General features: G+C 42.8%; 1 protein-coding gene across 1 annotated transcript; it reads right to left on the bottom strand.

Moving 5' to 3' along the window:
• Window positions 1-39138: 39138 nt before the first annotated feature.
• On the bottom strand, window positions 39139-69413 carry LOC147701723 (G protein-coupled receptor family C group 5 member C-like). Its single transcript, XM_086930343.1, has 4 exons — window positions 69307-69413; window positions 57683-58818; window positions 50421-50497; window positions 39139-41989 (listed from the first exon to the last, which is right to left on the bottom strand). Exons 2-4 carry the CDS (start codon window positions 58812-58814, stop codon window positions 41906-41908), a joined length of 1293 nt encoding a protein of 430 aa, XP_086786469.1. The 5' UTR covers window positions 58815-58818; window positions 69307-69413; the 3' UTR covers window positions 39139-41905.
• Window positions 69414-72089: the final 2676 nt, after the last annotated feature.

Below are 72089 nucleotides of genomic sequence, written 5' to 3'. Positions count from 1 at the left end.
TCTATGTATGTAAGTCAAGAACAACATTCACAGTAACCTAGATATGCAGGCAGTAGGTAATGCTGTGCTGAAAAATGCATTAAAGTTACTGGAACTTACACAAAAAACTGCTGCCTGCTCTTCTGATACTATACTGCGGAGTCTGGCTGATCAGCACCACTGTGTCCTGGCATCCAGCCCCTCCCGAAGGTCTCACTGTGTAGATCAATGTGGGTCAAATGCACAGACAGCAGGGAGAAAGGGATGGCCAGTGCAGGTGAAGCTTTTCCTTTGTAAATTAATTCCTGCTGGCGCCATAGCCCAGGGTTTGCTGTCTGTGCACTTGTATGGAATACACATCTATACAAGTGCACAGACAGCACACCCTGGGCTAAGATGCCAGCAGAAATTCCTTTACAACGGAAAAGCATCACCTTAACTGGCCATGCCTTCCCCCTGCTGTGCACATCTTCACACCCCAGGCTCACAACCCATCCAGTGCTTAGGTGAAATCCCTGCCTTCAGGCAAGGATATCACCTCCGCGCCACTCTAAAGGAAACACAAGAGGTCAAGGCAGGGGGGTTCACTCGCTGAAACTGTTCAGAGGCTGGCTGTCTGGCTCGGGCTGCTGGGCCTCTCAGAAATCATTAAAACAATCACATTCTCGGATCGGATGCGCAGCCTTCTTGCACCATTTCAGTGCGTGTCATCTTAGCCCGGGCAATGGAGGCGACGGGGGGGGGGGGGGGGGGGCAAAAGCCCGGTGAGCCCAATGGGTGTTGCGCGCCTGGGGCAGACAGTGTTCCGCAAGCTGCGGCACCCTTGCCTGTGGGGGGGCCTTCTTTCGCCTGCTAGTGCAACCTGTCAAATACTGAATAAAAGAGAGCCCCCCCCCTCTGTAGCTGTTTAGGCAGCTACAGAGGAGTTTGGCTCTGGTTCATCCCCTCGGGCGTCACCTACCCAGCCGGACATTGGACATTTTCCTTGTTCTCCCTGTTATGTTTCCTTCCCTCCTCTGCCTTCTCCCGCTCTCATCCTGTGACTGACTTCCCTTTCCATCCCTGCGTCGAGACGTGGAGTTAGCTACCTTCATGGTTTTTGGATTACATTTTTGTATATCCCCCTATTTTGAGTCACTGCTGTTGGCTCCTGTTGGTCCTCCATCTCGCAGCTTTGGTTTTGACCCCTTTAGGTACTTTACCCCTTGCCAGTCTGCCTGACACTACCTACATTCCTGACCCCCATTTTACCTTTCCCCCTCTACCTTCCATTACCTATTAGACGTGTGTCTTGGCTATGCTATGCGCTAATAAATCTTGTTATTGTTTAATCACTGTTTTTTTCCTAAGTTTATACTTGGCTCCTGTAACTGATTTCATTTTGTGACCTTTAACTCGCTGATCCTCATGTAAAGCGCTCTTGATACCTCTGGGTCTAGCCAGCACTATATAAAACTCTGCAAATAAATGTTCATAAGAAGCAACCCAAACATAGACAACTTCGCCGAACTAATTACAACCATTAACCTTAATGATGTGTGCTAGACTTGTCCGCCAAGGGTGGTCTTCCCAAAACCTTTTACCTCACCTCCTCTATTTGTGCTGCACTTGTTTTTGTTGGCCTTAGGACTCTGTGCACTTTACCGCTGCTAACCAGTGCTAAAGTGCTTCTGCTCCTCCGATATTACATAGTTGCAGTGGCTTATACCCAGTTGGCATATTTAATTTACTTGTAATACCAGATACCCAGGGCCTTTACATTAAATGCTATTAGTGGGCCGCAGCAGTTTGGGGGGCTACAGCCCTCTGATGACAAACATATTGCAGGCCAAGGCTAAACCAGTGTACCATATAATAGGGTCCTTCATGTGAGTTAAATATGCAAATTAATGGTATGCCAATTTCATCATGTTGAAAGGAGGAGCACAGGTGCTTCACCACTGGTTGAATTGAATTGAATTGAATGGGTTTTTTATAGAGCGCGACAGTTACCCGCAGGCGTCCCAGCGCTATATCTGAGTACAGATGGGTGGGGAGTGTCAAGTTATCTGCTGAAAAAAAAGGTTTTTAGTTTTTTTCTAAAGAGCAGGATGTTTGGTTCTGAGCGGATGGGTAAAGGAAGGGAGATCCAGAGCCTTGTCACGCTTGTTGAAAACATTCTACCTCCACTTCTTTTTCTTTTAAACCTGGGAATGATGACTTGGTAGGCGAGGGTCGACCTTAGCTGCCTGTTAGGGTGGTAGGGGGTGATCAAGGTGTGATTAAGGATTGCTCCTTTCCTCCAGTAGGCACGGTGGGCGATGCACATACTTTTGAAGTTGACTCTATTTTTTACTGGCAGCCAGTGGAGGGCTCTTAGTTCATTTTTCACTGATTGCCGGCGAGGAATGCGCAGAAGAGTACGGGCGGCACAGTTTGGATAACCTGAAGTTTTTTCAGGGTGGATTCGGGGGCTCCTAACTATAGGGCGTTTCCGAAGTCAAGCCGGGAGAGGATTAGACCTTAGACCAAGATCTGTCTGGCCTTAAAAGGGAGGAGCGGCAGGATCTTTCGTATCAGTCTAATAATACTCATGCAGGTGGCTTCTAGTTTAGTTGCCTGGTGGCCGAAAGTTAATGCACTGTCCAGCCAGATGCCCAAACTCTTGATGGTATCCCAGGCTGGGGGGGCAGGGCCTAGTGCTGGGGGCCACAGAGACTGAATGGTTTTTGGGGGGGGAGTTGCCCAGCACCATTAGCTCAGTTTTATCGCCGTTGAGCTTTAGGTAGGACTGGCTCATCCAGGTGCATATGCTTCCATACAACCTCTGAGATCGCCAGAGTAAGAGGTGGGGTGAGTCAGGGTGACCACCAGTTGCATGTCGTCGGCGTAGGACACGACTTGAACGCCGAAAGGACGTATTATTTCTGCGAGGGGGAGCATGTATATGTTAAACAGCGTGGGGCTCAAGGACGAACCTTGGGGAACCCCACAACTGAGAGGTTTGCTGGGCGAGGTGATGTTGCCCTCACAGACTCGGAAGGAGCGGTCAGAAAGAAAGTAATGGAGCCATGCTGCCGCAGTGGAGGTTATCCCTAGTTCTGACATTCTGTGACGTAGGATGTCATGATTCACAGTGTCGAAGGCGGCACTGAGGTCCAGCAATACAATAGCCGCAGTGCCACCCTCATCTACGATCTTTCTAGCTCCCTCTGTTACTGCTAGTAAGGCAGTTTCAGTTCCGTGCATGGGGCGGAACCCCGTCTGTGAGGTGTCCAGGGAGTTGTTTGTTTCTAGAAATTCGACGAGGCACTGATTCACGTACTTTTCTGCGACTTTAGTTATCCACGGTAGTAGAGAGATCGGGCGGTAGTTTCCCGGGTTCATCTGATCTAGATTTGGTTTCTTCAGAAGGGCTTTAACTGCAGCTTGTTTCCACTTTGGGGGGACAAGCCCTGCTGAGAGAGAGTTATTGATCAGGTTCTGGATGGTGGGGAGAATGGTGGGCGTTATAGTTTTTAGAAAGCGAGCTGGGGCGGGGTCGCTAGGAGATCCCGATTTTACCTGAAGAATTATGGAGTCTAATTTAGAAGGCTCTAGCGGTGGAAAGGTATCCAGAAAGGTGGAAGGGGAGGGTCTGGTGTACTGCTGTTCTGGACGGGAGTGAGAGGGAGGGGGAAAGGAGGAGTAAATCGTAGCTATTTTATTATGAAAATAGTCAGCCTGTTCATTGCAACGGGTTTGAGCGGTCAGAGGATCTGGTGATTTGTCGGGGAGTTTGAGCAATTTTTTGGTGATCTGATAAATCTCCTTGGGTTTTGATGCTGCTTCGATGATCTTATTTTCGAAGAAGCTGGCTTGAGCTCTTTTTATCTCGGTTTTATAGGATTTTATAGATGCCCGGCATTCAATTTTGCTGGTGTTGGAATAGTCAAGGCGCCATTTCCGTTCCAGTCTCTTGCATTCCCTCTTGAGAGTGCGCAGGTTTTGGGAGTACCAAGTGGCGTTTTTTGGTCAGCATATGGTTAGTAGGGGCAAGGCGCCCAGAGTTCTGTAGCCAGAGAAAACAGTCAAGGAAAGAAATCAGGGGGTACACAATGCAAAATATTGTAGTTTCCAACACAGTGTCTGAACTTGGTCCATTTTGCGTCTCAATTGTGCTACTTTCCTTTGTTGCATGCTCACTGGATTTCTTTGCAGTTCCTAAATACATACATGTTCCTGCTTATATTTCGTTTTGATCCTCACAATGTTGTTAGGCCTGAGGTAGTTTAAATGTTTTTTCAGGCTTCCTGTTTCCCCTTCATACAGCGGATTGTTTTCAGAGTAAATTCACATTGCACTAGTATAACTCTTGAGTCTGGATTTGGTTCTCGCGGGGAAGGCTCTTTATTTGAACATATTCAACTGTCACCCAGAAGATCTGCTTTTACTAATAGATGTTTCATGACTTTCATACATGCTTTTAGTGGTCAGGTTGGCATTTACATATTTCCAACGCAGTGGATTTCGTGTTTTGATGATCTACAGCCACATGTCCCGCTTCACTGCCTCACCAATGGAGTGTGGAGACAGATCATATGGCACGGGACCTTGCCTTCATAAATCCTCATTCATGCATAATACTGTTCGTTTAGCTTCCATATCTACAAAGCCAATGTGTTCCTGGATGCTCTACTTAGTGCATTGCTGAGCATCCGTGCTGAATGGACCACTCTGGAATAACCACTTTCATGGTCACCTGATTGTTCCTGAGCTACCTTAAACACCAGGCTTATAGGGTCGCTGTGGGTTTTTGGAATCCAGTGCAAAATAAAGGAGGTCTAATTAGGATGTCTTTGTTTAGTAAAATGAATGCTAACATGATCAATCCCCAGAAAGAAAATGTAGATCATCTTTCTTCACACCGCATATTTGAGAGCCATTTTGGAGGAAGAATATCTGTCTGCATAGCAGAGAAGTTTAAACTTAGTCTCCTGGCACAGGAGTAGTTGCCTCTGCAACAAAAGTAGTTTGGTGGTAGGCCCTGTAAATTCTAAATAAACCCTATATTTTTTCATCAGGTTTTCCCAACCTAGCACCTTTCTGAATGACTATTGCAATATTGGGCACAATGGCAGACTAGGATATTTGAAAGTTATTTGGCTATTCTTAGTTTTACTATTGTCCTACTAAGTTTTTATTTCTGCTTCTGTAAGCCATTATTCCTAATGAGTGTCCCTGTGAGGATTGCTGCCAGAAGCATGTGGTGCAAAATAAATCATCATGCAGCAGTATCTATTTTCACATGCCCAAATATACTGTGCATGAGAGTTTTAACCATTAGTGTATTTCAAAGACTAGTGACACCATTCATAGAGTAGTGTACATGAAGGTGTCATGTGTATTTTCTATGTGTGTCCCATTTAGAAGGAAAAGCCCACATTGGCAAAATACCTCCCTGGCAATCTTGTAGCTCTTGATTGAAGATAAAAATTGATACTAAAGAAATCAGTAAAGAACCAGACTCCCCCTGACATCAGTAAAGAGTAAATATTTATGAAAGCACTGTCTACACTTAAACCTTGAGATTTATGAATGGTCACCGCATATGCTAAAGAAAGAGTAAACTGTTTTCTATGAACATACACGTCTTTTACAAGCAAAAAACGAACAGCACAACATCCAATCTGTTTTACCTCTTTCATCTGATCAAATTTAATCTTCAAAAATTCAATTCCATCTCTGTTGTGATAGTTAACAAAATCAACAACTTTTTCCATTGTTCCATTTACTAAACCTTTTTCAACATCTAAATGATGCCGTAATATTACCCGACAGTTTACATATACATATAAAGTCCTTTCTAAACTAGCAGTCTTAGATACAGACCTTTCCAAAGAATCTAATTTTGACCGTAATTTCCCTGAGATAAGAATAGCAACCACTTCATGTTCCATTTTATCAATAGCTTCCATTTTCAGTATTGGTTGTTTCTCTAGATTCAAAAGTTCTTGATTGAATGTAGAACACTCTTGCAGTGTTGGCATTAGGCAAACTATAGATTTCTTTTCTCCATTTATTTTGTATATTATTTGAGGTGCAATATTTTCATTTGGAAACTAGTTTGTTAATAGTCAACTTTGTGAATCTTCTTCACCATGTTTTGTCAAAACACCAGTTCTAATATCTTGAAGAATGTTCCCTTAATGTTCGTCACTTGCTTGTCGTATATTCTTAATAAGCTCTTTATATTCAAAAAGAGACCAAATGTTCACATTTCCAATACTTCCCAAAGATTTCTTAATGTCGTCATGGACAAGTGTTTAAAAAACTGGTTGTCCATTTACAGGAGTAGGTTGTAATAGATCACCAAATACAATTACGTTTTCCTCCAAATAAAACATCATAGTCTGTTTTTTAAATCTGTTGCATTCCTAAATGTACAAAGGCAAGCATTAAGTTTGATACCATGCCAACCTTATCAATAATCAAAAGTTTCATTTTCTTTAGAAGTCTTGAAACTTCTTATCAAGCTTCTACAGATAGCTTGTGATATTCCAACTTATTTTCATGTTCAACAGGTAGCATGAGTAATCGATGTACTGTAATCCCTTTAATGTTATGTGCTGCCAACCCAGTTGGAACGATTACATCACAAGATAAATGTGATTGAGTGGTTTTATGTAGATAACTGGTTATAACTTTAATTAAGAAACTTTTTCATGTTCAAGCTTGTCCCCTAATATAAATTCGAATAGGTTTAAATGATGTGCATTTGCATTCTTTTTTTCATGCAGTAAACCATGCTGTTTCTGTTGTGTAACTTGCTGATATATGTATTTTTGTTCAATATTTAGTTGTTCTTCCAAGTTTCCTAAATCAATAATGTTCTGTTGTGCTTGTTGCATTGCCGTGACTACTGCATTCATAGGGATTGCTGCTTCATTTTCAAGAATTGGTTGTCCTAGTGGATCTTGACTTAGTGGAGCAGAACTCTGACTATCTTGAGAACTATCTCTAGTGATTTCAGCTGCAATACTAGTTTCTTGTTCAATCTCTTCAATCAACATTTGTAAATATGGTGGAAAAACTGTGCATTCAATGCTATCTTTATGCGCATTTAAACAATTTTCATAGCAGTCAAAATCTCCAAGTAATGCCATTTTACTACGCCAAGACTTAAATAGTTGCAGAAGCGCTAAATAGAAAAAAATCTGTTTTATCTGGCGTATCACAACTGAGTATCCTATGATTAATAAGGTTTCCTTTGGCATGTTTTACCAAACATTCATCATATCCAATTACTGCATATTTTTCTTCATTTATATTTTCTGTAACATTTCTCTGTAATGTAGTACTTCATAGAGACATATGTTTTCCAGATGTGAACTTCTTTTGGGATAGTATGTATCCAATATATTTGTTTTAACAATATCTGTACTTTCCGGCTCATTCAAAGCTAAGTATTCAATTTCTTGTAAAGATTTCAATACTCAATTTCGTGTTGCAGCAAGACCTAGACTTACCTAAATGATTCCTCTTGACTTTGAATCTAAACTTGCAGAGGTCAACCAATCCCATTCTTTGTAGGATCCAATCTCTCGATGGGAAAGCATCTTCAAACTAAAGCTGTACAGTTTATTACTAAGGGCCCGATGTAGGAAGGCATTTACAGGTCGGTAACGGCCGATTCGGCCGTTACCGACCTATAAATGCCTTTTCCTATGTAGGAGGCATTTATTTACAGATTTGGTATTTTTACTGATTCTGTATTTACTGAATCGGTACAATTACCGAATCGGTAAATACAGACTCGGTAAAAATACCGAATCTGTAAATTCTAATGTAGGTAGCACTGTTGACAGTGCTAAAGGCCTCTAAGAATTCGTTATTTACCACCCAAAACAATTGGGTGGTAAATAAGGAATTCCTGTGTACATGCACATCTGTGCATGTACACCTGTGCCAAGTGGCACACACACATACATGCCCTAAGGGCATGTATGTGTGTCACATTGCACACAAGCCAAAAACAGGGGTGCTACAGGGTGTCAAAGTGACACCCTGTTTCCCCTGGCAGGATTCTGTATTTACCGATTCGGTAATTACCGAATCGGTATTTGCCATTGATTCCTATGGGCTTCAAGGCCCATAGGAATCAATGCCAAATACCGATTCGTTAATTACCGAATCATTAAATACCGAATCTTACTGATTCGGTAATCAATTAGGTAAAAATACCTACATCCCCAGTGCCAGTTCTTAAATACCGAATCGGTATGATTCGGTATTTAAGAAGTGGTAATCTGGGATTACCTACATCGGGCCCTAAAAGTCTTCTCTTGTGAAATTTCTTCCCACATTTCTTTCAACTCCGTCTTTTCAGATTTAGTTATATATGATATAACATAGCGAGCAACAGCAATTGGATTATCTGCTACATATTGGATATCCATATTTGCATTCCACGTCGTCAAAATCAATGGATTGTAGTCATTAATATACTTTGAATCTTTACTTTTTTTATGTTGTAAGTATTCTTTGGAGATTTCCGAGTTATAATATGTCTTACTGCTGACGTGAAACTGTTGACTCTTTCTTTAGAAATTACTGGACTTGGGACTCCAAAACGACATTTCGTATAAAATTTTCACTTTGACATGTATGTCCGGGGACAATATTTCCCACATCGATGACTTTAAACCGTAAAACTTGTTGCCCTAAGGTATTTTCACCTCCTGTTTTTGAAATACCACAGGTAACATAGTCTTCAATGAAAGACAAAACAGTTTCATCAGAATTGGTTCCTTTAAACTTCTTCAGCTATTGTTTCTTCCACACTTCTTGCAACCATCTTTTCTTATTCAATTGGACAACCATTCTTAACCTCATAAGAACGACCTCTGGTATCAACTGTGTGAACTAATGTATTTTGTTGAAAATAGCTTTCTTCATTAAAAAAAGGTTCTGAACTAGAAGTGTGCTTCCATTCACCCCAATTTTATTTTTTTTACAAACGTTAGTTCTCTTAACAAGTCCTTTTCTTTTACTTTTCGCCTTCATAAAATGCATTCTTTTCTTAAAAGTTTATCTTTTATACTAATATCAACAATCTTCTTTTCAATTCAAATGAGTTTTTAACTACACTTTCAATGTGTTGTTTCTTCTTGTAAAATGCGGATCTTTTTCTATATTTTTTGCAATCTTTCAATAAATTTTGTAGGACTCCACTTTTTTACATTGGTTTCCTAATGTCCTTATATTCTTTCATCCTTCTTTCAATATAGATTTTTTTTCCATAACCTGATTAATATAGCCTTTTTTCGTTTCCTTCCAAATGGTTGTACTACTTTTCTTTTTTTTTTCTCCATTTAGTAAATTTGTTATCTTCTTGAAAACTTTTTTAACAAATTCTTTAGTTCTTTTACCAGAAGCCTTTTTCTTCAATGTCACATTTTTCACTTTTTCAAATGTCTTCTTTTCTCTTTCCTTTAAATAGTACTGGTTTCTTTCTTTTCTTCTGATCTTTTCTTGCTATACTCAATCTTTATTAATAATAATTGTGACTTTCTAAAAAGAAAGAAAAGTTTAAATACTCTTGTTAAATCATTTAATATTAAGTAATTATATACAAATATCATATATAAATTAAAACATATTTTAATTGCATTCCAAAGGTATTTGAGACACTGCAGAATTCCTACAATTAGAAGACATCACAACCTATAAAATAGAGTAGAACTAAAAAAAAATTGCTTCTGCTATCCAAATCAACTTTGAAGTGCACTCTGTAGTCCCTGGGTGGTTGCATGAGAACAAAGGTACTGCTTAGATGATTGGAGGAATATTAGGATACTGTCTGGGTGATTGCATAAGTTCAGTGATTTTATAACTGCATTAGTACTGACAAAGTGATTGGAGGAATGCATAGATCCTGACACAGTCATTGCAAGACTGCAAGGGTAGTGCTTGGGTGATTGAACTACTGTATACCTAATGCATTGGTGATTGCATGAGTGCAGATATCATATGTAGATGATTGGAGAATTACATACGTAATGTCTGAGTGATTGCATAAGTTCAGGGATAATATCTGAGGGATTACAAGAACACATAAAAACAGCCTGGGTGATTTTATAAGTGCATGGGTACTACCTAAGTGATTGAAATAGTGTAAAAATTCTGACAGGGTGATTGGAGAGTGCAAGAATAGTGCCCGGGTGATTCAATTAGTGCATAGCTAAAACACAAGTGATTGCATGAATGGAAAAGTAATGTTTGGTGGATTACAAAAGTACATAGGAAGTGCCTGGGTGATTCTTTTACTGAATGACTACTACCTGGGTGATTAGAGTACTACTATGGCAGTGTCTGAGTGATAGATCCTGACATATGGTGAGACTTGCCTCTGAGACACTTTATACACTTTTTATATTTGCATGGCCCAACACTCTCAGCATTACTAACATGGTAAAGCAGCAGCAAAAAAGTGACATTTAAGACATGTAAGGAAATGGACTGCAAAAAAGTGCAGAAAAATGCAACAGTGCAGTAACAAACAACACATACAGCAGAAGGAAAAAAATGTGCATAAAGAGGGAAGAGCAGTTCAGAAAGAACCAATACATGTGCAGGAAAATAGAAAAAAGGTACAGAAAGAAGCATGAGAGATGCAGAAATAAGAAAAATAAATTTACAAAGAAGCAACAGAGGTACTCATAGAGGCAAGAGAGGTGCAGAAAGAGGGAAGATAGTTACAAAAAGAGGCAAGTGAACTGCAGAAGGAGGCAAGAGAACTAAAGAGAGAGACAACAGAAGTGCTGAAAGAGGCAAGAGAGCTTCAGAAAGAAGCAAGATAAGTGCAGAAAGAAGTAAGAAAAATACAGAAAGAGAAAAAAGGGGTGCAAAAAGAAGCAAGAGAAGTACAGAAACAAGAAAAGTACATAAAGAAACAACAGACATACAAAAAGGGGGAAGTGGGGTACAGGAAGACGCAAAAGAGATTCAGAAACAAACAACAGAGGTGCAGAAAGAAACAAAAGAAGTGCAGAAAAAAGGAACACGGGTGCAGAAAGAGGCAATAGGGATGCAGAGAAAGTGAAGAGGGGTGTTACAGACACAGCAGGGATGCAGAAAGAAACAGCAAAGGTGTACAAAGAAACCAGAGGAGTGCACAAAAATGAAGCAACAGAGGTCCAGAAAGAGACAAAAGTGGTGCAAAAAGAGAAAAGAGGGGTCCAGAAAAAGACATAAAGGGTGCTGAAAGAAGAAGCAAGAGACGTACAGAAAAACAAAAGAAGTGCAGAAAGAATGACCAGAGGTGTAGAAAGAGGCAATAGGGATGCAGAAAGAGGAAACAGCATAGGTAGAGCCTAGCTAATTGCATGAGTGCCGAAGTGATGCCTGAGTGATTACAACAGTACAAATGTAGAAACTCGATCATTAGAAGACTCCATGGGTAGCACTTCGGTGTTTTTATAACTGCATAAGTGTTGGGCCTAGCAAAATATAAAGCCGCATACTAATACATGACTTAACTACAAGTGTCTTCTTCTTGTTAGAAGGATGTATACATATGTCTCTGCGTCTTCTAACCAACATCATATCTAAAAGAAACATGTATACAATATTTTATAAGTCCATGAGTACTCCCTGGGTGATTACAGAAGTACTAAGGTACTACCTGAGTGATTACAGGAGTGCAAGTGTAGTGCCTGGATGATTTTATAAGTGCATGGGTACTTCTTTGGTGATTGCAGAACTACTGAGTTATTACCTGAGTGAATAAAGAAGTGCAAACATACTGCCTGGGTGAATTCTTATCAACATAGGTACTGCCTGCATGATTGCATGACTACAGGGATAAAACAAAACTAGTGCCTCGGTGATTGTACGACTACAAGGGTAATATCTGGGGGATTACTGGAATACATAGAAAGTGAATGGGTGGTTTTATAAGTTGATGAGTACTGCCTGAGGGATTACAAAAGTACAAAGGTACTACCTGAGGGATTACAGTAGTGCAAAGTTAGTGCCTATGTGATTTTATAAATACAAAGAGTACTAGCTGAATGATTACATAAGTACAAGACTAGTACCTTTGTGATTGAAAGAGTAGAAAGATAGTGCCTGGCTGAATCAAGCACTGAATAACTAATGCATTGGTGATTGCATGACTACAGGGGTAACGTCTGGGGGATTACTGGAGTACATAGGTAACACTTCACTGATTGCATGACGACAGTGGTAACATCTCGGGATTTACATGACTACATAGAAAGTGACTGGGTGGTTTTATAAGTGCATGGGTACTTTATGGATGATTGCAGAACTACTGAGGAAGTGCAGAGTGAATAAAGGAGTGCAAAGGTAGTGCCTGGGAAATTTCTTGACAGCGTGACTGCTGGCTGAGTGATTACATAAGTACAAGGGTACTGTCTTCATGATTGATGTAGTGCAACAGTAGTGGCTGGGTGATTATATAAGTGTATGAGTACTGCCTACATGATTGAAAGAGTGCATGGGTAATACCTTGGTGATTGCATGAGTGCATAGGTAGGGCCTAGGTAATTGCACAGTGCTGCCTGAGTAATTATAGGAGTGCATAGATAGTGACTGAATCATTAGATGACTGCATGGTTAGCACTTGGTTGTTTTTATAACTGCATAATTGTTGGACCTAGCAATATATAAACCAGCAGACTATTACACGACTCAACTACAAGTCTCTCCATATTGTTAGAAGAATGCATACATATGCCTTTGCATTTTCAAACTAACATCATATCTTCAAGAAAAATGTATACACTATTTTATAAGTCCATGAGTACTGTCTGAGTAATTACAGAAGTACTAAGGTAATACCTAAGTGGTTACAGAAGTGCAAAGGCAGTGTCTGGATGATTTTATAAATGCATGGGTACTTCTTGGATGATTGCAGGACTACTGAGTTAGTACCTGAGTGAATAAAAGAGTGCAAACATACTGCCTGGGTGAATTCTTATCAACATAGGTATAGCCTGCATTATTGCTTGAATGCAGGGCTAATATGTAACGAGTGCCTGAGTGATTGCATGACTGCAGGGGTAATATCTGGGGGATTACTGGAATACGTAAAAAGTGAATGGATGATTTTATAAGTCCATGATTACTGCCTGAGTGATTACAAAGTACTAAGGTACTACCTGAGTGATCACAAGAGTGCAAAGGTAGTGCCTAGATGATTTTATAAGTACGTGACTACTGGCTGAAATATTACAAAAGTACAAGAGTCCCTGCGTGATTGAAAGAGTGGAAAGATAGTGCCTAACTGAATTAAGCACTGTATACCTAATGCAGTAGTTCCCAAACTGTGCGCCACTGCACCCTGGTGCGCTGCAAAAACCATCCAGTAGCTCCACGGTCACAGTTGCTGAGCAGAGTGCATGATGAATTACACCGGGCTCTGGAGTGCAGGTCCAGTGTGTTGTTTCTGGTGACCACTAGGTGGTGCACCTGCTGCATTTTGACATTGCACCGGAGACCAGGAGACATTAAAGCAGGCAATCTTCTCTTCTGCTAAAGCCTGCAGGTGGTTTGAAAAAATATATAACCAACTCTAAGATATACCACACCAGGTCGCACCAAAATAAACACATCCATGGCCCCGGAAGAAATTGCCAGCCGCACATGGATCGGATAGCAGGCTAACTACAGCATCTTCTTGCTGAGTTGACCATAAAGGCAATGTTCTCACTGGCTGTAATTGCAGATTCCACCGCAAGCACTGGAATGGCAAATGGTCAAATCACCATAATGACGAAAACAAAACATACTGGTCAGTGTCTTCAAAAGACACGCAAGCTGTAAACATCCATGGGCTTGCAGAGGGCCCATTGTCATTTATGATTACATGCAAAGTGTACGGTTCTTGCACTATTTCGGATGACGTCAGGATCTGTAAGATGTATCCTTTTATTTCTGTGACAGCATCGATCTGTGCAGTGCCTGGACCTCTGGAGTGACGCAGACCCAGCGTTACAAGTTACCATGGAGCTTTCAACAACAGCAACCAAAAGGGGCAGACAGGAAGAGGATCTCCTGACATTTAAAGAGCTGTGGTTCATTTAAATTCATAGGAGGGCAAGTGCAAGCAGTTGTTACAGATATTTAGCTTAACAAAAGTGAGCAGATGTTTTGATTCCCGGAGTAGAGTACAACAAAATGGGTATTTCGACCCTCCATCACCAAAGTCCTGATTGCATGAGTATAGGGGTAATGTTTGATGTATTAAAGGACTACATAGGCAACACCTGGGTGATTGCATGACTACTGGGATAATATCTGGGGTTTTAAATGACTACATAGGAAATTACTGGGTGGTCTTATAAGTGCAAGGGTACTTCGTGATTGCAGGACTACTGAGGTAGTGCCTACGCGAATAAAGGAGTGCAAAAGTAGTGCCTGGGCGATTTCTTAACACCATGACTACTGCCTGAGTGATTACATAAGTACAAGGAACGTGCCTCCATGATTGAAGTAGTGCAACAGTAGTGGCTGGGTGATTATATAAGTGTATGAATAGTGCGTACATGATTGAAAGAGTGCCTGAGGAATACCTTTGTGATTGCATGAGTATAGGTGATGCCTGGGTGATTGTAACTACGAACCCTTCAGATATTTTTAGTAAAAGTCTCACCATATTACAAAAAGCACGCATGAATATGTCTGAACCATAGCACTACCCAAACCTTAAAAATTCACAGAACAAACTTTCAATTTAGAGCAAACATCAGAAATTATGCTGCATATTTCAACTGTACTTCTCTAGAAACTTACAAAAACAAGCCTAATCAATAACACCTTATGTCAGCATCTTTTAAAACACACTTTTGTGATGCATCTTCACCATTCTACTAGTACTCACAGTCTTGAAGCTACCACATAAAATGAAACAACATCTCTATGTATAAGACATATGAAAATACATATACTAGTAGAAACATACTTCAGACAGAAGTCCAACCAAACCTTAAAAGTTGACCGACTTCACCGCCAAATTTTAAGCAACAGCTAAAATTATGAGGTTATTTATTATTATTATTATTATTTTAAACATTTGTATAGCGCGGCTGACACCTTGCAGGTTTCCTGGCGCTTAGCAAATACTCTAGACTAAAGGGAACTGGCGGAGAGAGAGCAACTAAGGGTTAGGTATTTTAAGGGAATAACCAGGTTTTGATATGTTTCCGAAAGGGGAGGAGTTGTGGGATTTGACGGATTTCGAGAGGCATACTGTTCCACAGCTTAGCCGCTGCGACTCGGAAAGATCTGCCCCCCGTCCTGACCTTGTTGTATCTGGGAACAATTACCAGGCAGGCAGAGGCAGAGCGTAGGGTTCTGGTGGGGGTATACCAAGTAAACATGGCCTGCAGAGGTTTGGGTCCAACTCCGTGGAGCGCTTTAAAGACGAGGCAAAGAGTCTTGAACGCCACTCGTTGCCTGAGTGGGAGCCAATGTAGCTCGGCTAAGGCCGCTGTGGCTGAGGATCTTCTGGTCCAACCAAGAACTAACTTGGCTGCGGCCGACTGAACTCTTTGGAGTCGGTCCAGTAGAGCAACTGGGGACTCGAGTAGCAGCGCGTTGCAGTAGTCCAGGCGGCTGAGAATGGTGCACCTGACTATCTGCTCTCGGGCTTGTACTGGGAGGAGTGGCATAATTTTGCGCAGGGAGCGCAGGAGAGCTGAGCAGGTTCCCACAGTTTTTGCCACTTGTGTTTCTGTGCTCAGTTTATTATTCAGTGTGGCCCCAAGGTTGCGGACTGACGTGACTGGCAGAGGTTTATCTGGTGTTTCCGGAGGCCAGAAATCGCAGGGGAACTGGCGAGGTATTCGACTTCCCGCGCAATACAACACCTCCGTTTTAGAAGAGTTGAACTGCAAGGAGTTCTTGTGCAACCACCCAGCCGTCTCCCTTAGGCAGTCATGAAAGGCTGCAAGGGGGGTAGAGTCTTCTCCCTCCCAGGAGAAGATGAGCTGGGTGTCGTCCGCATAGTTAATTGTTTTGAGTCCATGGGCCTTTATTAACGTGATCAGGGGTTTTAGGTACACGTTAAAAAGGATGGGGCTGATGGAGGAGCCCTGAGGGACCCCGTGGGGGACATGGGAGAAGGTGGATTGAAAAGGGGGGAGGGACACAGCCTGCCTCCTGTCCCGTAGATAGGAGTGGAACCATAGCAAGGCTGTGCCTTCCACCCCAGCCTCACAGAGTCTCTCCAACAGGATCCCATGGTTAACCGTATCAAATGCGGCAGACAGGTCCAGTAGGATCAAGGCTACTGCCTGGCCCCTGTCTGCCCGCATACGGAGGTCCTCCATGGCTGTCAGGACAGCTGTTTCAGTCCCGTGGGCAGGGCGAAAACCAAATTGGAAATCGTCCAAGATTTGATTTTGCTCCAGATGGGCGGAGAGACAGGCGCTAACCCAACGTTCGGCAATCTTTGCCGGGAATGGCAAGAGAGAGATAGGCCGATAATTGGATAAACACTCGGGATTCAAGGACGGTTTTTTTAATAGCGGGGAGATTAGAGCCTGCTTCCAAGTAGATGGCACTGATCCGCAATGTAAGGAATGGTTGCAGATCTTACGGAGAGTAACAAAAAGGTCAGAGCCAAAACTCTTCCAGATTTTTGGGGGCAACGGGTCAAGAGGGGAGCCTGAAGTGATCCCGAGCGTCAGCCTTTCAAATTCAGTTTCAGAAATGGGGGGGAACTCCCATAGCTTTTCCTTGGGGGGCTGACCTGAGTGTACGAGGGTCTGGTCACTGGTACAGGCCCTTGCTATGTTAGGGTCGCAAGATGGAGGGGAGGAGTTCAGGTTGTGGATAATGGTTTCAATTTTATTTTTGAAAAATGACGCAAGGTTATCACAGAGGGCTTGTGTGGGAAGAGTGGTTTTTGTGGCACATTCAGGGTGGGTGAGGTTTTTGAGAATCTGAAAGATACTTTTTGAGCTGTTGTTAGCGTTGGTGATTGTGGTACAGAAGTGGTTGGCTTTACTCTGGGCAATTGCAGCTTTATATACCTGGAGGTGGTGTTTCCAGAGTGCTTTATTAGTGTCGGAGTAGCCTTGTCTCCATTTTCTCTCTGATTGTCTGCAGGCTAGTTTGAGAGTTTTCAGAGAGTCGTTAAACCAAGGAGCTGGAGCTCTGCTCTTATCCTTACATTTTTTCTGAGGGACGAGGGAGTCTGAGGTAGAAGAAATTATTGAACAGAAGGCTTTAAAATTGTTTTCAACCGAGTCAGTGGGGGTGAAACTGTTATCCACATTAAATACAGTGCCAGCCGCTCTGAGTTTGTCAAGGGCTTTCCAATCCCTATACAGAAAGTCGGAGGTTGTACTGTGTGGAGGCCTTTTAGCTCTGTCACAGAAAATGAGGTATACCACAAATGTACATATCCACACACTAAAACAAACTATTATAATCACAAATCCATCTTCCAACATATACATATTACTATACAGAAACTATTTCTAACAACATTTAACTACAGTAAAACGAACTACAATACACATCTCTGCATTTAATATTATATTTCAAACATCACGGTTTTTGAATTATTTTTAAATATGAAAATAAACCTAATAAATAATACAAATGTATAACTCACCTTCAAAGTAGATTTGTAGATTTTAAAATGTCGCAAACTCATAAATGATTTTCTTAATCACAAAATCAATGTAATGCACCAGCAGGGTAAAACCAGTATTGGCAAAGTTTCCCTCTCTTTCTCCACACAAATACATGTAAGTAACAAATCACATTCCTTCCTAGATTATTTCAAATTATAAAACACATTTCTATTGGTTAGACATATTAACCCTTCGCAACTGACTTCTAAGAGTACCCAAATTGATTCTGGAATTCTTTGGAGTCGCGACTCCACCGTGCACCACTGCAATGGAGCTGCAAAAGCATACAGGAGTTCAAAACATATTAAAAATAAAAATAGCACTATTGTTTAAGAACACACCACTTCTAGAGATACTACTGACTTGGGAAATCTTACTTTCAGAAGATTTCACTTATATATAAATGACAATTTCACAATTTTAAGTCCACAGTTAACATAAGTTTGAACCCTACCCACATTCTGCTTAATGCCAATTTCCATAGTAGCAGTTCATGGAAAATTCAATTTAACTGACAGGTCACAAGTTCACCATATTTTCAAGTTCACCACACAATGTTACAAATGCAAACAGCAGGTGTGGTTGACTTTCAAAATATGAGCTTATCCTATCTACTGTACCCTTCAAACCAATAAGAAACATGCTTTTTAAACAAAGTAACATGCACCCTATTTTTCAATGTATAATGTTCGTAAACAGCCAATCAGTTATCTAGTCTTTAAAACTACAGCATCTTTTCCACCATTTTACATACCTCTCATTCTACCAACTGACTAGCTCAGCTACAGACATCTTTTCATTACTTCCAGACATCCCTTCAAGATGCTCACAGTGTGGATTTCTGTGCAAAAGGTATGCTGAAAACAGAGGTATTGACAAAGTCCTAGCTTTGCAAAATGTGGATATTAAATGGATTGCACAGAGAGGGTTAACATGGCACCAACTGATGCCTTTGGTTAAATTATGTTTGCATCTAAGCATGGGCGAATTTTGCGAATCTGGCGTTCGCGAATTTTGCGAATTTGCGAACTTGCAATCCGCAAAATCTTAGAATTCTCGCGAATTTGCGTATTTTTTTTTGTGTTCGCAAGGATTTCTGCCAGTTTGCAAGGATTTCTGCCAGTTCGCAAGGGTTTTGTACCAGTTCGCAATTGCGATCTTACATGTCGGCTCGCAACGGTCACGATTATGTTGTTTCTACGTCTGGTTCATCATCACAGGTTCCCAGAACCCTCTGTTTCACCCCTGCCACCCTCTGTTTTACCCATGCCATCCTCTGGTGCATCAATGCCACCCTCTGGTTCATCATCACTGTAGATTATGGGGGGGAAAAGCAAGCACACCTGCCTGCTTCAACTGACATGAATTAATTTGGGGTTGATTTATTAATGTGTCACTGTTTTAAAATTTCAGTCTGGCACCTGCTTCCTTATCTGTAATTTGCTTTCTGTTGCAGTGCAATTTTTTTTTCCAGGACCTTTGTGGCCTACTTGTAGCTATTCTATGAGCCTGCTGTGAGGGTCAGAGCAGGCTCATATAATTGTTGCAACTGAACTCTGGAGGGGCTCTTGTCAGGAAGCACTACAGGGAATGGTTACTAATGATGAGTTTGAACTTTTGAACCTGCTGAATGCTTTTTTTGTGTTCGCAAGGATTTCTGCCAGTTCGCAAGGATTTCTGCCAGTTCGCGAGGGTTTTGTACCAGTTCGCAATTGTGAACTTACATGTCGGCTCGCAACGGTCACGATTATGTTGTTTCTACGTCTGGTTCATCATCACAGGTTCCCAGAACCCTCTGTTTCACCCCTGCCACGCTCTGTTTTACCCATGCCATCCTCTGGTGCATCAATGCCACCCTCTGGTTCATCATCACTGTAGATTATGGGGGGGGAAAGCAAGCACACCTGCCTGCTTCAACTGACATGAATTAATTTGGGGTTGATTTATTAATGTGTCACTGTTTTAAAATTCCAGTCTGGCACCTGCTTCCTTATCTGTAATTTGCTTTCTGTTGCAGTGCAATTTTTTTTTCCAGGACCTTTGTGGCCTACTTGTAGCTATTCTATGAGCCTGCTGTGAGGGTCAGAGCAGGGTCATATAATTGTTGCAACTAGCAACTAAACTCTAGAGGGGCCCTTGTCAGGAAGCACTACAGGGAATGGTTACTAATGATGAGTTTGAACTTTTGAACCTGCTGAATGCTTTTTTGTGTTCGCAAGGATTTCTGCCAGTTCGCAAGGATTTCTGCCAGTTCGCGAGGGTTTTGTACCAGTTCGCAATTGCGAACTTACACCGCACACAGCAAAAAATCCGCTGCGTGCGAATTTGCGGATTTTGTGGGAAATTCGCGGATCTCGCGGATTGCGAATTTACCGAAAATCCGCAAAATCCGCGAGCGTAACGTATTTTCCGCCCATGCTTATTTGCATCTCCAACCCCCTGACCTCATGATTGTGCACTGTGGTGGCAATGACCTAGGCAAATTGACTGGGGTAGGATTGGAAATGCTCATGAAGTACACCTTTGCATAATGGATGTTGCTTTTACCTCAAACTGTCTTTGTATACTCTAACATTGGCCGTAGACAGAAATGGAAGTGGTCAAATCAATTCTGTCCACAGATTGAGAAAGCTAGAAAAAATGTCAATAAAGCTGTTTCTGCTTACCTCAGAGACCACAGGAGGGGCTCGATATATAACAACAATCTACGTTTTGATATGGATCACATCTACAGAAGGGTTGGAGTAAACGTCACAGATCAAGGAAACAGAGTCTTTCTCAACAACCAAATGCTCTGCATAGGCACTTACATGTAGCTACAACAAACTCACAATGAAAACAAGGGCTCTTTTTAGAGCTACCCTATAACTAAACCTGGGCATAGTTTGCGTAGTAGTGCTTCGCACTACATGAGGTACATGCAGCTACGCGAACTTCGTAGTGCACTGGGCAAAATGCTGTTTGCACTGATTGCACAGTGTGAGATGCTTGTCCGCACTGTGCAATCAGTGCAAACCGCATCTTACGCAGTGCAAGCGATAGTTTTCTGCCACTCGAGTAGATTTCTACTCGAGCTGCAGCTTTCTCAACACGGGCTGGTAGTTTCTCATCGCGAGCGGTCGCGAGCATACGCGACCACTCGCAAAGAGAAACCTGACCTCCCTGCGTTGAGAATCTCGCTGGGAGGTTTATTTTCCACGCTCACGATCGGCAACTTGATGTTGCTGATCGCCACATGGCCCCCACTAATGGTGCCAGGGACCCCGTCCCAGGGACCTGTTTTTTTATTTTTATTTAACAAAATTAGGGGAGGGGGCGGCGTGGCCCACCTCCTGTGTCATTCTGGCCCCGGGGACCCCATCCCCCGGAGCCTGGCCTCCTTCATGGGGACCGTGGGGGGAGACCCAATAGCCCCAGGGTCCCTGCCGGCTCCCTGCCTCCTGCAGGAGACAGCATTGCTTTTGGGCAAGGGGATCTGCTAACATGCAGCTCCCCTTGCCCAAAAGCAATTCAGCTTTGCTTGTTGGAAGCAAGAGCAGTGTTTGCAATAACAGGGCGGGAACTGCACGGCTCCCGCCCTGTCATTGCAAACATTGCACCCCAGGACATTGCAGGGCCTGGCCCTGGGGGTGGTTGTTCCCTGGGCCATCAATGGCTCCAGGACAGGGGCCGCGCGGCCACCCTCCCAACAATTAACATAGCCCCGGGGAGGTGGTCGTCCCTGGGGCTCAGGGGGCATTAACAGAAGTCCCAGGGAGGTGGTGGTCCCCGGGGAAGAGTGGGGGGTTAGACCCCCCCCCACATATACTTATCAAGCCCCGGGGAGGTGGTGGTCCCGGGGCTGCGGGGTGGCCTGCATACAATTAACAAATTAATGAGTAATTGCCCCGGGATCCGGCCCATCCGGGGGCTTAAGTACGGGCTTGTCCGTATTCACGCACCCATCACCCAGCGCCACTTCGGTCGTTTAAAAAAAAAAAAAACTTTTTATGGCCCTGGGGATCCTTGTGGAACCCTCTGAGCAGACCTAGGGGTCAGGGTATTTCTACCCTGCCCCCTTTTCTTCTTTTTTACCTTTTTCTTCGGACTCGGTTACCGAGTCACAAGATGGCTGCCAACACTTCCTGGTTTGGAGTGTTGACAGTCAATCACAATAAAGCTTGTGCTCGAGAGGGTCTGCGAATCCTCCTCGGTCCTCAGATATCGATATTTTTATTTTTAAAATTTCTCAGCAACTACTAAATATATTTACATCATTTAACAAAAAGCACACTTTGAACACAAAGACCTACCTTTTTGCCAAACTTGGTTTAATTACATTCAATAGTTCGGGCTGTAGCCTGTTTCAAAATTTCTATGGAAATTAACAGGGCCAAAATGTGTTTTGGGATCCCCCTTTTTTCTCAGCCCCCGCTTCACGAATCGCCCCCACACTTTCAAGACAGGAGCTGACTTGAGTGAACCATTAGTTCTGAGAATCTTGCGAAGATTTGTCAAACGGCCCCAAAGATATTGGCAAATCATAAAACGCTTTTCCTATGGATAATAGGTCCTAACTATAACTCCCTACTGGCGACCGCCAGAGGGTCATATATGTATATATATATATATATATACATTATCCTACTGGCGGTCCCCAGTATATATTTATAGTTAGGACCTGGTTTCCATAGGAAAAGCGTTTTTTCTTTTCCCAATAACTTTGGCTGGTTGACGAATCTTCGCGAAATGTTTAAAACTTATGGCCCGCTCCGGTCAGCTCCTATCCTGAAAGTTTCGGGGTGATTCGCAAAGCGGGGGGGCGAGAAAAAAAAGAGTTCCAAAACGTGTTTTCTCCATGTTATATTCCATAGGAAAGTTTAGACAAGACTACAGCCTGAACTGCTGAACCGAACTACACCAGATTTGATAAAAAGGTAGCTATTGTTTCAGAAAGAACTCTTTTTGTTAAATGGTGTAAATCCGTTTTGTAGTACCTGAGAAATTTAAAAAAAAGAGGTCGGAAAATGAATTTTCCATAGGAAACTTTAGACACGTCTACAACTCCCTTTTTTTAAAATGGTGTAACTCCGTTCAGGAGATGCTGAGAAAATCAAAAAACAAAAGTTTCTATATTTAGATGCGTGGTGGATCTGTGGACCCTCCCGACCACAAGCTTTATTCTATTGGCTGTCAACACTCCAAACCTGGAAGTGTTGGCAGCCATCTTTGGACTCAGTAGAACCGAGTCACAAGAAAAGAGAAAAACAAATACAAAAAACAAGATAGGGGGCAGGGTAGAAACACCCTGACCCACAAGGACCCCAGGGCCCAAAAAAGCTTTTTTTTAAAAAAGATTTTGTCCGAATTTACTCTGGGTGCGCGAATCCGGCAGAGAAATGTTTTTAAAAACGAAGCGCGGGCTCCTGCGCTTCGTTGTATTGGGGCTCTCCCCACGGTCCCCAACGGATAGGGCCTGCCCCGGGGGTTGGGGTCCCTGGGGCTGGAAGTGGCCCAGGAGGGGTGCCACGCGCCCCCCCTCCCAAAAAATCAAAATAAAAAAATTAATAAGTAAAGGCGGGCCCCGGGGGATGGGGTCCTCGGTGCCGGAATTGTCCAAGAGAGGGGTGCTACGCGGCCCGCTTACTGTTCATATATATTTTTATTTATTTAAAATGGGGTTCAGGTCCTGTAGGATGAGGTCCCCAGGGCCCAAAAAAAGAAAAAAGAAGGGGGGCCACACAGCCCCCCTTCTAAAAAAAATAATTTCAAAAAACATCACAATCGTCCCGGATATATATAATATATATGAATGATGTAATATGTGATGTCACCAGCAGTGCATTGCGGGGGTGTGAGTTATAGTTAGCTGAACTAACTATAACTGGGGAATTTCTATGGTTTTGTACGAGTGAAATGTCCAACTAACTATCACACCCCTGAAATCTATTTTTTTTCAATGAATATATATCTATCTATCTATCTATATATATATATATTATATTTTCATTCTTGCTTTATGCAGGTTCAGGGAGTTCCAGTCAATGGCAATGTTTCTTTTAGCCGGTATAGTTCCAATTTCAATAAGAGTGTTGTGATCTCCTTGACTTCTCGTAAAGTCTTTTATAATATCCAACAATGCAATAGGCGGAGACTGTTCCACTAGTCCCCCAATAACCCCTGAGAGAGTAGATTTCCGCTGGTACTGTGCAATGAAAGGACATCTTCATACCATGTGGAAAAAGTGCACTTGTCCCAGTCAGGTAGCGGAAACACACAGGGATTTGATGTTCTGATGAATAAAAAATGTGCTAGCATTTGCGCCAAGAATTTTCAATTCAATTAAGGACAAGGAGGCAAGGATTATGCTTTCCCTTTCTTTACTGAAAATATACAGCAGCCAATAATTTTTTTTAACATGTAAAGAAAAACTGCATTTCCCAAAGTTCCATGGTGCTGCATCAATAACCATAGAGACTAGCCTTATACATTTCGCTCTTCTTACGAACACTTCTTCTTTCTTTGCCCAACGAGCATTGTCCATGAGATAATTGTCCTTTGTCCAGGAAACTAGAACTTGTCGACAAACAGCAAACAGTAACAACGCAGACTCAACTGCAGACTTCGCAGGTGATGACTTTATGATACGCCTTTCAGAACCAAAGTGATCCTTTATTCGCCCTTTCGTTCTGCACCTGAAAATAGAAACCGTACTCGTAATAACTGTGATCAACAATCTCAAAGTGGGTAAAATATATGACCTTTATCAACAATAAATGTACCTTGGGCGGGATAATCCTCAGATCTGTGTTCTTAATAGAATTTAATATTCTTGGTGCGAATGCTAGCAAATTCTTTATTCTATTATAGGACCGGAGGCTTCAGATTATGCTAGTTTAATGCTTATCAAGAAACACAGAAGCAACATCGCCCACAGGTGTATAATAAAATTGTTTAAATGTAGAGCTAGATGAACAATCAGCTGCTCTCATTATATCTTGTATACTGGTACCTAACATAAAGGATTTTGAAGCCATAGCACCTCTTACGGAGTGTGCTCCAAACAATCCAGTGTCAATGCTTGCCCCTGTCATTATATATCTGAGCCATCTGGCAAGTAGCAGAGGTAACAGGCGTAAAAGGTTTTTGCAATCTAGAACATCCGACCGGTCTGATGGGTCGGTACATTCCTCATATGCTTTGAGACACTTCACTACGGACAATTAATCAGTCAACGGAAAAGCATTGTAATCAATGGACCTCGAAAAGGTCTTGGTCCGTGCAGAAATTACAAATGACACCCCCTCAGGAGAAAATATTCTTCCATCTAAATCTAAGACTCTAACATCAGAGACACATCGGCATGCAGATTAACAATGAAGCATAGCTAATTTAGCAGACAGTTGTTTCCTGGAGAGCAGATAATTTCTAGGCCAATCATCAAATAAATTTAGAACGTTAGACACATCCCATAAAGAATATGTTATATTCACCCCTTTGCCTTGTGTCATGACGTGTGTCGCGCGCTGTACTCGCGCTGCTCCGCTCTGTGACATGTCCTGTGTTCTATCTAACGGTTGAGAGTTGCCCGTTAGATCTTGTGCACGATGGTTGGGTTTTCTACTCACTGACTGAATAAATCACCCTGATCTTCACGACGTTGGTGTGCCGCCTCTTCTTTCGTTTATAACATTTTGGCGACAAGCGACTGCTCAAGGCGGAGGGTAATGTGAGGAGAAGCGTTTCCCGGAAAAGACGATGTGAGAAAGAAAACCCGACCGGAGGAATCGTTTAAAAGAGAAAGCGGTTTGACAGTAAGCCTCGACAGAAGGTACGTTACAAACTCGCTCACCGTGAAGGGAAGTGAACTTAAGACTTCTTCTTCCAAGCGCGACGGAGTCCTGACTGTTGTTTCTTAACCCGTCGACGCAGGCAACAGCGCCCCTTGCTGCCATTGGCTTTAAAAGGGAAATTATCCTTGAAGGAAAGGCAATACTAGTGAGCCCCACTGCTCGCAAGGCAGAGTGCCTTAAAAGGGAAACGCGCAGCCAAGGGAAAAGCGGTTTAAAAGGAAAAGATACCGCCGCTATTCTTCCTGCAGTGACACACTCACTTCCATGCAAGTTCGCTTTGGTGTGTCACGTTGTCTTTAAGACGTTTTGCCAACAAAGTCTACTGTCGTTGGTCTACAGTGACACACTCACTTATAATTGATTTCTTTACAGTGTGTTACTCAAATGTCAGTGACACACACACTTTAAAATAAGACATTGCGAACTTTGCAAACTGGTTAAATTTTGGCTGTTTAAGTTATTGTTATCGCGTCATTCCTGGGTATTCACTATGAATGTGAGCAATGCCATTCAAGTGCCTGTTCCTTTCCTGAGTGCCCCTGGGGAACCTTCAATGGAATGGGATGACTGGTGTGAGGCATTTGAGAACTATATAATAGCCTTAGATGGTACAAAGTTTTCTGCCATCAGGAAGAAAGCCTTATTACTGGGTGCTTTAGGCAAAGAGGGACAAAGGGTGTTTAAATACTTGCCAGATCCGCCTCTTGACATTGATGATGTTTATAAAGATGCTTTATTTAGACTTTACACTAGGTTTGCTAAACAAGAGAATGTTGTAATGCGCAGGCACAAGTTTTACACTGCTCCTCAGAAAGAAAGTGAAACTATTGATGAATTTGTTTCCAGGCTGAGGGAACTCTCTGTGAAATGTCAATTTGGGAACATACAGGATGAGATGATTCGCGACCAGTTAATTGTACAGTGTTTTAGCAAGAAGACACAGGAGAAGTTGTGGGCAGCCAAAAACCCCACTCTTACTGAGGCAATTACCATTGCCAAAGTCGCTGAGGAAAGCGATAGGTGCATGAAGGAGCTTAAAAGAATACAACTGGGACACACTAGTCATCAAGAGGTTGCGAGCCTACAGGCAGATGCTTCAGAGAGCATAGCTTTAATACAAGGGAGACAAACAAACAAGGGGGGGAAACTTGCATCCTCGTTTAATAAAAGTGGGACTAGCAAGTTTAGAGCAGCCACACGGTCTTGTAATAGGTGTGGAAGCCCTTTTCACTTAGCTGATTCCAAAAATTGTACAGCTTTGGCTAGGGACCCAGCTCCATATCTAGAAGGGAGTGGATTGAGGAAATGGAGAAAGATTCTGTTATGACTGGCTTAGTTAAAATGTGCAGGGAGGGGGTATCAAGGCAGAGTACTGTCTCACCAGATCTTAGGCCTTACGTTCAGTTACAGGATGAAATTTCTTTACAGGGTGAGCATATCCTTGTGCGAGGTGAGAAATATATACCTCCAGCATCCCTTAGACCCCGTATCATTGCACTGGCGCATGAGGGCCATCTTGGCCAAACCCTCACTGGCAAACGTGTCAAGGCTAATTTTTGGTGGCCCGGTGTAGATGCACAGGTGAAGGGTTGGGTTGAACAGTGCCAGCTGTGCAAGGAGTCTGAAAAGAGACTACAGGTTTGTGCTAGTAAAGATGGCGTGGGAAAGATTATTGCAGATGATGGTGTATGGCAGAAGATCTGCATTGATTTCATAGGTCCTTTTCATGATCTGGTGGATGTTGAAAAATTCGCTTTGGTTGTGGTTGATTCAACCTCTAGGTGGGTTGAGGTTGCTTTCATGAAGAGCATTACTGCAGAGTCAACTGTCAAGGTTCTTGATGAGATATTTCGACGTGAGGGCATTCCCTCAATGGTGTTAACTGATAATGGTACGCAACTTACCTCTGCCATCATGGAGGATTATTTTGTTTTCCTTGGTTTGAAACACTTGCGTACATCGCTCTACAACCCACAAGGGAATGGACTTTGTGAGCGAATAAACAGGCTTGTTAAGGGTACTATGCAGCTTGCTTTAGCGTCAGGTCGCCCTGTGCAGAAGGAGATCAAAGAAATGCTGTGGGCATACCGTACCACTGTTCATAGCAACATGTCTGCCACACCTTTTGAGCTCATGAGGGGGAGGGTGCCAGGCACTAAACTCATTCCCACTTGGCTACATGAAAAGAAAAAAGGTGTGGGAGGTGACTCCATGGGCAAAGCTGTTCTTTCCAAAATAGCTGAAGGGGACCTGGTAAAAGTCAAACCTGGGGGTAACCAGAAGATGTTCAATAAATTTAGGGGACCCTACCAGGTGAAGTCCGTGATTGGCAACTATGTTAAGCTACAAAATGGCCAAACGTGGAACCTCCGCAGGGTAGCACTTTACCAAAGAAAGCTTAGGCCTGTTCCTTTAGCTCAAACTTCTAAGGATGTGGTTGCTGATAGAGCTGGCAGACCTCTTCGCTGCAGGGTTGTTCCTGCTTATTTGAAGGACTATGTGTAACTTTGTCTGTTTAAGGGAGAATGTGGGGTTCAATGCCTTGTTTCATTTTCTTCTGCTTTCCAAGAGCAAGTAATGCGTTCAATGATGCTTGTTTCATTTTCTTCTGTTTTCCAAGAGCAAGTAATGTGTTCAATTATGCTTTGTTTTTCTGATGTACCACCTTTTCTTCGTAAAAGGTTACTGTGAGCTTTCGACCTATTCCTATTGTTGCATCCTTTTCTTTCTCTGTTTAAGAAAAGGAGATGTGTTATATTCACCCCTTTGCCTTGTGTCATGACGTGTGTCGCGCGCTGTACTCGCGCTGCTCCGCTCTGTGACATGTCCTGTGTTCTATCTAACGGTTGAGAGTTGCCCGTTAGATCTTGTGCACGATGGTTGGGTTTTCTACTCACTGACTGAATAAATCACCCTGATCTTCACGACGTTGGTGTGCCGCCTCTTCTTTCGTTTATAACATTATAATACTTAGACTTAGGTGGATTTGCTATACGGATTCCTTTTAATAGTGTACACACCACCAGGTGAATACCTACTGGTCTCCCATGTACCTGTGCATGTCCAGCCGAAATGGCTGATCGGAAATTGTTAACCGATCTATATGACAAGCCATCTGTGGCTTTCTTGGATAGCAAATTCACAATTTGTGGGAGGTCCGCCTCCAAAGAATCCAGGTGCTTCTCCAAGCACCAACCCAACCATGCTCGCCATGCTGAACAGTATTGTTTGCTAGTAGAGGGGGCCCAGGCCTGTTGGATAATGCTTGAAGATTCCTTTGAAATTCCTGGCAATGACCATTGCTGCCTGAAAACTCCCGGTCATCAGGGACAGCTGTCCCGAGAGAACTAGAGGGTGTAATTCTCCCTGAAGGCCCTGGGGCATCATCTGTGACCACGGAAGGTGGAGAGGGAAGTCGCATGTCAGTTTCAGGAGAACTGGAAACCAGGGCAAGGCCTTCCATCCCGAGGTGATTAGTACAATCTCCACTCTCTGCAGAACAATTTGGTTTGCTACTCTGGACAAATGGAGGAAATGCATAATTGAGTTTCTTTGACCAATCCTGCGTGAAGGCATCCTTGGCTTTCGCCAGAGGATCCAGTCTCCAACTGAAGAATGTCTCCAGTTGACGATTTAGCCTAGAGGCAAAGAGGTCTATATGGTAAGGCCCCCAAATTGCTAGAGTCATTTGAAAGAGACGGATGGAGCTTCCTGTCGCTGTAATCCTTCAAGTGACGGGAGTTCCAATCCGCTATTGTGCTGTCTTGCCCCGGAATGTATTCCACTATCACCGTTATTTGGTGAGCCAGGCAGTAATGCCATACCCTGACCGTATCCTCCTCTGCGATGGCCCTGATCGTACTGGCGGCCTGGCGAGCAGTCCCTGCCTCGCCCGGCCCGACCAAAAATGCCAGCTTGGAAGAACTTTTTAATATTTGATTGGGCCTTGTCCAGGGAGGTGAAGGTCTCGACGTCCTTGGAGACATCCTTGGCAAACCTATCGCCAAAAAGTAGTCCATCCACCAGGGGGCCAGCCTCCGCAGAAGCCAGTTTGGTAAGGTTGATGTCCATCCGCAAGAGAAGGGACTTCCTGCGCTCAGTCGAGATTGCTCGTTTGCCCAGGTAACAAATGGTGTGGTGGGTCTATCCTGTGAGGATATCTGTGTCTATTCGAGCACCTGTGTCCTTGGCCACTAAGGCCATTTCCAAGATCATCGCTACGGGGCCTGTGACGTCCAGGAGCTTATCCTTTCAACCGCGCCATGCACAGTGAATGCACTTTTTGGGGTCCTTTCCAAATGTTTTCAAAAAGGTTAACATGTTGGGATTGATGTCAGGCGTGTCTGCCACCCTATCAGGAATGTCCAGACAAGAACATTCGGACCTCATCCTACTCTGCACCTCCTTGTCAAAATTCCTCCTCAGGTTTTGATGTAAGTAATCCGCTAACTCCGGGGTTCGATCCAGTCCGAGGATCTTGGGTGGACAATGTCCTGCAGTTAAAATCAAACAGAGTTATGGCTTGTAAGAGTGAGGGAGTCGGCGGATCTTGGTGCACCGTCTTAGTTTTCTTCTTGTTGGGGGATGCAGTATGCCTCGTAGATTCTGTGTCAGTGCCTGTGTCTGTGTCCTGAGCTTTATTGGAAGATGGGTTCGGGCCTGGATTCACAGAATACTGATAGTCCCCAGAAGAGGATGGGGTAACTTAGCCAGAGCCTGTGCGTGCAGTCAGTTCGAGGACTTGGTCTTAGCTGAAACATTTCCCTCTGAGGTGGTCGTGGCTGGTCCTATCAGATCATGGGGATGCATTCCATGCCTTTTCACAAAGCTTTCAAGTTGCGGCGTGATGGCCTTGAGGGTGGCTGCTAACGCTTTACTGACCGTGTGGGGAACTGCTGCCTTTACCGCCTTATTAACAGATTGCTGAATTGATGCTTCCAGGGTGTCAACCAGATTGTCCTCGAGTAGAGGACCTTGTTCTTCCTTGTAGTATCCATATTCGTCCTCCTCAAAATAGGCCCAGTCTTCCATCGCTAATTACTTTGCAGCGATTTAGACAATGGTTTAGCCAAGTCCAAACAATTCCAAAGAAATAGGTCAAGGGGGAGCAACCCTTAGTGCAAAATTGTTTCAACTACTCTTCAGCCCCTCTGTAGTCACTATTGTTACAGTCCACCAGGGGGAGTCAGGGAGACAACCTTATACACAGCCTGCACCCGGCTTAGGGCCTTACTCTTATGCAGCCCAGTAAGGGCGTCTGAGCACACAGAGGTAACCAGGAACTGAGCTGCGTGCAATTCCACTTTTGAAATTGCCACGGAACAGTAGGAATCGTTACTTGGCATTGCATAACCCAAAAGTAGCCTAGGCTTCGAAAACGAACCTGGGCCCGATCAGGGAAGGCGCTGCGGGCCGCGGTTAACTGGGGGACCAGCGCGCACGAAATAAGGCTCTCTGGTGGGGGCGAGGTGTGAGCTGAAACTGCCCTAATCACGCTTGCCCACCAGCCGACCACCGCATCAATGTCTGTCAGCACTTGCGGTGCCGCTGAGACGTGGCTGAGGTAATCAGGCAATTCCTTGTTAATTATTTGCACATATATCATTAACTATAGACAATAGTAATGAATGAACACCAATAATAAATGATTACAACAACAAACTAGTTAAAAAAATCACTTTAAAGTGTGTGATCAAGAATAATTATAGTAAAGCACTTAACTCGGCTGCGAGCAGCAAAGAAAAAGGAAGTGTTCGTAAGAAGAGCGTAATTTATAGGGCTAGTCTCTATGGTTATTGATGAAGTTCCATGGCGTTTTGGTAAATGTAGTTTTACTTTATATGGTAAAGATGTTTTTATTGGCTGCTGTATATTTTCAGTAAAGAAAGGGAAATCCTGTAAAAGAATACGCCGGCTTTCTTCATCTAAAGAAGCCCCAATTTATGGTCTTTAGTGGGATAGTGAAAGGAGGGAGAGATTCTGGTAACTGGTGGGGCCTCCTTAAATGTGTAGTGCAGCTGGTTCACTGAGTAGGAGTGTCCCACAGTGGATTACTTCTCGTCCTACTTCTTAAACCCTGTCCCAAGGCTGGTTTTCTGTTCATCGATGTGTTTCATTCACTTTCTCAGCAGAAATAACATTCCAAGCTTCAACATAACCTTGAAGTTGGTTTGAGATGCTTTATCTTCATAACTGAACTGAATGTCCCTACTGTCCACCACTGAGCCATTTCTCTTACATTATTTTAGGTGAATGTGCACATGCTCATTGTCTTTGTCATTTTACAATACCACTATACATTTCTCTAGATGTTATTTTGATTTTTGTTGCATTTACATGTGAGAGTGTCACCCAATTTGAAATGTTTCCCACTTGCACTCCTTAATGATGTCTTAGTCGTCTCCTGTGTTCCATTACCTTTCCCCGAATTATTTGTGATTTACCTTGCTCAGTGTGGGATTCTCTGTAAATCCTACGTACTCAACTTTACTCCCTGACGCCATCAATATACATCTAACTTATTACCTACTGGCGATCACTAGTAGGTAGTTATAGTTAGAACCTAGTTTCCATAGAAAAAGCATTTTTGATATGCTAATAACTTTGGCGTCGTTTGACAAATGTTCTTGAAATTCTCCCAACAAAAAGTCTATTCAGGTCAGCTCCTATCCTGAAAGTTTGGGGGTGATTCATTAAGCGGGGGCTGAGAAAAAAGGCGGTCCCAAAAAGCCTTTTCTCAATGTTCATTTCCCTAGGAAATTTTGCAGCAAGCTGCAGCCCGAACTGCTAAACAGAATTACCCCAAATTTGGCAAAAAGGTAGAGCTTGGTTCAGAGAGCGACTTTTTTTTTAAATGGTGTGAATCCATTTAGTAGTTTTTGAGAAATTCAAAAAATAAAAGTTAAAAAATCAATTTCCCATAGGAAGCTTTGGCAAGGCTACAGCCGAAACTACTGAACGGAATTACCCCAATTTTGGCAGAAAGGTAGTGCTTGTATCAGAAAGCGACCTTTTTTTATAAATGGTGTAAATCCGTTCCGTAGTTGCTGAGAAATTAGAAAAATAAAAGTTTTGATATCTGGGCGGAGCCTAAGTTCCGAGCACAAGCTTCACTGTGATTTGCTGCGAACACTCCAAACCAGGAAGTGTTGGCAGCCATCTTGTGACTCGGTAGAAGCGAGTCACCAGAAAACTGAGAAACAAAGATATAAAACAAGAGAAAAGGGCAGGGTAGAAACACCCGGACTGACTAGGCCTGCTAAGGGGGTTCCAGAAGGACCCCCAGGGCCCAAAAAAGCATTTAAAATTTTTTAAAATCGGCGCAATTGGCGCTGGGGTCACGGGTTTCCACATTTTATTTAATAAGGCTCCTGGGTGGGCTAGGTCCCAGGGGTATTTGTTGAAAAAATATAGTGGGGGCTCGCCGGGGCTTCACTTATGTTGGGAGGGGGGTTCAGTAGGCTGTGGAAATTATATTGGGAAAACAAAAATGTGTGGTACTGTGGTCTTTCTTTAATGTAATGTGGAATAATGTTTACTTATTATGCAGTATTCACTGTTATCACGGATAGAGTCAGTTTGTTACAGGAAATGTATTAATATGTAGTAGGGCGTGTTCTCTATCCCGGCGGCGTTTCTTAAAAAATAATAGCGGGGGCTTGCTGGGGCCTCCGCAGCCCCTGGGCTTCACTCATGTTGGGAGGAGGTGCAGTAGGCTGTGGAAATTATATCGGGAAAACAATGTGCCGTATTGCGGCCTTTCTTTAATATAACGTGGAATAATGTTTATTTATTATGCAGTGTGCACGGATAGAGTCACTTTGTTACAGGAAATTTAAAAATATGTGGGATGGCATGTTCTGTATGTGTGCACGGAACAAAATTAACATGTAATTGGCTGAGGTGTTCAAACAACAAGCTTAATTTTCGTTGGATGCGAACCATCGAAAGTAGAAGTTATGTTATGTTATGTTATGTTAAGAGTTTTATAAGCGCAACAGCTGCCCCACCAAAGAGGCGTCCCGGTGCTGCTAGATCAAAAGAGACAGATACTCACAGCTAGCCAATCATAGACAGAAGGAACCTATAATGGTGGAAAAAGAAAGGTTTTAATGGCTTTCAGAAAAACCAGCCGGTTCTCCATACCACGAATGTGGACCGGCAAGGAATTCCATAGTTTAGCCGCCAAGACTCGGAAGGAGCGACCACCCATGCGGCATAATTTAGTTTGTGGTACACTCACCTTATGTTGTCCCAGTGAGCGCAGGCTATGCCGGGGAACATATGGGGACAACAGAGGGCGCAGTAAAACCGGACTCCCGGTTTTAAGGATCTTAAACGCCATGACAAGAGCTTTAAACTGGATCCGAGATACGTTCGGGAGCCAATGCAGCCTTCCAATGGTTGGAAGGCTGGGGAGTCCAATCGAGAGGGAGTCCAATCAAAGTTCTCGCTGCCAAGTTTTGAACCCATTGGAGTCGCAGGACCTCAGCTTTGTTAGCACCCAGGAGCAGCACGCTGGCATATTCCAAACGTGAAATGATCTAGCTCTGATGTTATAAATGCGGTGGTAAGTATAGCCAAACCTTCCTTTAAAGTGCATCCTAAAGTTTTGTTTATGAAGGTGAATATTCTGTGCCAAAATGTTTTAACCTTTGTGCAGTGGTAGATAAGGTGTGCCAGGTCCTCCTGCTCCCTGTCACAATTCCAGCAGCGGTCGTTTTCCCTCAGCCCCAGGGTCGCCAGGCGAGCCGGGGTCCAGTACCTGTTGTGAAGAAGCCAGAATTTAGTTTGAGCTAACACCGGGGAGATCATGTTTTTCGCTGGGGATGCCCAGAGGGTTTGGAGTTCTTTCTCGCTAAGTGAGGTGCCCAGTTGTGTCTCCCAGTATGTGGTTATTTTGTCATTAAGCTTGTAGGAACTGGCTCGAAGTAGTCTGTGTAGGTGAGAAACCTGGCGGACTACTTTGTTCAGATTCTCCATGTAACGGATGTTTGAGGGTTTGTGTTTTGTGAGTTTTGATTTGGTCAGGGCTGTTCTAATTTTAAAGGAGTCGTAGAGTTCGATATCTGGAAGGTTATGCATTTTCTTTAGCATGTTGAAAGTGCAGGGGCTTTCCCCTTCTTCCAGCTGAGCTGGGTAGGAGATCCCCAGTCTTTTCCATGAGTCTATGGCTAGAGGTTTCCCTTTATATTTTATCTTTGAGTTTGCCCCACAGTGTTTCCCAGTTTTAATCTTTAATGCTGTGCTCCATTTTTTGGTCTATCTTGAGAAGGTTGTATCTAGTGTTTTTAAATATAGGGGTAGCCTTTAGTGTCTTCTTGTTGGCAGTGAGGAGGGTTATTGGGTCCAGATTGTTAAGTATGGCTTTCTCAATATTAAGCCAGACCGGCGTATAGCCCTTGCTCGGCAGGACCCAGTAGGCTCTCTGTTTCGCTAATAAGGCAGTCTGGAATGTTCTGAAATCTGCCACGTTTACCCCTCCCAGCTTCTTATCTAATCTTAGTTTTTTCAGGCTTATCCTTGGCTTTTTATCTCGCCATAGGAATTTGTTTATCATTTTGTCAGTTTTTCGGTGGAACTCGTCTGTGAGTGGAAGTGGGAGCATTCCTGACATGTAGTTGATCATTGGGGTGATCATCATCTTAATTGTCTCTATCCTCCCCCACCATGTTATAAATGTGTGCGACCAGGTCTCCAGGAGCGTGTTTGTCTTTTCTAGCATTAGCATTAGTTTTTCATTTTGATCGAGCGTGCTTTTGAGGTCTTTGCCGAATTGTATCCCTAAGTATTTGATGAATCCGGGTTGCCAGGCTAGCCCTGAATTTCCCAGTACCTCTCAAGTGGTGTGGATGTTAAGTGGCATGCATTCCGACTTATTCCGACTTATCTCTGTTTAGTTTGTAACCTGAGTGGGTTGAGTACTTACCAATGGTTTCCATGAGGGCAGTGATGGAGGGGTTAGGGCTCTCTGTGACTATGAAAATGTCTTCCGAGTTTGACTGTGACCTCGTTGATGGTGACCCCCTTCATTTCTTTATTGGCTTCTATATTCCTGATCAGGGATTCAAAGGCCAGCAAAAACAATGAGGGGGACAAGGAACAGACCTGTCTTGTCCCTCGCTGTAGGGTGAATAGACTGCCCCATTGATTACTATTTGCGCTCTGGGGTTTTCGTACCGTGCCAGTGATGCCATTTGAGATGTCATCAGTTATGTCACTGACCGAATCCATGAATGATGTAACATGTGACGTCATGAGCAGTGCATTGCGGGGGCGCAAGTTATAGTTAGCTGAACTAACTATAACAATGGAATTTCTATGGTTTTATACGAGTGAAACGTCCAGCAAACTATAACACCCCTGAAACCTATGTTTTTTTTTAGTGAATTTCTAAGGTTTTTTAAATGCTAATTTCTAACTATAACAGGCTTGAAACCTATGTTTTTTTCAGTGAATTACCATGAATATGTGTCTGAGTAGCCCCATGTGTTGTGCAGGTACTGAGCACTTGTGTACAGCAGAAAGAAGAGTGAAGAAAGAGGAAGTGATACATGATGCAGATTTTTCAGTTAACTCACCCACTTGACAAGTTAGAAGAAACATGCCTTTACTAGTCACTGTATGCTGGATGCTCACCTTCCATTTCTCTTTTCCCCTTAGTAGAGCACCACTCTGTGTAAATCAGATATGCCACAACTAAGATAAGACGATAGAGGAACTAATACAGGATAAAAGGGAGATTATCATCTGCAATGTCCCCTCCATTCGCTGAAGTGAGAGGTTGTGTTAACACTTAGAGCATATTTGGAGATTCAACTTCTGCCATTCTGCTTAGGTTGCATCTAAGTGTAACTACAACAAATGCTGGACGGAATGCTGAATTATTCAAACATTCTCCCCCAGTCAAGAGATCTGGGTTAAAATCCATTGTTCTTTTGCCCACTATGCCACACCAGTTTGGACACTGCCAAATGCAAATCAGTCTGGACCCTGCGCCTCATGGGAACAGTCCAGACCGAACAGCCAAGCCAGGTCCCCCCTGGACCGGAAACAAGCATCCTGGGACCGGTTTCAGGGTATGTCACCCTTGATCAGCCAGGCTAGCTTGAATCCAGTGGCACAAAGATCAAGGGACCCACGTCTGGGCATACCTGTCCCGCTTAGGGCGAAAAGTGTAACTGCAACAAATTATGGACGGATTGCTGAATGATTCAAACATTCTCCACCTGTCAAGAGAAACCGGTCATAGGATGCTTGTTTCCTGTGCAGGGAGGACCTGGCTTGGCAGTTCGTGCTGGACTGTTCCCATGAGGCACAAGGTCAAGACTGATTTGCATTTGGCCAGGTCTAAACTGGGGTGCCATTGTGAGCAAAAGAATGATGGATTTACCCCAGATCACTTGACTGGGGGTGGATATTTTGATTTGTTCTGCATTCCGCCCATCAATTGTGTGTCTTTTGCTTCCTCGCCCTAAGTGCGCCGGGTATGCCCAGACGTGGGTCTCGAGCTCACTGTGCCACTGGATTCAAGCTATCCTGGCAGATGAGGGGTGAAACCCTCAAACCAGTCCTATGATGGTTGTTTCCGGTCCAGGGAGGGCTGGACTCTTTTCATGAGGCACGGGATCAAGACTGATTTGAATTTAGCCAGGTCTAAATTGGGGTGGTAGGGTGAGCAAAGGAATGATGGATTCAACCCAGATCTCTTGACTGGGGGTGAATGTCAATTCAGGCTGGACTGTTCTCATGAGGCACAGTTCAAGCCTGATATGCATTTGGCCAGGTCTAAACTGGGGTACCATGGCGAGCAAAAGAATGATGGATTCAACCCAGATCTCTTGACTGGGGGTGAATGTTTCGATTTGTTCTGCATTCCGTCCATCAATTGTGTGTCTTTTGCTTCCTTGCCCTAAGTGCGCCAGGTATGCCCAGACGTGGGTCCCAGGTTCACTGTGCCACTGGATTCAAGCTATCCTGGTCGATGAGGGGTGAAACCCCAAAACAGGTCCTAGGAAGCTTGCTTCCAGTTCAGGGAGGACCTGGCTTGGCGGTTCGGGCTGGACTGTTCCCATGAGGTACAGGGTCAAGACTGATTTGCATTTGGCCAGATCTAAACTGGGGTGCCATGGTGAGCAAACGAATTATGGATTTAACCCAGATCTCTTGACTGGGGGTGAATGTTTTGGTTTGTTCTGCATTCCGTCCATCAATTGTGTGTCTTTTGCTTCCTCGCCCTAAGTGCGCCGGGTATGCCCAGACGTGGGTCCTGGGCTCACTGTGCCACTGGATTCAAGCTATCCTGGCTGATGAGGGGTGAAACCCTGAAACCAGTCCTAGGATGCTTGTTTCCGGTGCAGGGAGGACCTGGCTTGGCAGTTTGGGCTGGACTCTTTCCATGAGGCACAGGGTCAAGATTGATTTGCATTTAGCCAGGTCTAACCTGGGGTGCTAGGGTGAGCAAAAGAATGATGGATTTAACTTAGATTGCTTGACTGGACGTGAATGTTTTGATTTGTTCTGCATTCTGTCCATCAATTGTGTGTCTTTTGCTTCCTCGCCCTAAGTGCGCCAGGTATGCCTAGACATGGGTCCAGGGCTCATTGTGCCACTGGATTCAAGCTATCCTGGCTCATGAGGGGTGAGACCCTCAAACCAGTCCTAGGATGCTTGCTTCTGGTCCAGGGAGGACCTGGCTTAGCAGTTTGGGCTGGACTCTTTCCATGAGGCACAGGGTCAAGGCTGATTTGCATTTAGCCAGGTCTAAACTGGGGTGGCGGGGTGAGCAAGTGAATGATGGATTTAATCCAGATCTCTTGACTGGGGGTGAGTGTTTGGATTTGTTCTGCATTCTGTCCATCAATTTTGTGTGTCTATTGCTTCCTCGCCCTAAGTGTGCCGGGTATGCCCAGACGTGGGCCCCGGGCTCACTGTGCCACTGTATTCAAGCTATCCTGGCTGATGAAGGGTGAAACCCTGAAACCAATCCTAGGATGCTTGTTTCTGGTCTAGGGAGGACCTGGCTTAGCAGTTTGAACTGGACTCTTTCCATGAGGCACAGGGTCAAGGCTGATTTGCATTTAACCAGGTCTAAACTGTGGTGGCAGGGTGAGCAAGGGAATGATGGATTTAACCCAGATCTCTTGACTGGGGGTGGGTGTTTTGATTTGTTCTGCATTCTGTCCATCCATTGTGTGTCTTAAGTTGCATCTAAAGCAGCAATATAAAACTACAAAAAAGCAAATTTCTCCACTAAAGGAAGTCTTCACAGTATCAAGGGAATTCTGTGATCCAGATGTCACTGAGAGTGGTGTTACTCCCTCTCAGGAGATTTGCAATTCATTATACTCCTCCTTCTCAGATCTGATTGTTATTTCTCTCTCCACTGTATTTTATGAGCACTCTTATCACCCCCTATAGAATGTATATACTTTCTGCACTACATAATGTGTGTGCAATTTTGAATAATTTTGCCGCCTACACTGAAACTTTCACACCATCGCTAATTACAACCATCAATTAAGACTCTCCATCAGATTCCTTCCCAGCAACTACTTATTCCAAAGTTGTGTTGTGTACAAAGTAATTAAACCAATTTTAAAGGAATACAAATGAAGCAAAAATGTAAATATTTTTTAAAGGAAATACAATTTCAAGGGAACACAATGAAATCTAAAAAAAACACAACTAACTAACAATATTATTTTAATGTACATTGAAATGATAAAGAACAGATAATCGCTACCAACGTTATATTAACAATGGGAAATTGTAGCGTAACCTTTATCATAGCACAAGTATGGAAAAAAGATTTAAAAATTATAAAACATATCAAGTTTAACTGTACTTACTAGAAATTCCTCAAAAATGGAGAGAATATTATATTAATCTACATAGAAATTACAATGTACAGTTTTTTATTTCTCAGTAATGGACACATATATCTCTTTTATATATATATCTATATATCTATATATATAGTTTCCAAGGTACCTTTGCGCATCGAGAGGGCACACGACAACCATCCCACCATTCGGTTTAATTTTCAGGCTGCCTTTCATATCCATCAATCATGTGTTCTGCCAACCCGTTTCAAGACACTCGGTCTCTTCTTCCAGGGCTAATTACTAGACACATCTGACAGCGAGCATTGATGCAAATTGGCTTTCATTTTATTTCATTTCCATTGTAGTGCCGCCCCCAATGGGCGTGTGCAAAGTGCAAGCATTGTGGAACATGAAGTTTTCAGTGCGCGCAACATCAGTCCTTTAGTAAGTTCAAATGTGCTTTTCAATTTAATGTCTGTTTTTTACCTTAGTAGGTGACGGACATGTGGGCAACCTTAATGTGCAAGGGACGCTGTGCTTCTGGTCCTAAACAGTGTGGGACCTCAGCCTCACCAGCTGGTAAAAAACAGACATTAAATTGAAAAGCGCATTTGAACTTACTAAAGGACTGATGTTGCACTAGGGGGACAAGTGTGTATAATGTTATGATTACAGGGGTGAGCAACTATGTGAATTAACTGATGGTTACTTAACCTGAATCTTTGTCGCAAATCGAGACAATTGATGAAGGTGATATGGCTCTGTTTAGATTTATTTTAACAACTTGAAAGTGCACGTATATCTTTGTGATATGTTTAGGATAAACAAACAAGCCACTTGGCGAACATATGTATAAATTGACATAACTGCAGAGGTGAACAACTATGTGAATTAATTGGTGGTCACTTAACCTAAATGTTTGCGTCAAATGGAGCCGACTGTTTGCTAAGGCTGTGTTTAAATTAATTGTATCTGGCATTTATAATGTGATACGCATAATTGCATAAATGTTCCACACCAATATCATGAGCTGATGATATGCAATGTAAAGAATGAGTTGTCCTTTTCTTTTGCATCGTTTGACCGGAAATCGGTTTTTTAGACTCTTACGAGGGTCTGGTGTCATTGTTTATTGAAACAGCAAAACGCGATGCCTGTTTTCTATGTTTTGTACAATAACAAGCACATATATGGTGGCTGTACACATGAGCAGCTTAAGCTTTGAAAAAGACCGCAAGGTCGGAACATGTTATCAGTAAAATTAACCTTATTTGAGAATACAGTCCTAGAGTCGGAGCATTTTTGTGTCCCGGACTGGGGACAAATGTTTTCCTTGGATATATATATATAGATATCTGTATCTATATCTACATATCTGTAGATATAGATATATATTTTCACTGAGAAATACCAAGGTTAAGGTGGAATTATGGTTGCATTGGTATAACATCTTACAGTATGTTTTAAAAAACGTTTTCTCCTAAAAAAACAATGTTAAAGTGCAGCTATAGTTACAAATTTAAACCAAAAATACCCACTGAAATTGACAAGTTATATGGCCAGGTCCGCGATATATTACTAACACAACGCATAACTTGCACATCAAAAGCAGTGCCCATGACCTCATCCAAGGAACAATTTAAACAAAGACTAATATCACAAGTCAACACAATTAATGCATTCATCACTTGCCTCATGTATCTGATTCTTATTCTGACTTTCATTTTGATGTCCTTGTTATATTGTTTTTATGTACGGTCCCAGTTTTTCTCTTTATTCCCTTAGAGATTTTGACCTCTTTCTACTCCTTTGTACACCATGACTCCTCTTTTGCAGATATTGCCATGCAGTCCACAAACATCTGGTGTGTGTTGTCCTCAAATTGTCACAGGCAGGCATTTCCTTTTTCAGTCCTCTACACTGGCTTGCTGCCCACTTCGTGCCTGTTGCCATAGTACACCTCTTGACAGTAGTACCACATACTGAGTTAGCAGACTGCTGATATCCCCTCGAGACAGTTGGCAGCCATTCTTTTACAATGCCACACCAACAGCACCTGGCAGTAGATTCTCACCTCTCAGAAGTCCAGAATGTCATCTTCACACTCCAGGACAATCCAGCAAAAAAACATAATTACAGTTATAGATCAGACACAGACCAAGACAGGAGTACATAGTTGGTTTAAAGTCAGCACCAAAACAATATATCTATAGGGGTTTGTACTGGTGTAGTATGGCGCAGAGGGGAGCGGGGAAGTTTATGATAAATGATGTTGTATACCTAGGAAAGTTGTATACAGAGGAGGAGGCGGTCACATTCTGGCTTAAATATAGATCAGGAACAAGAAAGCGTGGTGAAATAATCCCATTTCTAGGGACCAAGATAGTTGCAGAACTTTGCAGAAAGAGTGACCGAGGCACAAACCTGCAATCCAATTATATGCCTGTCTGATGCAGCTGTAAGCGATGCCACAAACAAAATGGCAAAAGTGTTCGTTCACTGCGCAAGCCCATTTCAGAATTTACAAATGCAGTATCCCAAATAACATGTCCATATAAATCCTAGACAGACAGACACAGCTCATTAAAACAAGTTTTGCTTCAGCAGGCAGCATGTTTTGCACCCGCTTTCCGATTCTTCATGCCCAGGTTCGAGGGGGGCATATCCAGCACTCCTCATTTTGTGCTTGTTGCACATTGAACTGGCTCATGGTGTCAGAACACTGGAGGAAATACAAGAAAAAAACACAAATAAAATGCCATCAACTTGAAGATCATTTTACAGAGCTGTGCGACTTGACATTTGTGTAAATCCAGCAAAATGCTATGCAGTGCTCTTTGTATGAAACAAGGCTTTGTGTAAATCCAGCAAAATGCTATGCAGTGCTCTTTGTATGAAACAAGACTTAAAAGTGCCTTAATCATGGGTATATATGAACGATTTCTGTTAATTTGCTTTTGCAGACAGCTTGTGTGAGCACTCTTTTTTGTGGAACTGTTACCAATTTTTCCATGTGATTTGTGTGAGAGACTGATAAGGTGTTTTGTGTGACTAGGTGTTGAATGACTGTGGGAATGAGACTTGTTTGAAAAGCTGTGGAAGTGCTTTGGGATAAGATTTCAGTGGAAGGCTGTAAAATTGCCTTGGAGATAAAATCTGTAAAAGGCACCTAACAACCTTGGCATATAGAGTTTATTGTATATGTAGTGTGACATGACGTTCTAATTTTGTTTTAGATAAATTAGATGAAGATTACATTAAGGTAGAATGTCATGTGCGATGGTGTGTTTGTCCAACTATTCATTTATTTGTGATTTTACATAGGGCGGATTAGGCCCTATTCGGTAGCTGGGCACTTTACAAATATACATAGGTATAATTGACATAAAATGCACATTAAATATTCATCAACAAATTAAACGTTAGTGCTAATGAATACAGCATAGGTTTGATTTGGATACAGTAAACCAGTAAGAAGCATTTTATACATATCTAAAGCTTTAGTAATTTATCCTGTATGTACTGCTTCCTCAGAGATTACAGAAATTTGACAAGTTAGAGATGGATCAAACGGATCTGGAGACGCAATTACTCGGACTCTGACAGATTGCTCTTCGTGGCGGCCCGTAAAGATTATAAAAGTGATATCTCCCTGGCTAAATACACACACATCTCTTACAGAATTCTATCAGCTGACAACAAATCTAAAGAAATTTTTAAAATCATGAATGAGCTCACTACGGATGACAGAATCCTTCACACTCAGGCCCCATCCCAAGAGACTTGTGATGCTCTGACCTCTTTTTTCATCGAGAAAATAGTTAACATCAAGAATTCCATCCCTCCTCTTACCCCCGCGGGGCTATCAGATACTTCCAACCATCAACCAGCAGTCTTTAAATCAGTTTCCTATTCTTAACCCCAATTCCCTCGCTGAGTTGGCTGCCTGTGTTAAATCAGGGTCCCCCAACAGTTGTTGCCCTCCCTCTGTCCTCCGGGACGTCTGTCTCACATTACAGGACTGCATACTGCCCTTGTTGAACTCCTCTCTTAGCACCGGCACAGTCCCCAGCTGCTTCAAAGAGGCCACTTTAATGGCCCTGCTGAAGAAACCAGTTGCTGATCCTGTTGATCCCTCCAATTATCGCCCCATCTCCCTCTTGCCCTATCTGTCCAAGCTCCTTGAGGCTCATGTTACCCGATGCCTCTCAAATTTCATCGAGAATTTCAGCTATCTCGAACCTAATCTAGCCGGCTTTAGGCCGGCCCATTCCACCGAGGCAGTCATCTCGACAGTATTGGACGCCTTGAGGGGGAATGTTGACAAGGGGTCACCTCAGGCCCTCATGCTACTGGAATGCTTTCGACACGGTGGACCACAACATCCTTCTCCACTGTGTCGGACCGGCCGGCATCCAGGGACCTGCCTTCTGGATTGAGTCTTTCCACGCTGGCAGAGCACAAGCCGTTCGTCTGGGCCCTTTTACGGCAGCCAGGGTACCCACGACTTGCGGAGTCCCTCCTCCCTTTCTCCCTCCTATTTAATTTATACCTACGGCCATTGATTCACTCGCTTAAAAGGTGGGATATCACAGTGTTCAATTACGCTAATGATTTGCAGATCATCTTCCCTCATGATTCCCCAGATGCTGCCAACAGTTTTCAAGCAGTGATGACCCATATACAGCTGTGGATGAACCACAACCAATTGAAATTAAATCCAGGGAAAACTGAGCTCATCCTTCCTGGTAACAGTCCAGAATTCTGGGGCCCTCAATTCTGGCCTAGGGAATTGCGCTCCCCCCCGCCCCGGCAAGTGCGGTAAAGAGCCTGGGGGGGCTATCATCGATGCAGAGCTCTCTCTCAATGCTCAAGTAGGTGCTGTGATTTCCTCCAGTATGTTTCAACTGCGTAAAATCCGCAAAATAGCCCATCTACTACCACATGCAGCATTGGTCCAGGTTGTGATCTCCTTGGTACTATCCCGCCTTGACTTGTCGAACTCCCTATACTATGGACTCCCCCAGTCATTGCTCCGCCATCTCCAAATTGTACAAAACCAGGCTGCCAGACTTATCCATAAAACACCAAAGTGGGAATCAGCGAAACCACTTTTGCAAAAAGTACACTAGTTGCCAGTTGAGCAAAGGGCGGCCTTCAAGATCGGCTGCCTGACTTTTAAGGCTCTCCATTGTACCAATCCCGATTTCCTTAAAACATTGATTACGCAGCACCGTCCGGTGCGCAACCTCTGTTCGGCTCATCTTCACCTGCTGGTCGCCCCCACAGTAAAACTTAAAAAGTTTGGCGGCCGCAGGTTTGCTTACCTGGCCCCTAAACTATGGAACCTTTTTCCCTTATCAGTTAAGTCAAGTTGCTCCTTACTGAATTTTAGGAAACTTTTGAAAACTCTGCTTTTTACTCTAACTGGTTAGTCCACCCCCGCAATCTCTGCACTCTCTCTTTTAGCGCCAGGAAACTTATGGTGTCAGTGCGCTCTATAAATCCACTTAAGATAAGATAAGATAAGATCTACTGGGGAACTAGATGTAATTGCAGCTACTTTTTCTATGTCTCCTTGGGAGGGTATACGTTCTGATTTTCCTGGGGGTAGAGCCAGTATCTTACGAGCCACCGATGAGAAATACTGTGGAAGATATCTTGTATTCTGAAGAATGGGATTTCAAAAATTAAGTTGTTGTTCCTATACATGAATTTATGCTACAATTGGTTCTGTCGGGTAAGTAATTGCTTTACAGTTTCATCAATACTTGTACAGAAATAAAGCGAAACACACCTGGATTGAATCAATCAAAATCAATATATTGTCATTTTATTCTCTTTTTTTGTTTTTATAGTTTTTATCACAACATAATATGGCGGTCTCAAGCAAACACAGATAATTGAAAGGGGCGACTGGGTCACCCCATCATACTTGATGTACCTATAGAGGGAGCGGGACCCACCTAGAACGGTTAGTTTATGACTTAGATAGCATGATGTTCCACGAGGCAGGATGTTATGGACGCTAAATAATATTTTAAATTTACTGCTGGATACAATAGGAAGTCACCAGAGGAAATGTGAATTAAAAATCTGGTCCCTGAGGCTTAACTTGCAGCCACAAGAAGGAGAGCCTTTTTAGGAGTCCTTGATAGCACTAGTTATTAAAAGGATAATTCATTCTAAGAAGTCTTATTTTGGGTAAGCATCTTTAGATAGAAAATGACTATGGGAGTCTTAGAAACTGATCATCAGAGTCCTTAATCTGCCTTTCACAATCAGATCAACTACGTACATGAGCCCAACTAAGGGAAGGATAAATAACTAAACCAAAACAGCAAAGATGGATTGTGCACCCTTAACATGGATGTATGACATTACAACACATGCTTTTACCACGCATGCCTTTACAACGCGGTTTTTACATCGCAATCCATTCCAACGCATAGCGCTTTGGGGTGCTGGATAGTGAAAAGTTTAATTTACTATTCCAACACCAGTCCCCGTGGACACTAGGGAAGGTGTTGGATAGTAAATTAAACTTATTCCCTATCCTAGAGCGCCCCCCCAGCGCAATGCGTTGTAATGGTTTGCGTTGTAAATACCGCGTTGTAAAGGCACTGTGTGGTAAAAGTTGCGTTGTAAAGGTTGTTTACCCCTTAACATAGACAGGAAATTCCTCATCAACCCTCGCAAACACATTAGCCATTGCACATAAATCTAAACATCAAAAAATGTTGTACATACCCATATATTAAAAGGAACACGTCAATAATGTGACTACCAGTTTAACTTCTAGTGCATTTGAATGAGCATGGTCAAATCATGTGCTTTCATTCTGAGAAACCGAACACAAAAACCTAAATTCTCTGCGCGTGGTTGTGGTTCCAGCAGCCAGCAGGTGTCCCCCATGTGAGTTTTGCTGTTCAATTTAATTAATTCAAAGGTTAATGTAAGGGAAAGAGAGTACAAGCACACACACTGCATAGCAGGAGGCCAAATTGGTAATCATTTTACAATTTTGGTGGAATCAGTTTTCGACTCAGCTAAGTGTGTCTCCTGTACAGTGTATTGTTGCTAGGTAATTGGAAATATAGCAAAAAGGGTCTCAGATATCGTGTGTAGGCTTTAGGATTCAGTCCTGGCGAGTACGGAATGCAGTTTAGCTGATGCATTTTATTGTGGGATTTCCCCGTGACTTTAGGATTCAGTTTTTAAAAAAGTGTCTGTCCTCAGAGGGGCCTGCAATGAGATTTATGTTTGGTTTAAGTTATCTGAGTATATTGAACAACATGTCTCCCCAAGATTCGAGCAGCACCTACTTTTCATTTCCCAGATCTGTATTGCTCTGAGTGTACATGTTTCTGTATGTGTGTTGATCTTGAAAGACTTTCTGTCCAACCACTGCTACCTACACTCTCAATCTTTGTCAGCCCTTCTGTTGAGAAGTCACTTACTTTTTTGCTCAATGACAGAGCTTTTGTTGCACACGGATTTCTAACTATTGTATATATTCATTGCACTGCTGTACTGTTTCAAGGTATTTTCCCCTTCATTGTACATATATCTTGCGACTATTTTTGCACTGTTTTATTTTGTAACAAATAAACAATGTATTTTTTCTTTGCCTCCGTTGTAAAGCATTCTGACAACTATGAGGCTTTGTACATGCTAAATAAAACCACAAAATAAATCAATGTTTATGTCTGTGTGTGTCTGTTTGTACGCATTGATGCCTCTGTGTGTGTTGCTCGGTTTATATGGGACCATATGTGTCCTTCTATGTCTCTTGGCGCATACTCTGTTTAAAAGCAAAACATATTGACTTTACCAATCTTTTATTATATTTATAACAGGTTGTTGGCATCCAATTTGATTACTTAAGCTCCTCTCAGTGTAGCCCGTGTGAAGGAAATGATTTTAGTACTCACTCGAGTAACTAGGACAGTTGAGGCTAATGTTGATTCAAAGCGTTATTCAGGTCTGTACTGCTTAATGCATATTTTATTTGACATATACTGCTTAAATCACTCAGGGTTTCTCTGTAATTCTTGTTGTCTAATTATTGAATGATAGATGACTGTTCGAGTGCCATTGTACACAAGACTGAGCTCCTGCCATGTCATCAATGGAATGTTGATGCTGAGGTGAAAATGAGTTTGTTATAGAGTAGCAGAGGTGGAAGATGGCCGCCTGAAGAGACGGGAGTGCACGTGACCCAGAAGGGGTGGAGTCCGGAGGCTGCCATTTGTTCTCAAGTAACACTGGGAGAAACCTTCATACAATCAACTCCTGCTGTAACTTTTATCTGAACAAATACATGGGGCCTCTCTTGCACTAGGTCTGAGAAAGGGCCCAGGTGGTTTTGAACCCCCAGAGGTGTTTCAGTAAACCAAGCTCCCTTGCTCGTAATTGAGAGATGCGGATGGTCGGAGGACCCTAGGAGGAATTGGTTTTTCGTTGCACCACCAGGAGTCACAAAATGGAGAGCACTGGGGAACTGGAGTCATCCATAAGAGAGCCTGAGCATATGCAGCGAAAATGTCACATGTGGCTAAAAGAGGCTGGTGTGAGGAGTGTGAAACAAAAAGATCAGCACAGACACTAACATTGTGAGTGCAATGGGGAAAAAGGAACACTCAGGACAGTAAGTAAAAAGGTATTCTCCGGATCTGTTGTACTTATTCAGATAGTCATGAGTGACCATTGTATGATGGTCTCTAGCTTTTGCTTTAAATCGAGGCGTTGTTATGCTAGATATAAAAGCCAGTTATGTCTTGTATTATATTGCGTTATCAAGTGCCATGGGAAAATATTTTTAAATAAATAAAGTTGGGCTTAGTAGAGTACTGTGCCCTATAGGTTTCTGATTCCTGGTTAATGTTAAATAAACAGAAGAATAGTTCCCCTTTAACACTAAAGCGGACAATTGTTTATTGTACAAGCACTGAACATGTATTGTGTGGTGTCTTTGCTCAGGCAAAGAGGGATCACTATGTATATATGGACTTAATACATATTGGTAATATTTAAACCTCATCATTTGAAGCTTCCAAAAGATTCAGGTTAATTTATGTGATAAACACATAAAGACATGAGCTGTGACATTTCGTAAGATCTTTACAGCTATTTCAAGGAAGAACAAAGGAGTCTATAAACAAATTACTTTACTATTCTTTGAATTTGGCTGTGACTTTATGTGATTATTGGTAGTTTGTTCTTCAAGTTTATTCGCGGATATTTCTTATTTGTGGTGAGCACATGCAACACTGCACACTGCAGGTTCTTGAGTATTACGGATAGCTATGTTTCTTAAATTAGGACTATTTTATTATTATTAAATATTTTTACTCAACACAAGAAGCTTGTTTTTTTTTTCACCAGGTACTGGGAAGCATGTTGTATAATTTTGTATGCATTAACAAGTTAAAACATTTGATCTAATGAATCCCAGGGAAATCATTGTTTCATAAAAAGTGTAAATACCAAGGTTCCCTTTGAGCATATTGGGTAGCTCTTATATCGTCTGTATATATGTGTATCTATTATACTTACACATCATCAATAAGTAGCAAAATAAGAATGTTCAAGTTCCTAAGACATGGATTTTCAGGTGATAGAGCGTCATGATATTCTGAAAATTGTAGGGGTGCATCATAATCACGGATAGTCCGCACCCGAATATATTCTTGTGTTGAACTAAGGATTGCTCGTTAGAAGTGTGAACGTATTAATGAACAATGTGAGAATAATGTTAGAACATTTGTTTGGGTTAGTTCAGAAAGTAAAACGACATTTAAATGTAATCACTTATTGCAAATTGCCTAATGAAGTAGTTCACGTGTAATGTATTGCATTAGATTTAAACGTGCACTATATAGTCTGCACGTGTAGAGATGACTAATTGTGCCTTAAAGTGATTAAATGTAATGCTTATAGATGCAATGTTTATTAATGTGTGTAGTTCCGGATGTGTAAAGGCCTAAATTAATGTTCACATTTTGCTTTGAAAGCCCTATTTGTGATTTATTTTGTTAGCTGAATTGTGTATGCCGAAATGTGTTTCCCTGGAAGAGCTCTCAGTTGAAGACAGTCAACAGATTTCTTGTGCGTGCAAGGTTGCTTCGTTCACATGCTTTCTGTTGCAGGTGCAAGGACATTCTTCTCGTTAGTTAGACTGATGCTCTTTGTTTTAGGAGTTAGTCATGGAGGAGACCTGAAACAGTGTATTGTGGAATGTCGATAATTAGAGGAAGCCTGGGACCCAAGGGCATACCAACCGTTGCTGGACAGAGTACAAGTTTTGGTGGAAAGTTACCTACGTGAAGGGCCTGGCCAGAGGAGGTGTATCAGGGGCGTGTTTTACTAAATGATCATTTTGTATTAGGGACAGTGCCTCGAGGGGGCACAGAGCCGTTAAGGAGGGAAGAAGAAGGGATCAATTTTTAGAATGGAGACTTAGTTCGGCTACTGACCCTTGCAACCAGAGTCTACTTCTTAGGAAGTCTTCACGAGCTGACACCTTTTCTTGATCTTGCATGGGGAAAAATGCTAAGCAGGGATGTCACCTTAGTGTTAGTGTAGGGACAGAGTTAGCTGATTTTTTTTCCTTTTCGTAGCAACTGATGAAGACTGATTTGGATATTGGAGCAGTTGTTGCTTGTTTAATCTTTTTAGAGTTGCTTATTCTTTTTATGCTACACCGGATCAGACTGGTGCGTAGGAGGAACTTTGTATTAGTGCCCATGTAGTTCTTTAACTTCGTCATGAGGTGCTTGTATATTCAATTATTTTTGGCTGTGTAATAAAACTCTTAAATTGTAAGTCAGAGTCAGTGGTCCTTTCCGAGTCTAAATTGATTAGTCCATACTGATGGTGGTGTATGTATTGGTTTCCCCCTTTTACACTTCTCAGCAGATAAAAAGATCCGGTCGGCTGAGGATTCTTAGGCGTGGTAAGATAAGATAAAATGAGATAAGTATCCGGCCCAATCACAGGTGATAAGTGGAGCATTTTCAAGTGCTGAGACCAAATGTAGATACTTTGTGGTTAAATGAACTACTTCAGAGATACTCACGTGTAAGTATGTTATAACTGGTATTTCACTCCCTAAAATGGCAATCATTGTGCTAAAGTTTAGATATGCTTACCATAAATTCTCTGCTCTTGTTCGAGTGGAGGACGTGGACTTGTGCACTGAAGTTACCATACAGCGAAACCGGATTACCTTAAAAGAATTCAATGCAAAATTAGTTACTCCATCAATATGGCTGTCATTTTGGCGTACGATACGGTGTACTAGTCTACCAGCAAACTCAGAGATTGTCTCACATGCTAGTGCCTCTGAAAGGTTGATCACAAAGAGTTCCAAAGTTCTGGGATAAGGGCCCCAATATTTATACCACATTTCCCTTTGAAGTTGGCACAAACAAAGTTCCACTGGCATACATAAAGCAGTTCTGCCTGGCTTAGGCCAGGTTCACTGCAGGAGGTGGAGACTGCTTTGAGAAAGGTAGCCACAGGACCCATTCAGGTACAAGTGACAACTCCTCCCACTACTCTGTTTAGTCTGGCTATGAGTCACACAGGAAATGCAGGACACACCTCAACCCCCCTTTGTTTCTGTCTAGTGTGAATGCACATCTGCAGCTCCTGTCACTCTGAACTCAGATGGGGAATACACAAATGGCAGAGGCACACAGGATGGTTAAGCTAGAAAATATCAATTTTCTAAAAGTAAAAGATGCACAGATGATGGACGGAATGCAGAGCAAATCAAACATTCATCCCCAGACAATAGATCTGGGTTAAATCCATCCTTCTGTTGCTCACAAAGTCACCCCAGTTTAGCCCCAGCCATATGCAAATCAGTCTTGACCCTGTTCATCATGGGAACAGGTCAGCCCAAACTGCCAAGCCAAGTCCACCCTGTACCTGAAATAAGCACACCAGAAACAAGCATCCTGGGACCTGTTTCAGGGCATCAACACTCATCAGCCAAGCTAGCTTGATTCCAGTGACACAGTGAGCCCGGGACTCACGTCTGGGCATACCCAGCGCACTTAGGGCAAGAAGCACAAGACACACAGAAGATGGACGGAATGCAGAGCAAATAAAAACATTCACCCCCAGTCAATAGATCTGTGTGTCTTCAACTTTCTAAAAGTAGCCTTTTCAAACACACAATATAAAAATGATCTTTACTAAAATTCTGAGTTCAGGAAGCCTAAACTCAATTTCTCTGTGGTTGTTACAGTTAAAAATTGTAGTTTTAGCCTGCCTGTAATTGCATATTTTATCACCTGTGTTGTGTTTTAAATGTGTGGTTTTCCCTGCCCATGATTGCCTTCATTTAGTGTGTTGAATTGTGGGATTTGCAGTCCAATTTCTGTAGTTTGTCCCTCTCATTCCTTGGTGACAAATCTGTTTTCCCTCCAAATTTCTCCTTTGCTCTGTGCTTAGGCCTGTGTGCTGAAACAGTGCAGCCCCAGCCACCATTTTGTGTTCACAAGCCAGTGAGGCCAGCCCCCCTGCCCCCCCTCCCCCAGCAACAGGGATTTTCTACATCAGAGGGTGCTTCTGTGAGCTGTTGAAACTGTATTTACTGGGGCCTGTGCACTTCGTTTTTTGGCCAGCAGGGGGAGTAAAGCTTTATTCAAACAGTATTGTTAGATTTCGAGTGAGTGAAGCCTTTACCTGCTGAAGTCCAAAGTTGTGGATTGAGCCTGTCTGTCTCCTAGGAGATTCTGAACAGGAGCAAGCAGCTTCCAACTCCCTGACCAGCAAACCTTGTCTGAGGTTGCTGGGACCTTATATAGTGTGCTGATGGTTGGCACATGTGTACACTGATTGGTGGTTGTATCTGGTGTTTCTATTGGGTTAGGGTTAATGTCCTCATTGGCTGGGTATTTGAGGGTTCTGATTGGTTTCTCGGTCTGTGATTCAATCATTGCAGGGTTGGGACTAGGGCTAGGGTTCGGATTTCTATAGGAAGTAGGGACTAGGGCTTCCTATGTTATTGGTTGTTGGGAGTAGGGTGGGACTAGGGCTACGGTTAGACCTTTAACCCCTTCCATGCTGATGACGGCCCCCATCCGTCATGCATTACGGTGCTCGTGTGCTCATGACGGCTGGGGGCCGTCATAAACCCATTGACTCTTTAAAAGTCCAGCACAGCAGCAGAATCGGCCCAGCATGGAAGGGGTTAATTGGAAGTAGCGATTTAGTGCTTCTGGTGTGATTGGTTTTTGGACCAGTTGTGGGACTAAGAGTAGGGTTAGGCTTTCTATTGGAAGTAGGGACTAGGGCTACTTGTATCATTGGCTGTTAGGGCTAGTGTTGTGATTGGATAGTGTTAGGGCTAGGGTTCCCATTGGCTGAAGGGGTCACCTGATTATTAGGGCTACAAAAAGGGCCAGGCTTAGGGCGTCTCAGTCCGGGCGTCAAGGCTAAGGGTGGAGAGGACAAGGGTAGTTGCCTGTTTGGGCCTATTAAGGGTGGAGAGGACAAGGGTAGTTGCCTGTTAGGGCCTGTTAAGGGTGGAGAGGACAAGGGTAGTTGCCTGTTTGGGCCTGTTCGAGACTGGTCGGGACTAGGGCCTGAAATGCTGCACTTTTTCTCTTAAAAAAAAATCCTTCACTCTTTTATCCCTCCACTATCCTTTTTCTATCAAAATTAACAGACTAACATGTTCACTTCTCAAATTCCATGTTCCATATTCAACTATACTAATATACTGCCCAAATAACTGAATAACATATCTACTACTCAAATTACTTCATATTCATACTATACTAATTTTCAACACTAATCCTTTATGGGTTCCGGAGTGGCGTGCTACTCGCTAAAAAAGCGCTTCAACACCCATCAGGGGTAACAAGTGCTATATGAATGCAAATCTTTCTTCCCTTTTATCCATCCTCTATCCTTCTCACGCCAAGTAACACACTAATATCCACCACTGAAATTACCTCATATTTCACCATATTAATTCACCACTAATCCTTTATAGGCTCCCTGAATAGCATGCGTCAACAAGCGAGCGATAAATAAATACTAACCTTTGTCCTACTCTATCCTTCTGCTATCATTCCAAATCCAAATAACTGACTAACATATCCACCACTTAATTGCATGTTTCACTATACTAATTCAAAACTAATCCTCTGTGGGTCCCGGAGTGGCGTGCTACCCGCCGAAAAAGCGCTTCGACGCCTCGTCAGGGGTAGTAAGCGCTATATAAATGCAATTACAATACAATACAATACAATCTACCTTTCCCATACACTGTAACCTGCCCATCAGGGGGGTACCTTGGGTCTACCTGAGGTGCGCCTTACATGTAAGGAAAGGGAAGGTTAGGGCCTGGCAAGGTTTGCTAGGTCGACATGGCAGTTAGAACCGCGCGCAGACACTGCAGTGGATGGTGTGAGAACCCTTTAAAAGGCTGCTTGTGTGGGTGTCAATATCAGTGGTGCAGGCCCACTGGTAGGATTTGATTTACAGGCCCCGGGAACACCTGTGCACAAATACTAGGGACTTATTAGTAAATAAAATATGCCAATCATGGAAACCCCAATCCAGAAACACAATTTACAACAGGAGCACTTTCACCTAAACACTGAAAAGTAGTGAAAAATTTGTGCAGAGTAGGTACCAGCAAAACGAAGTCCAGCATGCCATCAAAAACAGGAGATCAGATGGCATAAAGACAAAGGAAACACCCCAAAAGATCCCAGGTCTAACAGATTCCATTTTGGTACGCATTTCCTTTTTTGAAAGATCTGTTGAATGTTCCCACCTTAAATGGTCCAAAGAATACTAACCTTTTATCGTTAATAAAGCCATTTCTGCTCATTCTTCAAAATTTCATCTCTACACACAATGATATATTAGCTTCACTAGCTACCAATAGCTAATCCCAAAGTGTCAATATTGCCCTTTCTGAGTGGCAGGACCACGATGACAAGCCTTAAAGCCTGAACAATTGCGGTTTTAGAAAGATGTAATCTCCTCTTTAAGCACTGCCCTTCAATTTAATCCCAATTACTCATCTCACAAAAGTATATGGTTTCTGCAGCAAAATAGCCATTTGCTCTGAACTGTTGCTTTGTTTGCTATCAGGACAGGATCAATCTTTGGTCCCCAGAGCTCTATCCTAAATGTATTTAATCCCATCATTATTGAAATTGCATTAGCTTTAATTACCTCCAAATGAGTCATCATCTTAACTTTGAAGTAAAGTGCATGCCCGGGTAACGTAACATGGTTACTTCTTCTATCCTTCCTTTTCCTAAAAACTATTTAAAATCTTTATTCATGTCCCCAAAATCAAATTTTTTGTTTTTACCATATTTACAGAGTTTTTTTTAATGATTAATATATCTTTCAAAAACATCTAATTTACTCTTCAAGTTGATTTGTGTTATGTCCATTCTGGCGAAATTGTCCGCATAAAGTAGACATGCCGCATAAAACCCACTTTTTTTGGCAGAAAAGCTGCTACCCCATTCAGGGTTTCCGGGAGGTCCCTTAAATAAAGTTAAAATATGATTGGGGCCAAAAGACAACCTTGACGCAGACCATTTCTTATCATAATCTTCTCTGTTAAGGTTCCACCTCTATCAAGTTCTATTTGTGCCCTATTTCCATGGTGCAATTCTTTTAAAATACAAAGCAGGCCTCTCAAAATATCAAATTTTTCCAAATTAACCATAAGATCTCTCGATTTACCAAATGAAGCACAGCTCGGAAATCAACAAAACGGCAGAACAAGTTCCCTTTCATATATCAATTGCTTTCCTATCAAGCACCCACAGGCTAAAGCAGTGGTCCAGAGTTGAGTGAACTTCTTTGAAGCCTCCATACTCTACTGGTATCAGAGCTTTTTCATCAATCCAATCTTTGAGACTTCTCAAAACAAATTTGCCTAAAACCTTCTCCCTCACATCCATTAAACTGATTAACCTATAATTCTTTGGTTTGGAAGTTGGACTTTTTTTGTGAATTGGTTTAACTATTACCCATTTCAACTCTCTTAAGTTAATCCTAAAATGGTTACCGGTCTAAACAACATATGGAACCTTTGCCTCCACCATTTGATGCCCACTTTCACCAATGTAGCTGGAATGTTATCAGGTACTATTGCTCTTGACAAAGACAAGGTACTTTTAACCTCCTATATGTCTTTCACCATGAGTCTTTATAAAAATTCCATATCTGCCTCATAGTCCCCGTTAAACGGGACTGGATAATCTTTTACATACCTGTCTTCTAAATTTTTTGTCCAGGTCACCTCTGAGACCACACAGTCAGACCTTGGTTAAACAATACCCATTCCTTGATATACCAATTTCCCACATTTCTTAGTGTCTTTGCTTGCAATCTCTTGTAACATCTCCTGCCAGGTAATAATATAAAAAGCCATTTGTTTTTTGCTTTTGAAGTTTTTGTTTGTAGTTTTTTAACCTTTACTCTATAATTTCTGACAACTATGGTCAAACCACATTTTCTGCAGGAATTCTTGATGACATGTAATGGAGTCCCCCTTTCTTATCTTCCCTGCTCTGCTTTTATACAATTGTTTACTTTTCCCATTAGCTCAGAGTACCACTTGATTGTCACCGATATTGTTAGCTTTTGCACCTCTCCTATGGGCTCTAATTGTAGATTGGCTAGCATATTCAGCTCCTTTTCCTCTAATCTGGCTTTTAACCTTCTAGGAAAGGTAATATCAGTAATTACCACCTTATTGTTTTCCATAACAGGCCTAAGTTGGCATATTGCTTGAATTGGGAGGTGGTCACTATCGCCTTTCTAGAGTAACCTGAAGTCCTTGAACAAATGAAAATGCCACTGTGGTGCAAACAAGAAATCAAGTGGACACTTCTGGGATCCAATTCGAAAGGTCTGGGTCGCTGGTATATAATTTTGGCTTCGCCCATTTAGACAGATCAAGCCTAAGTTTTGCATCACTTCAGTCATTTTTTATCCATCTTTAGGGACCTACTAGGATTGAAAATTGCATCTGTCACATTATTGGCTTTCCAGAGTTCAGTACAATTCTTCCAAGACTTGTTTGGATTGATTCTAGCGTTGAAATCCCTCCCCCACCTATAAGCAGCAGTCCCTTTGTATAGGGAAAAAAACTTAATTGGGATTTATTATTCCCAGGATCATCCAGATGAACGTATAAATTAAATGTGATCAAATAGTCCACATTTACAGAGTTTTGATAAAGATCAATCTTACAGATGTGTAACCATTCACATTTGAGGGTAGAGATTTTATATCTTTAGCAATCCTTAGTGAGGCTAATAATAACAGCCCTCTTGTCTGGCACCTCTGAGTGTTTCCTATTGCTTCAATATGTAGTTGTAAAAACCCTTCAAGACTTTAAACTTCTCAGCCAATGTGCATTCGAGTGTATTACTCCTAGGCCACATGGAGAGATGGCCTTCTCCTAATCTATATAACTTTGGCCTCCCTCCTCATTTTCAGCTACCCAAACATTCTTGCCTTCATGGTGATTCGCCATGGTTTATGCTCCATAAGATCATTACATATTCTTATTAACATTCTACCTTTTGCCTCTACAAAATTGCTCTCCTTTACGTCTCTGCCTCACCTGCCACACTTCCCTCGTTTGTTCTGCCGATAGCGAAGTGTGGTAATAGAAACATTTTGCAACATGACGTCTCGCCACCTCTCATATCTGAAATCAACCTTAGTCCTTTGCTATTCAATTCTTTTTCTTCCTTCACTATCAAATCTTTTATCAGCCATGACTGAAAAATTATCTTTGTAATGCCATTACCCTCCTTTTGTTGCATGAAACATACTCTACTAATATCCTTGGAGGAGATTGCTGTAAGTGCTTTAACACTCTGAAATACACCTTGCAGACTACTTCTATTTAATGGTATTAATGTTGACAATTTCTTTCCTTTACTTATAATCTCCATAAAGATACACAAATCAGAAGTTGGATCATGTTGCCCTTGAGGAGAGCTCTGGTCTTCCAGAATCTCTACTCTCTGTGGGTACTTAGTTTGACTATCTTGATTGACCCATTTCTCAAACTTCTATGCGCCTCATTGCCTTGATTACTCATATCTCTACTCTTTATCCTTTTATTCCTCCACCCACCCTTTTCTTTACTAATTCTCCTTTTGTTCCATTTCCAGAACTATTTTTCCCCTTTTCTTTCAGATCAGATCATTTGTTTACTATAGCCTCAACATGGAAGATATCCAATGTACTATAGGTAAGCCCACCTCTGTAATGAGATATCGCCCACCTGTTTCCCATCATCTCCCTGAATAAATGCTCCTATCCCAAGTATCCGTCAACATCAAAACCTTGCAATACTTATAAAATCTTGCCATACTTATGAATAACTGATGTAACATACCTGATGGTCCTCTGCTTTCTTGCTGGTTTTCATCTTCCATGCTGAAGGCCTTGTTGTCAAATATTATCGATGGTGAGTACTGGCTCAGCCAGTGGTTACTCAGGCTGCTCTCTGCCTCGTCTTGGTACCTTGGCTTGGCCATCTCCGTCAGTTCTGGGATGAAGTAGAAGAGGAGGAAGGTCCACCCATTGCTAACAATGGCGATGGCTAGCACAGGGTCATCCCAGGCTGGCTGAGAGCCTACTTCCTCGTTGCCGTAGAGGTACATCACTATCCAAGTGGCCCATATGGCCACTGAGAGCGCGGTTGTGACCAAGATGTAGACTCCATGCCGTTTCCATTGCCTGTGGTTTCCAAGCAGCACCGGACAAGCACTTACTAGTGTGCCAGCTATAAGGAACATCACATAGACCAGTGCCATCACAAAGTCCGTTTTAGCAATATTGCAAGGGCTTCCTGATGGGTCAGGTGCCAGGGGGTTATGCCGCACATTGGTGATCAGCAGCCACTCCATATTGATCACAGTCTCCACTAGGAAGAGACAAACAGCCAGCAGGAAGACAGCGCAGCTCCGTGGCCCATGGTTTCGCCAGACCAGGTAGTTCAGACGGACAGCATGGGCAACCAAGCAGGAGAAGCACAGAGCAAAGAGTACTCCAAAAAGGAAACGCCGTACCGAACAGTTGACCGAGTGCTGCACCACGACAAAAGCAAACACAAGCGAAAAGAGGCCAAAGACACCTATGAGAAACATGAAGTTTATCACCAAGACTCCACTTCGCTGATCCCTTGTCACCAGAGGGGCAAGCGCCAGGAACACAACGCCCAGGATCACGGTGCAGAGAATTCCAAGTGCTGCCACCGCCTCCAAAACAATACCCCACGCCAATCTCAGGTCACAAAGTCTAAAGTATATTGGGTCAACCCCTGGCCTGCAGCCGACTGGTGTCATTGATATGTTCTGGGCAGTCTTTGCCATTGACACATTACCTTCTGAGGCTTCTGATAGAGTACTGGGACTCTGGAAGGGTGACAGTTGAGAGGAAGAATTGTTGGGTGCTTTCAGGCCATGGTTGGGTGTCAAAAACCATGTCAGCGCCATGAGGTACCATATCGAAGAACACATTGTCATTACGCTACAAAAAAAGGTAGAACAAAATTAAAAACACATTTATTTGACAGTTGCACAATATCAATGGATTTGAGGGCAGCTAAGGATCAACATGGCCATTCAATATAAACGCACACATCACAAAGACTTTTTGTGGTCTCCAGTTTTACCTTTTGTGACTTGGGAATAAAGCTGCATATCCAGACTGCTTAAAATCGATGGATGTACAGGAATTAATGTGAGCCAATGTTAATGAGTCTGGGGGCATTGCATGCCATTAAATGCAGGGCTTTAAATGGGTCGGTACTCGCCGTTATTAAGTAACAGCACTTCTCAGTTTCTTCCTTTTCAGTACCTTCACTTTGCAGTGGCATGAAGTGGTGTAAAGTGGAGAGGTGCAGAGTGGAGTGGAGTGGAGTGGCGCGGAGAGGCGCAGAGTGGAGTGGCGTAGAGTGGAGTATGCATTGTATGGTAGCACACTGCTATTAGAAACAACATATTTTCAAATGAAATGGCCATTACATTTGCTCAGACATACCGTTTTACTAATAAAATTATACAGCATACAAATGATAGCGTGTAGAAAAGACATCACCTCATGTATTGACTTGATCATAATAAAGTATTTGTTTCCAACACACTTCAGAATTAACAAAAAAATATGTTTCATTTGTGCATAACTAATTCTAATATATTCTGAAATACTTGCACAGTCATTTAAATGCTATTGTGTGCTAGAAAAAACCCTTTCCTGACCCCAGTATCCAGCAACATTGGTACATAAATCCTCTAACTTTGAAGTCAGGGAAAGAATAGCAAACACCAGCCCCCTCAGAAGACAGAGTCTGACATATGACCTCTGTCTTTGAATGCACAACAATGTGGCAAGATAAGAACAAGACTTACAGGCCTGTTTACGCGAAAAGTATTTGTTCTTAAGAAGGAATGTACTCAAGCTGGACAGCCAAAAACAAATAAAGATAGCAAAAAGAAAGTTAGGTTATGTGAGTTACAAACCAGAATGCCAATGGTAAGCAACTGGCGGAATGCATTTCCAGGGAAGCTTTCTGAATGTTCCCAAGATGTATTTTGTAAACTAGACAGGTGTGCTGTCTGGTGGGCTTCGAGCTAACAAGCAATACACAGATCTTAGCATAGAGGGACCAGGGGTGGTATTGAAAAAATAAGGTGTTCAATTCCCTTCTGAATGGTTCATAAGAGGGATCCTGTTAATGTCTTGGGGGGATGGAGCTCCAGATTCTCGATGTCTATCCTGAGAATGATTGATTCAGTGCTTTGATTTTTTTAAAGGTGGGGTTTTCCAGGTGTTGAGTGTCTGCATTTTTCGTATGGCTAGGCCCTCCAGAGATGTTTAGTTTCTGGTTGAGGTAGATATGGTTGTATTGAATCCCTTGAATGAGATGAGAATGGGCAAGATATATTTCACTTCTCTGGAACCAGTGACCAGTCTGGCCAATGAGTGTGGGGCAGCTCTGATGGGTGCAAGGTGAATTTTGGGGCTGCCTACAAGCAGCGAATTGCCAAAAACAAATCTTGATAGTACTAAGGCCTGGCTAATTAATGTGAAGTCTTGGTTCATGAAATCGACATGATTACCCAAGAAATGTTCTTATTTTGGTATTTCTTCAAATCAACACAGATCCAAGAACTTCATATAAGTAGCCTGACGGGGATACAGATTATAGACATTTTAAGATCGAGGCTAATAGGTGACGTTGAAGCCTAATAGCCCAACACCAGAAAATGTGATCTTCTTGCAGCTTTGTAACGCTCTTGGTTGTGATTCTCTTACTTCTCTCAGCTCTGCGAGCAATCCACTGGGAGCAGAGAGCCTCTGACTCTGGGCCTCACACTGCCAGCACCCCCTAGCTCTTCCAGCCCCTGCACTTCTACTATACAAACTCCTGCAGGAAAGAACTACATCACGTGCATACACAATAATAGATTCCTCTTTCGAAAAGTCAAGTGTGTCTAATTCACTCATCAAGTTTCCTTTTGCCTTACTTTATAGCCGTCAATCACACCACATATATCTGTCTATATGTCTCGGTAGTTACACAGCACAGCTTTAGCTAGGAGCAGGGGGGACTTTGCTTGTGCTTGTTTATGTATACTGGGATGAAATTCCTATGCTTGACCCAAACATCATTTTGATGGGCGGTCCATGGCATTGCATTGTGCAGCCGAAGGGACCCTGTAGTATTTGCTAAGCAGTTCGTGTACACGTTATAAATAAAACTGGTAGTCCAGCCTAGTTTTACTGATGCGAGAGGGGCTTGAAAGTGCCTATTTAGGAAGTAGGAACAAGTAGGCAGGGCTGCATATAGAGTCAGTTCAGAAGCCAAGGGGGGTTTATGGGAGCTTGGCCTTTGTTTCCGAATTACGGGTGATGGCTCACCCTCGGCTATTGTTTCAAGCCGCGCCGTGCAAACAAGCTTGGAGCTAGCAGGTTCAAATCCTGTGTGTGTGTGTGTGTGGTCCTGCTCCAAGGAAACAAGCTCTGCTGACGACAGTCGACCCCGGGGGTTGTAAACATCCAGATCTGCCCCCTTTCCCAGCTCGTTGTTTATATTGTATGTTCTGCCACAGGACGCTGCCTGGTAGTCCTATAAATGGTAAGCGCGGCTTGTCGCCAGCAGAAATTAACTTTACTGCCATTCGAATAAAGGGGTGCAGAGTGCATCTGCCAGGAGTCCGCAGTTTGATTCTGCATCCATTTCATTTTTGTGAGTCACACGTGCCAATTCCAGCGCCTCAGTGTGCTACGTAAAGGGAGGAAGTAGTGATAAAAGAATTGTAACTTTGGATTCAGTCTCCTTAAGAGTTGATGGAAGATTAAAAGATGTAATGGGAGAGTTGATGCATTAGCCCTCTGAGCTATCTTAACGTGGCCCTCCTAGGGTGTTAGGCACACACCTTGCTGCAAGGGCACGGCTTGCATACATACTGATGTAGCTGATCCGTGATGAGTGTGTGCAAATCTTCTGTAAGGTGCACCCGTGAAGATTGATTTTCTAATGTGTAGAGCAGAGCATGGCATTGGACCTTCCAATCCACATTAGAGGCCCTGTTAAGGACCTCACTAATGTGGATTAGTGCCCCCACCAGGGCTTTAAGTAGGCCGGGTCTCACCGGTGCTGAGCACCGGCAGTTTTTTAAAGGGGGCCTCGAAACAGGTCTCTATGGGCTCTGTTTTGTGCCCTGGCAAAGGCGGTCCGTTTTTTTCCGGGCTGCAGTGACAGCAGGCTCATCGATTTGCGTTGCTCACACTGGTAATTTCTCACTAGTGGAGAGGTTATGGCATGACGTCATACCAGGTGAGGGTAGGGGAAGGGATATCATTTGAAGAGTCATTTTCACTCTGGATTTCCCTTCTCTCTTTGAAACTCAGGCGCAGCAACATCGTCGTGGTGTCACCTGGGCTTTAAGAGGAAGCTTTTTCAATATTATATACAAGCCATCGTTGCTGCTTATTTATCTTTTGCAACTAACAGCCATTGACAAAGCCAATAGTCCTGACTTGTTGTAGGTATGATGCTACTTGCTGTATCGTATATCTGGATGCAATGACAGAAACCGCAAAATACAAGTCGGACGGCACACTGCGCTAAGCACAGATTTTTAGCTTATGCGTTTTTAAGCCACACCCTTAAATACATTGGCCACACCCCTTTGAGAGATGCCCCAGTTTTCTGTGATTAGGATAGAGTTCAGGATCTCCTCTTTCTAGACTCTCATTCAGTGCGGGTGGTCCTATATCAGGACTCCCATGGGTGGTTGATCGTTCAAACCCTTTGAGTCTGCTGTTACGCTCACTCTTTCTTTCACTGCGCAGAGTGGAAGTAGTTACGTGCTTTCACTTTGTATGCAATGCAGTGGGTGGACCTTGGTATTTTTTTTTCAATTTATGAATGTGTGGTAGATGGTCTCGTCCTTTCACATTTGCATGCATTTTATTGGGTCTTGAATCTGAGTTGTGGTTTTCTTCGTAGGTCTTCAGTTTTCAAGCGTGTGCATTTGTATATTCTTTAGGTACCGTATTTTGGATGTAGAATTTACATATTGGGTGGTAATATGTTATGCAGAATTTTGTGGGTCTTTGCATTGTTGGTTGGAAGGAATTGAATGAACTATTACTTGCCGTTAATCTTCATATCTGCTATTAAGGTCCTCCTCATCCCATTCATTACTATATGAGGCGGTCCACCTCCCAAAAGACACTTTAAATTGCTAGTATTTTTTTTAATATTTACTGATTTAAAGCCCCTCCCACTCCACGCCTGCTAGTATCAAGACCAGACAACAAACGGAATGGGGAAGGTGGGAGGGACATGACTGGGAAGAGGAAGACCTTAATCGGGGTGATGAAGTTAAACGGTAAGTAATAGTTAATTAAGCCCACATAGGACCTCCTCGTCCCAATCATTACTATACGAGGACTTCACAAGCCGAACAAATCAAACTTGAAATAGAAAAAGCAGGAAAACCAATACTTTAATAAATCAAGTTTATGTCATTGCTTCTGGAGCACCGTCATTTTGACTCCACCTTTACACATCACAAATGCATAACATAAATGTGCACTTAGCACGTTTCCTGTGTGGCCTAACAACATTAATGATAAAGGTTTCGCACTTGCCATTATTATTGAAGTGCATCCACTGTAGAATTATAGAATGTATACATAGCACTCTGTGCCTTAACCGTATTAAATGAGATAACCTGTGGAGAATTGATGAATAAACCATCCTCACCTATTTAGAATGTGTTTACTCTTGAAACGATAATGGATTTATGTAATGTGTGCACAAATGTTTCATGTATATCTCATTTAAAATATAGTCCTTAACACAGTAAAGAAACACGGAGAGCCAGAGTGATAACTGAAGAGTCCTGTTCAGCACTGTTACAACATGGCCTGGTTGAGCAAGGATGATGCTGTTCCCATGTTCAATGTGGGACATTTTGTAAATGTTGTAGCTACAACGTCAGAATGGAAAAGGACAATGGAGCCCCTGATGATGTGAACTGAGGGGTGGTACCTGAGTGTAAATAACTAGGGTCTACACTGTCTAAGCTGTCTGCCAATTTCCTTGGACTGTGAAAGGTTTGGACCCCTATACTTATTCTCTTTGATTCTTGCTGAGTGTGGCTTAGGCTAATACTCAAGATTATCTTACCCAAGAATACTCTTGATCAAGCTTCTGCAATGCTGACACCTTCTTTCACTCTCTGAACTTTCCTGTATTTCCCTATTTTTCTGCATTTCACTGGATTTTGAGATCCGTTAGGGTTTAAACTGTCCTCCTTAGTTTTGACTTCAACTTAGACGAGTCGAGATTTTACTCATGTATAGAAGAGAGTACCAGTAACTCTTCTCTGAGTACCAGATCTTACTTCTGTTATTTTGTATTGCTGTGATTGAGCTTCTAGTTTGTCTCACTTGGAACACCTAAACTTCTTTAGGCGGTTGGGTTTCCCAGTGTTTTTCTGTATCTTTATAGCATGGTGCTGAGATTTGTTTACCTTAACTTGATTGTTAACTTGTTAATAGACTTCATAACCATTGTCACCTATTCCTGGTCCTTATTGTGTATCCAAATGGGTTACACTGTTGACTGAAATTGATTAATGTAATGTTAACTCCCATCACCTCTCATTCGGGAAAGAAAGGGTCCATTGGAAGACAACTGGTAAGAGGGTTGGTCCAATTAGCTGCTTCACTGCCTTCACAACAGCAAAATTATCCGCTGAAGCATGCAATAGACAATAGTGCTTTATAACAGTGTGATGCGACTGCCAGATGGCAGCTCTACAGATTTACTGAACAGAAACCCTTGCAGCCTAAGCCAATGAAGCTGAAACAGACCTGGTAGAATGCCCCTGAACCTGAACTGGAGGATGCAGACCCAAGGACCTATGAGACTGACAAATTGCCTGACGCACCCATCTACTGAGCGTTGGGGTAGCAACCTTTTTACCGTTATTAAAACTGCCAAAAGAGAAAAACAAAGCAGTAGAAAGGTGAAAGTCCTTTGTGCATTGCAAATATATCTGAAGAGCCCTCCACACATCCAAAGAGGATGGAACCTGATCAGGCGCGCAACACCCATTGAACTCACCGATTGAACACCCATTGAACTTCAGTCCCCCCCCCCCCCCGTCGTGTGTGGCAGCCCGGGATGAGACAGATCCCGGGCACACACAGAACCGCACCCGAACGTTTAACAGGTCTTTAAAAGACCATTTGCATGGTAATTAGGCCTTCCAGTTGTTTCACCCCTTCTAAGAGCGCCTGCAGCACCACTCTGCATACTGATTAAAGGTTCAGCCCCCCCCCCGAAATTTTTTCTTAGCCCCCCCCCCCCCCCCCCCCCCCCCGAAGTTTGGCTCTAGTTGCGCCTCTGAACCTGATCATCACTTCCCTCAGGAAAAAGTGGGAGAATAACCTCTTTTGTAAATGGAACCAGGAAAGTATCTTAGGAACTAACCTGAGTATAACCTTATCAGTCAGGATTAGTTTTTTTTAATTCTATACATTTCTTAATATCATGAAGTCCTGGCTGCTGGAGTACCAAGAACCACCATAGATGGTGAATGTGTCTACAAACAAAGTAGGGGTGTTGGTAGTGATGACTTTGTAACTCATGCAACTGATTTTGAAGATGGTGAGGGATAGCAAGTGGAGACAATGGAGCTCCGTCAGAATGGGGGTGATATGATCATATTTCTTCAAGCCATTGATGAGACATATGCAGTGTGTAGGATGTCCCTAAAAGGAGTGCCAGTGTGGAGTCTGGGAGGCCATGGAGGATGGTGTTGACACCTACCAGATGTAAGAGCAAGAGGGGTTGAACAGCAGTTATGAAACCGCTTTCTGGTCGAAACGGCTTTGCATACTTTCCTTCTGAGTTACTTGGATGGCAAGGAATACTTGTACTGCAAACTCCTATCCGTATTTTTAATTTACTGAAAAACATTAATTGAATCAAATTATTGGCTTACATCTATGATGTGTAGGTACTTGTATTTTGTGTGATTTAAGTGAGTAGTAATTAGGTATAGTAGACATTACATTGTTACCCTCCATCTAACATACGTACAAACATCTGATATTCTTTGTTGATGAGGCCAATTTATTGGTTGCTACTAAAATGTGAATGCAGTTCATCCTAAGCTTGATTTGTCACAAATACTCCCAGAACTGCCAATATGACAATTTTGGAAAGCTTTATTGTTTTATGGACAAGTATGAGGTGTCCGGCATTGGGCCAAAACAGCCGATTCATCATGCCAGATGCTCAGGACATCAAAGTAAGATATATTTACATACAATGAAGCTAAATGGAAATAATTTACATATTAGCTATTATACTGAAAATCTGTAACCTTTTCAGAGGTTAGAAAAAAACAGTAAAGTAACTGCGAGGAGCCTTCCATGCAAGTTTAGCTTTTTACTATTCTGTTCCTTCTGACAGGGCTATGTTAGCAAAGGGCGCAGTTGCTGACATCACACCAGCATCCCATCACTCCAGGGCTACGCTGGGTGGTGCCCAGCTTCAAGGCTAAATACTCTCCCCCTCAGGTAATGTTATGCATCTCTAGTAGTAAGTTGTGACCCTCCGGTACCAAAGATGTTTGTTGATCCATAGACACGCCCTCACTCCCCCAAGTTTACAAAATATCACAAGGCACCGTCTTACTGACATTTCAGTTGCAGAGGGTCTATATTCGCGAATCGAGGTAACTTCGCCATTGGCGAGGACGGGGGGGATTTTTCCGACTTCTCCCGAGGCAAAGCGGCCACGGAGACAAGCTGTGGCATCCACGCAACCTCTGACCTACCTACATTTTGTTTCTATCAGATCTTGTTGGCCAGTGGTTCAGTAGCTTGTTTAAGCAGCTGACCTTTATACGCCTCCTTATACTTATCCAATTCATATTTTTAGCTGCATTGCGCCATTTTTCCAATGATGTTATGATAAGGCATCATTCCATTCTATTGTCATATCAGACTTTTTAAAACTGGGATAAATACGTTATCGTTTAATTGAATTGACTATGGATTTTGTTGGGGGAGAGGACTTCAAGATGGGCAGAGTGGCGGCAATCCCCTCCCTGTAGGGTGCCAGATGTCCTGGACTTGCCCAGACAGTTCCACCTTTTGAAGGACTGTCTCGGGACCCTGAAACATTGCCTTAAAATAAATATATGTGCACGTTTTTGAGAGAGTCGGGGGAGCAAGCACATTAATCACAATGGTGTGCGGTCTAACATTTATACCGACCCTCTCATCAAACCAAGGACAGAAGTTCACGTGATGCCTCGCCTCCTTCCAATGGAGGTCTCCACGTGCCGCCGGGTCCCAGTCCCACTATTGATAGCTAGGTCCTTGGATATTGTCACCCTAAAACAACGGGACAGAAAGCGTGGCTGACTGTGGGCTGTTTACACTGTTTGTTTATTTATATAGCGCCGCTTATCACCCGTGAGGGTATCAAGGCGCTGTTCATGGGAACGGGGAGATTAAGTGATTTGCCCAGAATCACAGGATGTTGCGCCGACGCCGAGACTCGCCACAACTGTTGGCGATTGTGTTTTGCCTGTTGTGCGCGTGAGTGATGGTTATATGGAGATGTTTGCGCTTTCTGCTTCTGTATGTGTAAGGACGCTTGCGCTATTCGTATTTGGCCAACCTGGGTGCATCTATAGTGCAGCAGGTGCAGCGCACCCGGGCTCAGAGGTCTCAGGGGCCAACTTTATCTACTGCTCTATGCACTGCACCTCCACTGTGTATAAATAACCCCGTACTGATTGCTTGTGTATGCCTGTTGTGTGTTTGTGCGTATAAAGACGGGAAGGGAAAGTGTTTGCGTGTGTGCGCGTGCAGACGCACACTCAGCTGATGCAGAGTTTGAATATGTTTTATGACAGGAACGCTTGCCCTGCAGCGGCCCCTGCCGTACGCGTTCTGGGTGGTGGAGGCTTATTTTTTTACAATAGAAAATCCAAAATGTCGTCCACCGGTGCTCCTTTTTCCATGCAATGTAGTACGTGTAGTCCCGCACTTAATCTATTTTTGTAGTGAGAATGTGCGAAAAGAACTCCGAACACTTTAGGTCTGAAGCTGCATGAACGGAGCAGCATTGAGGTGATGTGCAAACTGCACTGGGACGGCCCTGGGGTTCAGGGCCAGACCGCCCGCCCACGCCTTGGTTAATAAATAGCTCCCCTCTTCCCTCCCCGGATCGTCTAAAGGACTAACAGTCGAATAAGCTTTTTACTGAAAGTACTCACACATGCACAGTACACAAAGCTCCCCGGCCTGCAGCTCAAGCCCCACCCCACGCAGCACCTGCAGGGGGCTGCCTGATAGAATCAGACTGCCCCCACCCATCCATAGGCGGTATTCCGGTGCTATTGTGCCCACTCTTGTAATCATGACGCCCCCTGCTGAGTACATTTACAATGTGACGCGTTCCTTCCGCTGGAGGGCAGATTCGACCACACACTGTTCACAATCACAAGCAGGCTCTGTTCTGCAAGGTGCCCAGGGCCCTTCCTGCAGCCCACGCGTTTCTAAAATGTCAGTTCTGTAGGTGTTTCCGACAACCCTCCCCGCGGCTCACTTTCCTTAAGGGATGTTGTTTATCTCGTGTTTTGTTTTCTTTTTATAGGGATATGTATTTATGCATTTATGACAAGGTCCCGTGGCGGTGTCACCTCGCATCCCAAAATACCTACGTTAAAGGTGCCCGCGCGGGTAACGGAAGCGCATTCAATACATTCCAAATTATCCACATGGGCTTTTGTTTGTAGATGTCCTGCCGATCACGGCGAATGTATCTTTTAAAACCAACAGTTGAGAGATTATTCCTAAAGGCTTATTCTAAAAAGATATTGGATTTAGGATATGTATTCATACCTACATTTTTCTGTTCTTTTTCAACTTCTCTCCTGTTTCTCCACTTTTCTCTCCCTTTCCCCATTCGTCCTTAGTTTTTTTTCTATCTCTTGTTCGGTATTTCGCTTTCGTATTTCTTTTTCCTTCATGTTCTCAGCATCAGGTTTCATTCTAGTCTTCTCCTCGCCTTTCTCTGCTTCTTTCTGTTTTTCTCCTTTTGCTTTGCCTTTTTTTTATAATACTGTTGCTCTTTCTTTCTTTCTTTTTACTTTTTCTCGTTTCTATTATTTCACGTTACTGCTCTTTCTAGTAATCATTCCTTCTATGACTGTAGTTTTCCGTTAATTTCTTTCTTGTTCGTTTTTTATCTTTCTTAACATAGTCTTTGTATTCTAGCACTATTCCGTTCATTCATTCGCAGTTTCTCACATTCATACTTTTTGTTTCTTTTTCACTCACTGTGTTTGTCACAATGTCCTTTCTAGTTTTTCAGGTTAGATTCACTCGTTCGTTCAGTTCATTGACATTTCCTTCTCCATCACGTCTCTTTTCCCCACATATAGCCCCCATTGTATGTTTTTTACTTACATAATGCCTCTCTTGACTGCTTCTCGCCTCACTGACCACAGCCACCAGCCCCACTCATTTCAAAGCACCAGCTCCAACCGCGTCGCCTGCAGACCTCTCCGCGCGCCCGTTTCAACTTCAAGTCACCTTCAGTCACTTGAGCGAGCAAGAGGAGGAGGCGGGGAGAGCGGGGTGTGGTGCTCTGGCTGGAACAACAACAACTGGAATCCCCCTCACCCCGCCCCAGTCAGATGATGACCTCACAGTGACGTTCAAACAAACTCCAGCTGGCAGGCCGACGTCACTGTAGATGGAAACCCCAAAGGCAGTTTTTGCCACCTGATTGGTTGACCACTACCCCCACCTAGGCCGAAACCACTCAGAATGACCGTCGATAAAATCGAGCCAAGCAGATGTAAATGCCAAAAATATACAATTAATTCGAAACCTATTTGAAAACTGCGCAACTCTTGGAAATGACACATTTAAAGTACTTTTTCTTCTGACTCCTCTGAACCTAAACTTTCTCAAACGGATATGTTATGCGAAATAACACAGCGAAAGACGTAAAACGTGAATATTAAGTGCAATGATACAGCGTATCATGTTAACTATGAAATGCAAATATAAAAAAAAATTACAAGTTTTTTTTAAGATAAAGTAATCAATATCTAAAACAAGTAAATAATGAAGAACGAAGGCAACAACAGAATGCACATTAATACCTGGGTATGCAGCACGCACAATAAAACTGCCCTAATTGTTCACCACCCACGCAGTCAATCAAGGAACAAATCAATGAAACAGCCAACCAACTAATCAATCAAACGACGAGCAACTGACTAACCAACCAATGAATCACCCAATCAGCCAACAACCAATCCATTAATAAAACTATTCACCTACCGAGTTATAACACTAGCAATGAACCAACCTCTTGCCAAGATCTTACCTGAACTGAGTGCTCCCAGCCCATGTTCCAGGGTAAGCTGGGAAACCATCCCAGTGCCGGTCGTGATAATGTTGTGCGAAGCTGGATGTCTCAAAAAAGTAGTTTCAGAGACACTAATCCAACATTGTCGTGCATGCAAATGTGTGCAAAAGTTCACAGCTGAAATGTTATTTTCGAGGAAAATGTAAAAAAATAAGCTGCCTTGCTACGGGCCTAACTTGGGAATATAACAAAAGATATTTACTCTATGTACCTCTGACAAAAGGACCGGTATGCTTCAAAGGCTGTTCGGCAGTGTTTGCCAGCCTGCCCACTCCATCATCCTTTGCCTTTCAGCCCTACTACTTTGAGGCATCCTTGGGGTTTAGGTTCTGGTAACTGCATTAAAATATACAACTGCCGTACGCAACATAAACAACACAGATCCAAAAGCACCTGTAACTTCTCCAAACACATACCAACTTTCTTACAAGCCAGTCCTCTGCAAAAAGTCTCAACCATATGCGTTCTAATGCTCATCGAGGTTTGTTCAACCTTCGTCCATCCCACCAAAATCAAAACCACAGTCATCACCACATAACAAACTCTGCTAATTTTTTAGTGCCAAAATCTTGATGCCACCCAACTTTCCAGCCCACCTTTCAGGAATAAAAAATTTGCTAGCATTTGCCTCCATGAATTTTCAATTCTATTATGGACACGGAGGCGAGGATTATGCTTTCTCTTTCTTTACTGCAAAATCAAAAGCAGCCAATAAGAAAGTTTTTTACATATTGAAAAACAACATTCCGAAAATGCTTAGAGTAACAACACCAATAACCATAGATACTGGCCCTATAAATGACTCTCTCCCCATGAGCATTTCCTCATTCTTTGCTTAACGAGCAGTGTCCATGACTCAATTGTCCATTGTCCAAACAACAGCTAGAATTTTATCAAACAGCAACAAGAATGTTGTAAACAGGACCGCCGGCCTCGTTGACGAAGACCGTAGAGAACCTTCTCCGAAGTTCGAAGCGTTTTTGTTCTGCACCTAAAATAAAAATCAAACTCGTAATAACTGAAATAGACCTATGTCTCAGGGAGGGAAAACATGACAGTCATCATCAATAAATGCAATTTGGGAAGGATAATCCTCACCTCCGTGTCCTTAAAAGAATTGAAAATTCTTGGTGCGAATGCTAGCAATTTTTTTATTCTATTACAGGACCAGAGGCTTCGCATTATGCTAGTTTAACGCTTATCTAGAACCACAGAAGCAACATCGCCCACAGGTTTATAATAGAATTGTTTGAATGTAGCGCTAGACAACCAATCAGCTGCTCTTATTAAATCATGTGTACTGGTACCTAACATAAAAGATTTTGAGGCCATAGCACCACTCATAGAATGCGCTACAAATAATTCTGTGTCAAAGCCTGCCTCTGACATTACATATTTGAGCCACCTGGCAATTGTAGCAGAGGTAACAGTCTTAAAAGTTTTCTGCAAAGCAATCGGCAATCGTGAACAACCGACCGTTCTAAAAGGTCGGGTACAATCTTCATATACCTTTAGACATTTCACTATACACAGTTTATCATTCAATGGAAATGCATTGTAGGTAATGGACTTGGAAAAAGTTTTAGTTCGAGCTGTAATCATAAAAGACACTCCTTCAGGAGAAAATATCATACCTTCTAAATCCCAAATCCTAGCATCAGAGACACGTCGACATGCAGATAAACAGAGGAGGTTGGCCAGCTTAGCAGACAAATGCTTCCTTGAGAGTAACTCATTATTAGGCCAGTTTTCAAACAAATTTAGCACTTTAGACACATCCCATAAATAAGAATACTTAGCCTTAGGTTGA

The sequence above is a fragment of the Lissotriton vulgaris genome, chromosome 7 (assembly GCF_964263255.1).
Source record: "Lissotriton vulgaris chromosome 7, aLisVul1.2, whole genome shotgun sequence".
In the NCBI taxonomy this organism is placed as follows: domain Eukaryota; kingdom Metazoa; phylum Chordata; class Amphibia; order Caudata; family Salamandridae; genus Lissotriton; species Lissotriton vulgaris.
The sequence above is the reverse complement of the archived record's forward strand: the minus strand, read 5'-3'. Positions and strand labels throughout refer to the sequence as shown.

Coding starts and splice junctions, on each gene's coding strand:
- LOC147701723 (XM_086930343.1), bottom strand. CDS start 58,814: ATGACAATGTGTTCTTCGATATGGTACCTCATGGCGCTGACATGGTTT. Junction 50,498..57,682: donor AGAAAGCAGAGGACCATCAG/GTATGTTACATC, acceptor AATTCTTTTAAG/GTAATCCGGTTTCGCTGTAT. Junction 41,990..50,420: donor ACAAGAGCAGAGAATTTATG/GTAAGCATATCT, acceptor TATTTCCTCCAG/TGTTCTGACACCATGAGCCA.